Source organism: Myxocyprinus asiaticus, chromosome 50, assembly GCF_019703515.2.
Source record: "Myxocyprinus asiaticus isolate MX2 ecotype Aquarium Trade chromosome 50, UBuf_Myxa_2, whole genome shotgun sequence".
Classification (NCBI taxonomy): Eukaryota; Metazoa; Chordata; class Actinopteri; order Cypriniformes; family Catostomidae; genus Myxocyprinus; species Myxocyprinus asiaticus.
Window position 1 is genome coordinate 24,746,402 of NC_059393.1, and position 56,857 is coordinate 24,803,258.

General features: G+C 38.3%; 2 protein-coding genes across 3 annotated transcripts in view; one reads left to right on the forward strand and one right to left on the reverse strand.

The window, feature by feature from the left end:
• Nucleotides 1-6,040, forward strand: part of LOC127439018 (uncharacterized) — a 20,593-nt gene extending 14,553 nt beyond the window's left edge. The window contains exons 4-5 of one of the 2 annotated variants that reach the window (XM_051694995.1): nt 4,077-4,394; nt 5,808-6,040. In XM_051694995.1, the coding sequence (XP_051550955.1) occupies nt 4,077-4,394; nt 5,808-5,923 (434 nt within the window). In that variant the 3' untranslated portion in view covers nt 5,924-6,040. The remainder of the gene's footprint in view (nt 1-4,076; nt 4,395-5,807) is intronic. The other variant, XM_051694996.1, reaches the window with a different exon arrangement.
• Nucleotides 6,041-29,740: 23,700 nt separating this feature from the next.
• Nucleotides 29,741-44,456, reverse strand: LOC127439082 (ribonuclease inhibitor-like). The gene is made up of 9 exons (XM_051695128.1): nt 44,401-44,456; nt 44,001-44,168; nt 42,748-42,918; nt 35,099-35,272; nt 32,947-33,114; nt 31,995-32,168; nt 31,185-31,335; nt 30,889-31,015; nt 29,741-29,835 (listed from the first exon to the last, which is right to left on the reverse strand). Exons 1-9 carry the CDS (start codon nt 44,454-44,456, stop codon nt 29,741-29,743), a joined length of 1,284 nt encoding a protein of 427 aa, XP_051551088.1.
• Between the last annotated feature and the right edge of the window lie 12,401 nt (nt 44,457-56,857).

Consider the following 56,857-nt stretch of genomic DNA (forward strand, 5'->3'; position numbering starts at 1 on the left):
TCGGTGGAGACAATAAATCAATGTTCCACCAGGTGCGCCTTTTATCCCGGGATAGACCTCTCCTGCGCTTCCTCTGGCGTGATCTGGACTGCAGATCTCCTCCAACTGTGTATGAATGGCAGGTTCTCCCCTTTGGCATGACCTCAAGCCCTTGCTGTGCCATTTACACCCTCCAGAGGATCATCAAAGATGCACAAGCAGATGAACACATTACCCATTCCATACACAATTGCTTCTACGTGGATAACTGCCTGCAAAGTCTCCACACACCGGAGGAAGCCAGAGACCTTCTTCACAGCCTGTGCACTACCCTCTCCTCTGGTGGCTTTGAAATCAGACAGTGGGCCAGCAACGACCCTAGGGTCAATTGTGACCTACCTCCAGAAGCCAGGTCAAATCAAACGGAACTCTTGCTGTCACACCATCCTTCCCTTGATCCCTTGGTGTCTACCCTAGTCCTCCACTGGAACTGCCATACAGACACCCTAGGGTACAGGCACAGAGCCATTGAATCTACCACTCCAACTATGCACCATATTTACAGAGTCCTTGCTAGCCAGTACGATCCTCTCGGCTATATCCTCCCTTACACAACAAGGGCCAAAATCATCGTCCAGCACTTATGGGGAAAGGCACGAGAATGGGATGACCCAAACCTCCCCCATGATCTCCTAGAAGCTTGGCATTCGTGGGAAAAGGAACTCCCTAACCTCTCCACTATCACTTTGCCTCACACCTCAGTCAGTAGACACCTCCTTAGCCACCCAAGACCTTCATATCTTCTGTGATGCATCAGAGCAGTCCTATGGTGCGGTTGCCTACATGCGCACAGAAGATGGTCAGCAGCAATTGATGTGTCCTTCCTCATGGCGAGGTCCTGCGTTGCTCCCAAAAAATAGCTATCCATTCCACCACTTGAATTATGTGCAGCTCTCATAGGAGCTCAGCTATTCAGTCTCCTCCAAACAGAGCTCACCCTCCATATCAGAAAGACTACTCTGTGGACTGACTCTACCACTGTTCTCTATTGGCTTTTCTCTGACTCTTACCGTTACAAAGTCTTTGTCGGAACCAGGGTAGCTGAGATTCAGGAGCTCACTGAAGGCCAGGAGTGGTGCTATGTGGATTCTCAGAACAACCCAGCGGATAACCTAACTAGAGGAAAGCTACTGGCTGATCTTGGTAGGCCCTGCAGGTGGAACCAAGGACCTGCCTTCCTGTTTCAATCTCCTAAGCTGTGGCTCACTAGCCCTGCTGTAGATCAGTCTGATGACCCTGTAGAGTTGCGTAAGCCCAGTTTCTGTGGTACCGTATCCCTCAGTCAATGACCCTCCATCCTTGATCCCAGCCAATTTGCCACCTTCCAGGACCTCCTTGACTGCACTGCTGCATCCCTTCATGGGGCGGCAAAGCCCTCATCAGCAGAAAACTACCATGATGCAGAGATGCCCATCCTAAGACAAACCCAGGTGGATTCCTTTGGGAATGATTTAGCCCACCTTCAGACCCAAAAGCCCCTTCTACCTTCAAGCTGTCTACTCTCCCTTGCTCCGGAGTTAGACCCAGCATCAGGGCTCATTCGAGTAGGCGGAAGGTTACGGCAAAGCAGTGGTCTTCCCCCGATGCCATTCATCCAGTTGTCCTGGACCCTGCCCATCCAATTACAAAGCTTATAATTAAGGATTGTGATGGCCACCTACAACATCCTGGGCCAGAGAGGCTTTTTGCTAAGTTAAGGAGATGGTACTGGATCCTGAGGGGTCGTGAGGTGGTTCAGAAACATCAGCATATGTGCCCTAATTGCCAGCAGTCCCATGCCCAGCCCGTTATTCCCCAAATGGCGGATCTCCCTCCAGCTCGCCTTCGCCTTTGCAAACCTCTATTGTATTCCACTGGGATAGATTGTTTCTGGCCCTACACAGTGAAGATTGGCAGGTGAGCTGAGAAAAGGTGGGGAATTAATTTTCAATTGTCTGATGACTAGGTGTGTGCATCTAAATCTACTCAGTCACATGAATACAGATTCCTTCTTGATGGCACTTAGGCGCTTTATTGCTCGCAGAGGTAAACCATTTGAGCTGCTTTCTGACAGAGGTACCAACTTCATTGGAGGCACGAGAGTGCTACAAGAAGACTATCAATCCCTGAGCTTCAGGCAACTCTGGCCAAGCAGAGGATCTCCTATAAATGTAATCCTCCACACGCACCCCACTTTGGTGGAACATGGGAGCGTGAAATACGCTCCATCAAAATTGCCTTGGAGACCACCCTAGGTGCTCATTGTCAGTGAGGAGGCACTGCACACAGTCATGATAGAAATTGAAGGCATCCTAAATTCAAAGCCCTTAGGCTATGTCTCATCTGACGTTGCCGACCCTGACCCTGTGACCCCTAATCTGTTGCTCATGGGGTGGCATGATGCTTCCCTCCCCCTGGTAATGTATCTAGACTCTGAGCTGCACAGTCACCGTCAGTGGCGTCATAGTCAAATTCTCTCTGACCACTTTTGGGCCCATTTCCTTAGAAATTACCTTCCCTCTCTTCAGTCTAGACAGAAGTGGCACACTGACAATCCTAACCTCCAATTTAACACTGTTGTTCTAATTCTTGATCCCCAGCTTACTCTCCCTGTAGCCAGTGGGTAAAGTAATTTCCCTCCATCCCTGCGAGGATGGTCGTTGTAGGGTTGCTGATGTCCAAGTGAAGGGCAGAAGGTACACAAGGCCCATTGCTCACCTTATCCCTCTCCCAGGCCTACCTGATCCCCCATGATCTCTCATACTAACAAATTTGCAATACAAATTTGGGGGCGGCTGTTTGGAAGTTTTCCTTTTGTTTCTATGCTGCATCCTCGGAGCAAGTCCCATGCCCCTCTTAGTTCCTTAATTTCCCTGGCAGCACCCAGCTCTACCCACTCAATCTCATGCCAATCAGGACACCCTCACAGGCCTTATTAACGGCACCTGTGCCCACAGTTTTTTCCTTTTTGTTTCTTGTTTGTTGAACTGTGCAGAGGACTGTGATCTCTGCTCTTTGTATCCTGTATTTTTGTGTGCATAATTGACAATGTAAGTGCCTTATGTTCTGTATTTTAAAGATTTTGTATAACTTGAGTTCGCCCTACATGCGCTTCTCATTTTCATGCATGTTTATCTTAGACACATTTTAAATTATGTTTGAAGATCTAGCTGGCCTTCAGCACTGTCATTGTTAGATTAACTGCTTAGATGGGCATGTGCTTTAGTTGTTTCGGATATGCATTTGTTGGGATTGTGATATTTAGTAGCTTCAGCACTGTCATTGTTAGATTGCCTGCTTAGATAGGCATGTGCTTTAGTTGTTTCAGATATGCATTTGTTGGGATTGTGATACATGTGGATAGTAGCTTCATGTACTGTATAGATTAGTTCACCTAAGTTTACTGCCTGTGAGTCTCCTAGTTTAATGTAACATTTGCAGATGCTATTTCCCTGAGGCGGCATTGAGTATCGGGAACCTAAACCTTGACTAGACTGGATCTGTTCTCACCGACAGTCCCACTGGTTTCAAGCCAGCTGCCTGCTCAATCCCGACCTCTCTCCTTTTCGGTCTCAATGTTTACTGATGTTACTGACAGTGTCTGAGTAACTGTGTGTAACGTATGCTGACAATGATGGCAATGATGATGATGAGATGAAGAACCCAAGTGCAGTTTATTTTATAAGTGAAATCCAAAAACCCTAACCATAAACGTGATCTAACAAGAACATGAACTTGACATAAACTAGACTTGACTATGGCTTGGCTTGGCTTGGCTACAAAACAACATTCACATTCAATACTCGACCACTAGACAATGAAAACATGAGGGCTGAAATACAAGACATGGGAGAACATAAACCAATGAACAAACAGAACTCATAACAAACTAATTAAACAATAATCCAATGAAAACATGACACAAGAACATGGAGGGAAAACAGGAATCACATGACAAGGGAAACAGGAACACATGACATGAACCAGGAACTAATATTTCAAAATAAAAGACATGAATCAACAGAATACATCTGACACTGTGATTGTTTGTTCTCCAGGTAAAGAAGGGATCTTAATGTCAGTAATGGAGGGAGATTCTGTCAATCTATACAGTGATGCTACTCCACTACAGAAAGATGCTGATGTAGTGTGGAGATTTAAAAACACTGTCATAGCGGACAAAAAACAAAATGACACAAAGATCTCATCACGTCAGGATGCTCTTGATGGGAAATTCAAACAGAATCTGTTGATGTACGTACAGACTGGATCTCTCGTCATCACAAACATCAGAACGGATCAGTCTGGAGTTTATGAACTAAAGATCACCAGCAGCAGAGTAAATGTACACCAGATATTCTATGTTACAGTCTATGGTGCGTAAGTCAAGTTTTCAGTGCAGTAATTGGCATATTTAAATGAGTTTAATGTCCTGAAGTTACCTCAGTTTAATTAAATGAAACTTTTTTTGAATTACGATTCATTCTTGTAATCAGGGGTGAAGGAACGATCTGAAAACTGAGACACATTGTAAACCTCAAATGTTTGACTCATGAATATTGATTAGCTGATGTAATATTTGCTCAGTTATAGTAGATTAGTGTTCACTCCAGTCAGTGTCCGTAATCATGGGAGATTCTGTCACTAAATGCTGATAATACTGAAATACAGAGCGATGATTCAGTGGATTAATAATGATTTACACTGTCATCGCTGACATCACTACTTTTAATAATTAAGATTAAATTAATGTTGTTTTGCATTACAGTCAAATTAAATATCTGTCTAAGCTGTTAGTTACATTGAGAAGGGCAAAAGACCGTTAAACAATGTTCTGTGAATGTTGCATTATTTTTTTTTGTTTTGATTTTAATTATTTAAATTTAGTTTTTTTTCATTTCAAAAGAAATGGGCAAAAAAACTGCTTGTTTAATCAGTTTGTTTAAAACATGTAAAAATGAATCCGCTCATTTCTCATGTTTATTGCTCACGGATATAAAATGAACATACAGCTTGAATATTTGATTTGATCAGAATAAGAGTTCAACACAATACAGCTCTGCAGATAGATTAGTCTCATTTTTCATTAGCAACATTAACATTCTCAAAACATTTGACAATTTATTACAACTTTGCTCTCGCACGTATACAAGCGACAAATAATGAATTTATCCGACAGCCCACCAACTGAACAGAAAGACTCAAAAGTGTTTTAAAAGAGTCCATGTGACTTATGCATCATTCCAAGTCTTCTGCAGGCATGCGATAGGTTTTGAGAAACAACCTGAAATGAAAGATATTGTTCTGTGAAAATCTTTACGTCAGTTGATGTTCATGAGCGTCATTCACAGTGATTTGCACATTTAAATGAGAACTTGATTAACAACACAAGTTCTCACATTTGAAGAAAATACATAAACAATTTATATGAATTATGATGAAGTGATCCAAAATAATACAAATATCCCAAATTACCCAATAGTGTCATGATGAATACCATGGAGGACTAAAAACATACAAGACCTCACAAAGACTGTAAACATCCTGCAGTTATTAGAATTAGGATTATTTTCAGATTTATCTGACCAGAAGTGAGAAATTCAAATTCAGTTTCCAGCAAAAGAGATCCAGAGTTCTCAGAGCAGATATCTGATGTGTCTTTTAGTGGCGGATCAATGAGTTTAACTTTTAAAATAACTTTAGGAATTAAAGTCTTAGTTGATTTGTGTCTGTTTTGCTCATTCTGAATGTTTCTGTGATTTTTTTTTTTTTTTTTTTCTCTCTCTCAGTCGATTCCGGATCAGTGACGCCTACGCTGCCTCGTGGCAAAGTGAAGGAGTTGGATAGTTTGAATAATGCCACTGATGTCGGAGTGAATGAGAAACAGGGGACGAGTTCTGTTTAAGTTAAAGAGATTCTCAACAGCACTGGTGTAAATCACTGTTACATCATCAACAATCAAATTCCATCTACAAAAACATATTTCTCATTTTAATGTCTCGATAAATTCGTCCTGTAAAATGAGAGATCAACATATGCTGTTAAACTCTGAAACTAAAGTGTAAAAAGTGTCTTTGGTTTTTGATGAACCATTTTCAATTTGTTTTTGCCATTCACACGTATCAATAATCAAATCCTGATCTTTATATAGTTTTTATCATTTTGATTTTATACATGTACAGTAACGTTTGACTCTCATATCTTCTATATCGTGAGTGTAGACTGCACACTTTAAATATCTAATGAGAAATGTTACACATTATATAAGATTATCCACATATACAACATCAGTATTCCTCAAAGCATTGTGTTTTTATTAATCTGACACCACTAACAGGTTAATGTTTAGTTTTAGTTCAGTGTATTTTACAGGATACATTTGAACACTCACGTCCAGTGACTTACAGTGTTGTATCCTGAGACAACATTGAGTTATAATGCTTTTATTAAAGAAATTATCAAACCGCAAGTTTCTATTCTTTTAGTCTTTTTATTTTACTTTGTGATGAGCTTTAATATTTTCAACTGTGTCTTGTTTTCTGCTATATTGAATAATTGCACTTGTGTTTATTTTATCTGGTAATATTGAGTGTTTTTGTGAAGTCTATCTGAGAATGTGATCTGGATTGTGAGTGTTTTAAATACTGTCTGAATATTTCTGCTCTCTAAACTGTGATTACTCTTTTACTTCAGTATTAACAGCTGTTCTGATGTGAAATACATACAAGCTTTGTTTTAACTTCAGCTTCAACTAATCCTACCAAATATGCATGTATGGAAATCTGTATTATGACAAAAAACAAAAAATAAAGGTCAATCTATCTATGTTGTGTCAGTGTTGGTTCATGTGTGTTTTATTTGACAAACAACCAGAGAGAGTTTGTACTTGAACACTCAGTGATTTACAGTTTTTCTCGATTGATTTTACACATTTCTCCAAACCTTCAAAATAATTCACACAGCCAATGAAACACACTTAATTTTGCAGAACAATTCAATTTCACTGCGTAATGAAGTACTGTATTATTTTCTGATAATGCATTTATTCAAACTAAATACATTAGTTATTAATATATTAATCATTTTAGCTATAGACACAACTCTACTATTGAAATAACACATTTGTCATAAAAATACACAATGTAGACCTTTTTCTGTGTTTTCATTAGTTTTTTCCTCTGGAAAGATGAGAAAGTTTATTGTAAAAAAAATCAATGCAGTCATGCTATATTGCATAGGCTCATGTAACAGCATAGATGGGAATTGTGAACATTGATCGCAGACTAATCTCTCTTTTTTTTGTTGTTGTTGAGATATAAAAATATATGTCAGATACTTGTACATATATGCAATATATATTTCAAAATATTACAAAAATGGCCGTTTTCATATATGTAACAAATATTTTCCCAAACACACACATATATTGCACATAAATACCTATAGAATACATGTTCATATAAAGGATATTTATCTTTGTATTTATGAAAAATATATATATATAAATATATGTAAATTAAATATAAATCTCAAATATATGAAATAAAGATTGAAAGATAAATGGCAAATAAACAGAACGAGGCTAACGTTGAATTTTTTAAAATTAAATGTTCACTGCAATTACACTATAGCAGTAGAATTAACATAGTTCTGTAAAAGTTATTCAAAATGTATTTAATACTAGACAATCAAGTGACAATTACTTCAATTCTAAACTTTTATTTATTTTTTTTAATTTTTTTTTGCTGTTGCCATTCGGTGATCTGCCATTCTGCAGTTTAAGGCTGTACCACTGTGACCAGAAGTGATTTCGGGATGTTTCATCATCACAGCATCTTAAGAAAGACAGAGAAATTCTGGAAGAATTTCATCCTGGTAAAAATGATATAGAAAACAACTTTATAGATGAAGATTTTGAATAGTAAAATTGCTGAATACTAGCAAGAGTCTAGATTGCAATACAGACAAAACAAATCTCCACTTTATTAATTCAAACACATACCAGTGAGGATGGGGTAGTGGATCCACACAGCTCTTGTCTTGGTGTAAGGTCTGCAGACTTTTATTTCTTTAAGCTGATTGTGTATTTTAGGGATTTCTGAACATCCAGCAAGGGACACAGTGTTGGAAATGGATGGAAAGAAGAGGAAGAGGAAAAAAATGGGAGGAGGGGTGAGAGAGAAGCAAAATAGCTTATTTTATTCAGATCTATCAGAATGACTTAACAATTTTAGTTGACTGTAGTAACAGATGATCATACCAGTGAAGAGGTGATTTTGGATCTCTTGGACTTCTTGACGAAGAAGGTGGATCTCATCTACCACATCAATATCTGGCATCTTTTGTTGATTGACAGCTGACATAATGGCCTTTTCTTGACTGTGCTTTGCTACAGCTTTGTCCTAATGACCATGATGAGAAGAGAATTGGTTGATTTGTAAAAATAACAAACATAATGACATCATAAACAAACCATTACATAAAACATGAAGTGTGTAACTTCAGCTTTCACATAAAATACATAATTATAGGTAGCTAATTAAATATAGGTAACTGACTTAACATTTATTATGTATTTTAAACATTATGGATTTTTTTATTTATTTTTATTTTATTTTATTTTTTTGGTACACAAAACCATTTATTTTAAACTTTATAAATATCTTTATGACATTGATGCCTTCACTAGATTATTTAAAATGGTCCCGAATTATGACAAATTAAAAGTAGAAATATTCCATGTAATCGTACAAATGAGATAATAATAACTACTTGTCTGATTATAATAAATGTACAAACATGTTTTATAAAGTAGAATTATTATTTCAGATTCAGAAGTATAGCAGTTATAATTTTAGAAATAAAATGCCACATGAACAAGTCATCAACTACCCTTTAAAGGCACAGTTCACCCAAAAAAATGAAAATTCTGCCATCATTCACTCACCCTCATGTCGCTCCAAACCTGTACGGCTTACTTTCTTTTGTGGAACATAAAAGAAGATATTTTAAACAAATGTCTCAGAGTTTTTTTGTCCATACAATGGGGATGAATGGTAACCAAAACGGTTACAAACATTTCTCAAAATATATTATTTTGTGTTCCGCAGACGAAAGTCGTACAGGTTTGGAACGACAAGAAGGTAAGTAAATGATGAAAGAATCTTCATTTTTGGGTGAACTAACCCTTCAGTTAACTGACTAATATCTTCAACTCACCTTTCTACTACAAGTGATATTAAGAACTTGCTCATTTCTCTCAGGAGAGTCGTACAAGAATCATTTTGCTACTCTGTCTCTTTTGGGAGGAATGACTTCTTCACCATCATCATCCTCATCATCACTGTAGGGGTAAAATCTACCGCCAACAGCAGCTCTCACTGGACCTGTGCCTCCCTCTCGGTCCGTCAGCGTCACAGACTGCTCCAGCTCGCACCGTCACCATTACTTGCGTCTCTCTTGCGATCTTTTGTCCTGTTTTAAATATTTGTTAAGGGCTTATACATTTCTTAAGTGTCCTTTGAAGAAATGTGTTCTTTGTCTTTTAAAGGATTAAAAATTGCAGTCATCTGCATCATCTGACAGGCGTCATCTATACATGCTAAACAGCACTATATACCAGCAAATTGTACAATCCTCCTATTGATTCAGCTCACTCGTTTGATTGGCTATCGATAGTTGGCATGTTCTCTTTTTACTTAAATTCAATATTTTTTTTTTTTACATTTTTATACAAAATTCACAACAAGAGAGCATTTTTTTAAGGAGATTTATTAAAGCAAGTGATGATGACATACAGCAGAACTTCTAAGCATATAATTTTCTACATATACTGCTTTTTGTTTTATCATTAGGGGAGATCAGTACAGCATCTTACAGACAAATAAAACAGGCTAAATAAATAGGGGTAGAGTGGCACACAAACAAACACAAAAAACATGTCAGTGCTTTTGCAACCACGTACACTGCAAACAAATGTTTAATGTCTTATACGCTGTGATACACAATGACTGGGGTTTATTTTAAAAAGGAGTGAAAAACATTTGGTTACTGTCATAACAAAAGCTAGATTTCAGATAAAGCCTGTCATATTGCACTGAGCCACTGTAAATGAATATTTTGAACGAATCTTTTATGTGACTCAGAAGAACGAGTAGTCTCAGAGAGTGATTCGTTCATTTTGTGTTGGCCGCGCATGCGCATTGCGCAACCTCCGCTCGTTTAATAAGAATCAATGTATATTTAATTTATACAGTGAAGACTATGCAGTTTCATTTTACATTTGATTACTTTATTCATTTTCTGTAGTTCTTGCCTGAATAACACTGTTAGATAGACCTCCTGTACCTAAAAAACCTAAAGCAATGTTCATTTAATGAAATATTATGTGATTTGTGTTGTCGTGGAAAAATAAATGATGAAAACAACTGTGTTGATTCTTGCTTTACTTTCCTTTAGGTTCAAGAGGTGCATTCTCTTTCATTCCCCCTCTGTGCACAATTTTTTTCTCCTCTTTAACAAACACACACCATTTTGTCCCTGTTGGAAAAGTGCTTGTGCACCTTACTGCTGTACCTGCCTCATCTATACACAGAAAGTGCTTGTTTATGAACTTGCCAAACCTGCGGGTTGATTACGTTTTTACATTTATGAATCAGTATGAACTTATAACTTGAGTGACATGGCCACACAGCTCTAAATGAACTTTACTTGAACTATAACATGACTTTTTGTCTTGATTAAAACTGATTTCTTGTATACTGTATTGTTTGTGAATGATCTGATGAGTATGTGAGGAAGGGATGTCATTTCATCAGCTCAGCACTTTTTCTGTATTTTTAAACAGCAGATTTTGTGTAGAGGTGAAATTAGATGTGAATATTCAGATGATAAAATTACAGCTGAAGAAAAAATACCCAAGATCAGAATATCAAACATATGAATTGATAGGAAGCATCTATAACGATCACATCTGTAACACATTTTCATGGGTGTTAAAAAGAGACCATTTGTTCATCATACTCAACATCAACAAAAGTTAGCTTTGAACAGAAATGATCAACTTGTTTGAATTAATATTGTTTTAGTGATTTAGCACTGAAACACAATATCATAAATGTGGCTCTTATAATGTAAAAAAACGCTGTTATAACAAAGTGTGCATATTTTTCAGATAATTATCTCTCTGTAAAATGATTATTGTTAACAAAGTGAAAATTAACAATCCTTCTTGTGCAATTATAAAATATAGCTGTTGTTTTCAGAAATGGTGCACACATCATAAGAGGTGGATAAACAATGACATTTCCTTAAAATATCCATTATAGCTCTTTAACAAAGTAAAATATAGATTTAAAAAGGTTTTTTGTGCCTTTGCTTATAAATGTATTTTTACATGTATGGTTGATTTCTCTTTCTTAGATGTAGCAAGAAACTGTTCATGATCAGAGACGTCATTCACCCCATACAGTCCAAATCTCTCTGAACCAGTGCCGTTCATTTGAGCCGTTAAAATGTAAAAAAATGTATTATATTTCCCTTCTTTAGAATGAACAGCTTGTGTTCGGCAGCGGTGACGTCACTCTTCACCCCATACAGTCCAAATGTCTCCAAACCGGTGCCGTTTATTTGTGCTAGTTTGAGTCACTGAAAGAAACATTATTACTGTAGAAAAATCTAGAATAATTATATTGACTTAACAAGATTTAATGAGTTTTAAGGTCTCCAAGACCAGAAGACACTATTGTTGAAGCAGTAATAAATCCCTTTTGCTCGTTATTAAAATATTTGTTGAATATGTTTCTGGTCAGACAGATGAAACTGATTTAATAAACTATTTCCTTTTATCTCTCCTTTTTGTCATGTTGCTCTTCCCCTGCATCTGCCTTTTAATTGGTAAGAGTTCATGCAAGTTTAAATATTTGACCAAATCTGATGTTTCCTGACACAGAGAGAGATCAAATAGAGATCTAAACCCCTTTTGTCTTTCTAGTTCAGAGATAATGCGGTACAGCTGCAGTCACGAGCAGAACAGTCCATATACTTGATGCTCATCTTGATAAATTCAAGGAGAACATGGGAGCATACTCAGAGGAGCAAGGCGAGTGCTTCCATCAGGATATACTGGACTTTGAACGCCGCTACCAAGGACAGTGTAACGAGAACATGATGAGTACATTTGGGGCTGATTCGTGAAAGTGATTTACAGTATAATCATAAATCTCGAAAAACGACTCACTTCTAAATCTTTTGTAGTCACTTTTGTATTACTTTAGTATAAATACATGTTCATTTGGATTCTTATGTTGTTTTTTCTGACTTTATGTGAACAAAAAGACACAAATTCGCCCGTTTTCTCATTGGAAATAGATTCGTATCAAAATATCACTGTCCTGGTCACAAAAGCAAAGTTTATGATTCGGAAGTATTGATTCTTTAGTATTAATCCGCACATCCTTACTGAGGAGTCAGACAACATCATTTTCTCATGGATGCAAAAGTGTGTGTGAATTCAGCAGCTGTTGGTGAAGAGTTGGAAAGTTTTTCTGAACCAGTTCGACAGACATTTTTCATCTGTTATCTTGTTACTTTCCTCACTCGCGTGCTTAAACACCCGCTCGGAGACGCACTAGGTGCCGCACACCAGAGGAGAGAGGTGGACGACAGGACGAGTGCTGAACCACAGTCTACTGAATCTGCTGAGTGCATTTAACTTCACTTTACCGACCATGTTGTATTTTGACATGGCTATTGATTAAAATAGATTAAGTTAATGCTAATTAATGGTTTAAATACAAAAGCAGTAGCTACTGGGTGTAACTCCAGTTTTATCTAGGTTCATAGCTCTCTAACGGGCTTTTCTATGATAAACTAATTGTTTTATTGTGTTTCAGGTCACAGGAAGAGATGCTTTGGAAGTGTAAGTATTGTTCTCATAACTGTGAAAAGAGAGCACAGATATTTAAACATTATAGGCTCAAACATGGAAGTTTTGCAAGAATGGAACCATTTCCTTGTTTACATCAGGAATGTCTATGTACATTTAAATCACTCAATGTACTAAAACCTCATGGTTACTTGCGTAACCTGTGTTCCCTGATGGAGGGAACAAGACGTTGTGTCGATGTAGTGACACTAGCGGTCACTCTTGGGAGCCCGAGACACCTCTGGTCTTTGATAAAAGGCCAATGAAAATTGGCGAGTGGTATTTGCATGCCACTCCCCCGGACATACGGGTATAAAAGTAGCTGGTATGCAACCACTCATTCAGGTTTTATGCTGAGGAGCCGAGACAAGGTCTGGCCATTTCAGCGGGTAGTACAGTGATGTGGCAGGAGGGACACAACGTTTCGTTCCCTCCATCAGGGAACGGAGGTTACGCAAGTAACCATGACGTTACCTATCCGTCACTCACTCGAAGTTGTCGATGTAGTGACACTAGGGGTCCCAATACAAAACGCCGCAACTGGCTGAACTGTGTTACGTGAACTGGCGGTGTGTGATGGGCAGACAACTGTGTGCCTTGTAGCCAGCGCACCAGGCCGACACATAACCTCCCCCAACATACAGTAGTTATGAGTGTTGAATGGCCCTTTGGGGACAAGTCGACTACCCAAAAGATAGAGACAGGCTGGCCCAGTCGTGGCCTCTTTTCCCCTTCTTTTTTTTTCACTCCCTAAAAAGAAAGGGGGATTATCCGACCAGGTCTAGTCAAGGGGTGTCCCTCCCAAGGGGAGGACACTGCGGAGACCACACCTCGCCCAGAGAGAGGGGGGATATTTAAGTGGAAAATACGTCGCATAATCTTGCCAATCATGTGGAGAAGTCTCATGGTAGATCCTACCCAACGAGGGAGGAGTTACTACAAACATGGAGACTGTGGCAAAGGAAGATGCAGTTTGCCAACAGGGAAATTAATTAGTGGAAGAAATACATCGCATGGGGTTACCTTACAGGGAACCGCCACATGCGGAGCACCTACCCCGGAACAGCTCTTAGTTAGCACGTGTACCTCGACTGCCACAGGGCTCGGAGTAAGTCAACCAGGGAACATAGTTTGTGAACACTACTGGGAATTAATGGCGCACGTCTTCAGCTCAGAGGAGGTGAAAGGCGCTATGTGCAAGCGATACACCCGGCCGGCTATCCCAGGCTTATCCGCTTGTATTGCGTGCCACTACCCGGGACGAAACCGGTTCCACCCGGAGGTTGTAGAACCTCGCAAGGTGTTGGGTGTTGCCCAGCCCGCTGCTCTGCAAATGTCTGTTGGAGAGGCACCCCTGGCCAGGGCCCAGGAGGCCGCTACACCGCTGGTAGAATGGGCTTGTAGCCCTACCGGGGGCGGCACGTCCTGGGCGTGATATGCCATAGCTATGGCATCAATGAGCCAGTGGCGATCCTCTGTTTGGAGACAGCGCTTCCTTTCCACTGTGCACCAAAGCAGACAAAGAGCTGCTCAGAGATCCTAAAGCTCTGCATGCGATCCAAATAGATGCGTAAAGCGTGCACCGGACACAGCAACGACAGGGCTGGGTCTGCCTCCTCCTGGGGCAGCGCTCGCAGGTTCACCACCTGGTTCTTAAAAGGGGTCGTGGGAACCTTGGGCACATAGCCCAGTCGGGGTCTCAAGATCACGTGAGAGTAGCCCGGACCGATCTCCAGGCACGTTTCGCTGACAGAGAACGCTTGCAGATCTCCTACCCTCTTGATGGAAGTGAGCGCAGTCAGGAGGGCAGTCTTCAAGGAGAGTGCCTTAAGCTCAGCTGATTGCAAAGGCTCAAAGGGGGCTCTCTGTAGATCCTGAAGAACTACAGAGAGGTCCAATGAGGGAACGAGGCACTGTCTGGAGGGGTTCAGCCTCCTGGCACCTCTCAGGAACCTGATGATCAGGTCGTGCTTTCCTAAAGACTTACTGTCCACTGTGTCGTGGTGTGCTGCTATAGCAGCAACGTACACCTTCAAGGTGGAAGGGGACAGCCACCCTTCCAACCTCTCCTGCAGGAAGGAAAGCACCAATCTGACTGCGCATCTCTGGGGGTCTTCCCGTCGGGAAGAACACCACTTAGAGAACAGACGCCACTTAAAAGCATACAGGCGCCTCGTAAAGGGGGCCCTAGCCTGAGTGATTGTGTCTACCACCGCGGGTGGTAGACCGCTTAGGTCTTCCGCTTCCCATCCAGGGGCCAGACATGGAGATTACAGTGGTCTGGTCATGGGTGCCAGATGGTGCTATGTCCCAGAGAAAGAAGGTCCTTCCTCAGGGGAATTCGCCAGGGAGGAGCTGTCGCGAGGAGCATGAGGTCCGAGAACCACGTCTGGGTGGGCCAGTAGGGTGCTACCAGGACAACCTGCTCCTCGTTCTCCTTGACCTTGCACAGAGTCTGTGCATGTAGGCTCACTGGGGGAAACGCATATTTGCGCAGGCCAGGGGGCCAGCTGTGTGCCAGCGCATCTATGCCGAGAGGTGCCTCGGTCAGGGCGTACCAGAGCGGGCAGTGGGAGGATTCTTGGGAGGTGAACAGGTCTACCTGTGCCTGTCCAAATCGACTCCAGATCAGCTGGACCACCTGAGGGTGGAGTCTCCACTCTCCCCTGAGGGTAACCTGCCGTGGCTGTGCGTCCGCTGCAGTGTTGAGGTCGCCCAGGATGTGAGTGGCTTGCAGCGACTTGGGGTGCTGCTGACTCCAGAGGAGGAGACGGCGGGCGAGTTGTGACATACAACGAGAGCGCAGACCACCTTGGCGGTTGACATATGCTACCGTTGCCATGTTGTCTGTCCAAACTAACACGTGCTTGCCCTGGATCAATGGCCGGAACCTCTGCAGGGCGAGCAGAATTGCCAGCAATTCGAGGCAGTTGATGAAAAAATTTCAGTGGAACTTCTGTTTTCTGTTTGAATGCCATCAAACAGGTCAGCACCAACTGTGCATGCTCATTCATGAGGCACGCCATCAACGAGACTGAGTCCAACTCAAACCGAGAAAAGAGATGCTCTGAACCGGGCGTAGCTTGCTCTTTTCCCAGTTGACCCGAAGCCCTAGTCGACTGAGGTGCGAGAGCACCAGGTCCCTGTGTGCACACAAAACATCCTGAGAGCGAGCTAGGATTAGCCAACTTCAGGATAGTTGAGGATGCGAATGCCCACTTACCTTTGCGGGGCAAGGGCTGCCTCTGCGACCTTCGTGAAGATGCGAGGGAACAAGGACAGACCGAAAGGGAGGACCTTGTACTGATACGTCCGACCCTCAAATGCAAACCGCAGGAAGGGTGTGTGTCGAAGTAGAATCGAGACGTGGAAGTACGCATCCTTCAGGTCTAACGCCGCGAACCAATCTTGATATCGGACGCTCATTAGAGTGCGTCTTTGCATCAACATCTAGGACGGGAGTCTGTGTAAAGCCCGGTTTAGTACTCGCAGGTCCAAGATTGGCTGCAACCCACCACCTTTTTTCGGTACAATGAAGTAGGGGCTGTAAAACACCTTCTTTATCTTGGCTGGAGGGACAATCTCGTCAGACATACCGACGGCTGGGGCCTCGCAGCGGGGCGGAGCCTGAGGTGCCACAGCGTGTCGTGGCCGTGCTGAGTTCAGGGACATCGAAGTACTTACCTGGCTCCTTGTGACCACCCCGGAACAGCCTGGGACGGTGTCGCCGGACTGGCCAACTTGGGAAATGGGGGCAGCAAGGAACCGTGCCTTGTCGGCCTGTCCCATCTCGACCAGGTTGAGCCAAAGGTGGCGCTCCTAGACCACCAAGGTGGACATCGCCCGCCCAAGAGACCGCGCCATGACCTTCATAGCCCGGAGAGTGAGGTCGGTCGCCGAGCGCAGCTCCTGCATCAATCCTAACTAACTACTACTAACGGAACTACTCTTTTGCAGTTCGTTTAGCGCCTTGACGGACTTGCAGGAGAGCCATGGCGTGCAGGGCAGAGGCGGCTTGTCCAGCGACACCGTAGGCTTTGGCCGTCAGAGACGACGTAAACCTACAGGCCTTGGATGGGAACTTTGGGAGCCCGCGCCAGGTGGCGGCACTCTGCGGGCATAGGTGCACTGCGAGCGCTTTTATCCACCGGGGGGATTGCCGAATAGCCCTTGGCCGCCCCACCATCAAGGGTAGTGAGTGCGGGGAAGCTGAAAGATCAGGACCAGGCAATAAAAAGTGCCTCCCATGACCTTGTCAGCTCTTCATGCACTTCCGGTAAGAAAGAAACGAGGGCGGGGCGTGGCTTTGAGCGGCGCCGCGAGCCCAGGAACCAATCATCAAGCCGTGAGGGTTCAGGGAGAGCGGAGGGTTCCACTCTAGCCCAAAGCTCGCAGCTGTCCGGGAAAGCATGTTGTCATCTCCGCGTCAGCCTGTCACTGGACGAACGCACCCAAAGGGAGGAGCCCAGCTGAGGCTTCCGCGTCTGACTGGACGAGCCCGCTCTCTGATGCTGCACTTGAGAGCTCATCACTTTCGCGGGCTCTGAATTAGTGGTATAACTCGCCGTGAGATGAGCCGGCAGACTCATCCGGAAGCCTGATCGGGGCAGACGAGTGTGCTGGGGAATGGGTGGTCTGTGGGAGGATACCCGGAGGAGGTGGTCCCATTGAGGTCCCCAAAACACCCCCAGTGCTAGCCGCGCTGGCCTCATACCCGTGGGTAGAAGGACCAAGGCGGGGAGCCTCTGGGGTGGCTTGCTTTCTTACAAAGGTAAGCCACAACCGCATCGTTGCCATGGACATGTTCTCGCAATGAGTACATGACCCATTCACGAACGCTGTCTCCGCGTGAGCAGTGCCCAGACACGAAAGACTGTGATCATGACCGTCAGAAGGCGAGAGATAATGAGCGCAACCAGGAATAACACACAAAGGAAAGGCATCTTTAAAAAGACGTGTCTTTAAAAAGACATTCTGTGTGTGCCGCTCTTTTAGAGAAATATACTCTTTTATTTCTGCCAAAGCACCCAGGGGCATTCTCTGCAGTGCACCAGTGCAGAGGAGGGAGAAGCCACTGAAATGTGCCGTCAGATCCAGCAGAGGTGAATGAACAGTCGTGGGAATTCAGCTCAGTGAGCATGACCGTTCGGCGCCGAAGAGAAAATCTGAATGAGTGGTTGCATACCAGGTCCTTTTATACCCGTATGTCCGGGGGAGTGGCATGCAAATACCACTCGCCAATTTTCACTGGCCTTTTATCAAAGACCAGAGGTGTCTCGGGCTCCCAAGAGTGACCCCTAGTGTCACTACATCAACACAACTTCGAGTGAGTGACAGATAGGGAAGAACACTTATCCCGCCTTCACACCAAAACTCCAGATCAGCGACCAAATGCAAGTTTTGCTGTCTGTCATGTGTGTTTGCTGAGGCTGATTAATTTATTCACCTGCATACTGCACAGTTTAAAAGTAAACCATAATGTCAGGTGCCCTTATAAAGACTGTATCTTTGAAAGAAGTGTCTACTCCACTTTCAAAGCACACAAGAGTAAAGTTTGCTAAATACCTGTCTTATCTATTTTTTTCTCCCAGGTGACTGTCCAGCAGAAATTAACCATGAGAGTTATTGTCTCTGCGGGAGATATAAGAAAGATGATGATGACAACATGACCAGACACACTTGAAGATTTGACTGGCTGGCTCAAAGGCACTCTCTAAGCAAACTACAGCTTCACCTTACAATACCAAGATCCTGAATTTAACAATGAACTGTGTAATCTTACAGATCTCTCTGAGCTCCCAGAGAAGCCAACCATCAAAATCATCCCTATAATTGAGCTTGTACCAATCGCTGCACAAACTGAATTTTCTAGTGATACAAGCAGCCAGACAGACACCAAGATCCTGTCCAACTCCTCTCTGGATAGAAGTTCTCAGTGGCCAGAGGTATTTTACATTCCCAAATTTTCTGTATATATATATATATGACCATCTGGGAGTGGTTAACAATGCGTGACCAAAATCATGTAGTGTTGGGGGTCATAGATGGGGTCATTTGACCATGGGCTTATACATAGTTTGCTATGTTTTATGTTTCAGGTTTATTACGAGTTCAACAGAGTGGTGATGAAAAACCTCAGAGAGAACCTCTTTGATGCACCGTTTCTCTCCAAGCCTGATGGACCTCTTCAGGAAGAAGAAAGGCCTCACCACCGAGCTTTTGGCTGAGCTTTTACGTCAGACAAAGGTGGGCTATTCTCCATTTTCATTTCCTCTCTTGTCCTTTCCATTCTTAAAGGGATAGTTCACCCAAAAATGAAAATTGTCATCATTTACTCACCCTCATGTCATTCCAAACCTGTATGACTTTCTTTCTTCTGTGAGACACAAAAGATGATATTTTGAGAAACGTCTCAGTAGTTTTTTTTGTCCATACAACGGAAATCAATGGGCACCAATGTTGTTTGGTTACCAACGTTCTTCAAAATATCTTCTCGTGTTCCGCAGAAGAGAAAAAGTCATACAGATTTGAAATAACATGAGGGTGAGTAAATTATGACAATTTTCATTTTTGTGTGAACTATCCCTTTAAATCTCTTCCTCTCATATTCTGTCTCTTTTCTCCTGTCTTCTCCCTTTACTCTCCCCCTTTTATTGTTTCATCTCTCCTCTTCTATCCTTTACCCTTCTGTCCTCTCCCTTTTCTCTCCTCTCTCCTTTTCTTTTGTGTCATCTCCTCTTGTCCTGTCCTTTACTTTCCAGTCCTGGAAATTTGCAGTGGAGTCAAAGAACAGTGGGGAAGTTCAGGAATTTGATTAATACATGTGAGTATCCTTAGCAAACTGTGTTGTACAATATGTGCACTATCTTCCAGACCACTGAGCCAACAGACAATAGGTGCCTTTGTCTTCGGGGACTGCCGGTCATTTTGGGGGATGATCCTTCTGCCTTCTTCAAGACCTGCTCCATAAGGAATTAATTTGTTTGTAAATGTTGCAGATACATAGTTATTTTTTTCATTTTAAGCCATTAATGAAGACTGTCTGCTACTAATTTTCAGAGTCATTTAATCAGCATTCAGTGTTTTCCAGACTTTTATTTTATGGCCAAGCAAATTTGGACTAAAAACATTTTTGAATATCTGTATTATTGATTTATGACATGACAAACTGAAAAGATGTGACTACAAAATCAGTAAAAATGGGCTCAAATGAACTTTTTTCTCTGCTGTGGCAGTACTAATGAAAGCAAAAACTTCAACTAATGGTTTTTGAAATTGAAGGACAATACTGCCATAATTGGATCTGTACATTACAAGTATTGGTTGCAAAACTGTGCACTGAAAATGGTTTGGTAACTTGGCAGCTCAGGAGAACTTACCCATTTTCAGTTACAATTGTGCTGAAAAGATTTGAAAAACTGCTCCCAGAAACTTATGTTGTATGATTCTCTTTACATTCAGCTATTTTTTTTTTTTTTTTTTACTTTACTGTCACCAGTTGGAAGTTACACATATGACTTGTCCTAAACTCAAACATGAGTTTTGGGTCTGCTTGTTGTTAAATCCTGGTTCATTCCAACAAGTGCACTCAAAACTCCCGTTTCAGTTTGGGAGCCAAAGACATCTGCAAAACTTTCCACTGGTGACAGTAAAGCAGTTTAGGCAATTGAACTTGGAGTCACGTGATTCATAAAAATGTTGCGTGGCAACATAGAGGTTTCTGGGAACAGTTTTTCACATCTTTTGAGCATGACAGGGGCTGAAAGTGGGTAAACTCTCCAAAACCATATTTGGTGCACAGTTTTGCAGTCAGTACTTGTAATGTACAGATCCAAATATGGCAGTTGATGAAAAAGTCAATTTAAGACCGGTATTGTCCTTTTAATAATTACTTTCAGTATAGTTTATATTGTATGGTTCTTTTCATTATACAGTCAGAGGTCATTATCTAACTGGCATGATAATGTCTTCTTGTCAATCTGTTTCTCTGTTAGGATGTAACTGACAAGGACTCGTACAGTCAGACTCCATTGGAAATCCTCTGCGCTGATCAAGAATGTCCTCAGCTAAACCCATCCAGAGTGGGCATACTGATGGACGAGTTCTGTTTAAGTTAAAGAGACTCTCAATAGCACTGGTGTAAATCACTGTTACATCATCAACATTCAGATTCCATCTACAAATACATATTTCTCATTTTAATGAGTCTCGATAAATTCTTCCTGTAAAATGAGAGATACATTTTAATATTCACGTCCAGTGACTTACAGTGTTGTATCCTGAGACAACATTGAGTTGTAATGCTTTTATTAAAAAAATGATCAAACCGCAAGTTTCTATTCTTTTAGTCTTTTTATTTTACTTTGTGATGTGCTTTAATATTTTAAACTGTGTGCCTTGTTTTCTGCTATATTGAATAATTGCACTTTATTTTTGCTATATTTCTGCTCTCTAAACTGTGATTACTCTAACAGCTGTTCTGATACATACAAACTTTGTTTTAACTTCAGCTTCAACTAATCCTACCAGATTTGCATGTATGTAAATCTGTATTGACAAAAAAAAAAAAAAAAAAAAAAATAGGTCAGTCTATGTATGTTGTGTCAGTGCTGGATCATGTGTGTTTTATTTGACAAACAACGAGAGAGAGTTTGTACTTGAACACTCAGTGATTTACAGTTTTTCGTGATCGATTTTACACATTTCTCCAAACCTTCAAAACAATTCACACAGCTGACGAAGCAGACACTTAATTTTGCAGAACAATTCAGTTTCACTGTGTAATTATGTACTGTATTCTTTTCTGATAATGCATTTATTCAAACTAAATACATTATTTATTAATTAATTAATTTAATAATAATTTTAGCTATAGACACACAACTCTGCTTTTGAAATAACACATTTGTCACAAAAATACACAATGTAGACCTTTTTCCATGTATTTCCGTAAATTTCTAATTTTGTAATGCGTTTCATCTGGAAAGATGAAAAAGTTTACTGTAAAAAAAAAAATGCAGTCATGCTATATTCCATAGGCCCATGTAAAACAGCACAGATGGTACTTGTGAACATTGATTGTAGACTAATGCCTTTTTGTTGTTGAGATTGAAGTCACTGTAGATCTGCTCACATTAGGCCAAACTCTTTGTGTCTCAGAGAGACTGATTCATAACATGATCAAGTAGAGGGAATCTTGGATCATTTGATCTTCTTGTGTCTTCTTTACTCTATTTTTCCACCCTGCTCTCCTCTGTCTCTCTGCTCACCATCATTACAGCATCTCCATTTGGTCTTTCCTCAACTCTTCCAATGCACATTCCTGAACAACTTCCCCTTTTCTCATCATGTTTTGCTCCTAATTCCTCTTTTTTTACCCACTCTACCTCTTCTCAGTTTACACTTTCTCTTCTTCATCAGTTTGTTTGCTCTGAATTTTCATTATTTATAGATTGCAAGGTCATGATAGTTGTGTGAAAAATTTAGTAAACTGTATTTTCTTTGCTGTGTACATTTGACAATTTGAGAATATGACTTTAGTTTAATTTAGTTGTCAGTGTTAACCATTTTGAAAGCATTTTTGAGTGTAGCCTTTCAAGAAAATGATGAAAAGAAAAATATACAATTTGTTAAGTACAAATACAAAGTGTTCAGATGGCCGTTAATTGTTTTGAGAGCAGTTTTTGAGTTTGGAGAAATGTGTAAAATCAATCGAGAAAAACTCTCGATCATCCATGATCCTACATTAGCACTATTTTACAGCGGACCCTTCCTCTTCCCAGTGTGAACTGTGAGCTATGTTGTGATTGGTGAAGGAGGAGTTCAATAACATACTGGCTTGATTGCTCTTTCTGAGTACCCTGGATGTCTTCGTCAAATGTATCCAAATCTGAATCTAAAACCTGAATCAGTGTATTAAAAAATGTAATCTGAATTTAACGATTTTAATTCGTGCCACAAACATTTGAACTTCAAGTTTGATATAATTCAAGTTCAAAACTGCAAATTCAATTTCAAGTAAACGTTCAAATTCAAGTCCTAAAATTCAAGTTCAAATCCCAATGGCACATATTTCATTCCATGTTTGTTGCCTAATAAAATAATGTTGTATTGGAGATTGAGTGCCTTGCTCTTTTTCAACTTTAATTTGATATAATAGCAGTCCAAGATCAAATGTAAAGTTATTTTTGGCCATTGCACATAAGAAATGTATGGGTGAAATGGATTTTGATATGTTCTCAGACTGAAGATTTCCACCTTATCCAATAATCTAACATAGTTAGATAACATAAATATAACAAGACCATTTACAGAGTAAATATAGCATATATAATAGTATAATACAGTACATCAATCTATTATTTTGCACGAGATAAATAAATAGTGCCACAATTATGACCATTGTGTGCAAATGGCAATTTCAGTTCTATTGAGTTCAGCGTATATTAGAAATGAAGCCGTTTAAAGACAGACACCTCTATATAAGAAGTCTGAAACTTTTACCCTAATGACAATGTCAAAATGTATCATGTTTGAAATATGTGGATCCTTAGACTAGTGATTAATTTAACTGCATTAATAACCAATTACATGCACTTACGCCCTCAATCCAGCTGATGTATGCAGACACATGAGTGAAAGCAGCTGGTTTCTTTTGTGTGATACAACCCAAAGACGACACAAAGCAGGTCACTCCATGCAAGTAATACTGACCGCTGACCTGACAGTTCAGAGGACCACCAAAGTCGCCCTGAAATAACACCACACCTAGAATATGAGTACTGTTTTTATGAGGGTTATATAGTTATTACAGCACGTTACAGTAAGATTTTCTCACCTGACATCCAGGCAAACTGCCACCACCAGAACAAACCATGGTGTGTATGCGATAATACACCGATCAGCCACATGAAAACCACCTTGCTAATATCATGTAGGTCCCCCTCGTGCTGCCAAAACAGCTCTGACCCGTTGAGGCATGGACTCAAGACCTCTGAAGGTGTCCTGTGGATTTTGGCACCAAGATGTTAGCAGCAGATCATTTAAGCCCTGTAATTTGCGAGGTGGGGTCTCCATGGATCTGACTTGTTGGTCCAGCACATCCCATAGATGCTCAATTTTTGCAGTGTAGCAGGGCACATTATCTTGCTGAAAGAGGCCACTGCCATCAGGGAATACTGCTGCCATGAAGGGGTGTATGTGGTCTGCAACAATCTTTAGGTAGGTGGCACATATCAAAGTAACATCCACATGAATGCCAGGACCCAATGTTTCCCAGCAGAACATTGCCCAGAGCATCACACTGCCTCAGCTGGCCTGTCTTCTTCCCATGGTGCATCCTGCTGCCATCTCTTCCCCAGGTAAATGACACATGCACCCGGCCGTCCACATGATCTAAAAGAAAACATGTTTCATCAGACCAGGCCACCTTCTTCCAATGTTCCATGGTCCAGTTCTGATGCTCATGTGCCCATTGTAGGCGCTTTTGGCGGTGGACAGGGGTCAGCATGGGCACTCTGACTAGTCTGCAGCTATGCAGCCCCATACGCAGCAAGCTGGGATGCACTGTGTGTTCTGACACCTTTCTTTCATGGCCAGTATTACGTTTTTCAGCAATTTGTGCTACAGTAGTTCTTCTGTGGGATCGGACCAGAAAGGCTAGTCTTCGCTCCCCACGCACATCAGTGAGCCTTAGGCACCCATGACCCTGTTGCCGGTTCACCGGTTGTCCTTCCTTGGCCCACTTTTGGTAGGTACTAACCACTGCATACCAGGAACACCCCACAAGACCTGCCGTTTTGGAGATGCTCTGACCTAGTCGTCTAGCCATCACAATCTGGCCTTTGTCAAAGTCACTCAGATCCTTACGCTTGCCCATTTTCCTACTTCCAAAACATCAAATTCAAGAACTGACTGTTCACTTGCTGCCTAATATATCCCACCCCTTGACAGGTGCAATTGTAATGAGATAATAAATGTTATTCACTTCACCTGTCAGTGGTTTTAATGTTGTGGCTGATCTGTGTATATTCATGCACAAATAAATGGTTTAAAACGTTTACGTTGACATGTCCAGTGTAGACCACCTTAAGCCACTGTGGCGCATTGTGTCAACAGATGTGCTAGGTGTATACAAGGAGTAAGCTTACACCCTGTGTACACCGGACACGAGAGATGCATAGGCATAATAATATCTTTAAGGGTCTTATCCCGTAATCATAAACATTTTGTTAAAGTCATAGAAAATTCTTAAAAATGCATGGGTCAAAATCGGAGGGAACCTTGTAAGGCTAAGCACTATAAACTTCAAATTGTTGCATCTAATACTGAGCATGCCCACTCGACAAGCATTGTGACTGAAGGCAATACCCACAATCAGTTGTGCTTTAATTTACCCAAGTGTGTTTGGTCAAAGCATGCTGACTTATAATGTTACATTATAAAGGATGGGCAAGGAGGAGGTGGGAACTGGCTGAACATTCAAAGTAATATTTAATTTAAACAAAAAGACAAATGTACACACGGCAGCTGTGTGTGGCTCTCTCTCTCACGAACTGCCACATCCGGCTGCATTTATCCCTCTCCTCAGCTGATTAGCCCAACTGGGAGTCGGGCGTGCATAGTCACGACCCGGCCCTGCCCTCCTCCTCATCACAATGTGCTGTATAGTTAAATAACCTAAGGTTGATAACGGGGCTTGAAGAACTAAAGAGAGGTGACCTAAGGAGTGGTTACTCTTGAACCATTTTATGAGAAATTAATGATATACAACTGGGATAAAAATAAATAAATAGATTTAACAATAGATTAAACAAATGAAGAGAGAAATATCAGAGGAGAGAAAAACATGAAAAGATTGCAGTACCAAAACTGTCCTAAACCCAGAATATTCTAAATTCAAATGTTATACCCCAACAAATCCATTGCCATCACTTGCTACCAGTCACTGGCGCTCTCCATATAAAAAACATTTTCAACCAAGAAAATCACAGATTGTTGGATTGTTCAGCACAACTGTCCGAATGCATGAAACATGCCTTTATATGCACAAACATTAGCAAGTTTACTAAAGTGTAATAAAAAGATCTTGAGCAGTCTGGGATAAGATGCTGATAAGAAATTAATGAAGGAAGATTTGAAGACTGTTATTAGATTAAAAGTATTACCAGAGGGGGGCCTGGGTAGCTCAGAGAGTATTGACGCTCACTACCACCCCTGGAGTCGCAAGTTCGAATATAGGGCGTGCTGAGTGACTCCAGCCAGGTCTCCTAAGCAACCAAATTGGCCCGGTTGCTAGCAAGGGTAGAGTCACATGGGGTAACCTCCTTGTGGTCATGATTAGTGGTTCTCGCTCTCCTTGGGGCATGTGGTAATTTGGGCGTGGATCACGGAGAGCAGCATGAGCCTCCACATGCTGGGAGTCTCTGTGGTGTCATGCACAATGAGCCACATGAACTGAGACTTGTCCTCCACCACCTGGATTGAGGAGAGTAACCGCACCACCACGAGGACCTACTAAGTAGTGGGAATTGGACATTCCATATTGGAAAAAAATGGGATTAAAAAAAGGATAACCAGAAAGAAATCAGAGAGGGAACTGACTTCATACATTCATTAAAAAGTGCCTTGTTGGTTAAAAGTCATTGAGCAAAAATGTGAGAAATTCTGAGAAAAGCTCCAGCAGTATTTGAACACAGATCACACATGCTTTGATTTTTTTTCATTTAATGGAATTACCTTCACACATTTTTAATTTTAGCTTATGTCCATATAGTCATATTTGTATGACAAACATTTCAAGATCAGATTACATTTTTAAAGTGTTCCTAAATATTAAATTTTATTATTACACAATTGTAATTGTGTGGGGTTTCTTTTTACATAAAATTAAAGAGGATGAAGAGGTGGTGTACAGGTGTTGATGCGAGACATTGATCAAACTCTCTATGGTTCAGTTTTTTGATTATTAATATCTAATTACATTAACTATCCCTGCTGAAAAGACCAGAATACTGAAGCTAACAAACAGCACATGTTGTGTTTTGGATGCTGGTGTACACAGACTTCTTAACTAGCAAGAATTCCTTGGTCATCTAGATTCACCAACTAAGTTCTGCACTAGTTAGACCAGCACCAAACTAGCACTGTTCAGCATAAATCAGCATGAAAATTTGCACTGGCCTACTTAGCACTGATGACTGTTCAGAAGTTGTTGTTGTTTTTTCTTCTGTTTTGTGTCGTGTCATTTTTTCTGTGTGATTTTTCATTTAATTTGATCCTTTAATTTATTCAGCCTAAAGATCAAAATGTCTAATATCATACACACACAGAGTTGATCCTGGGGCATAAAATACATTTTTTTATCATTGGCTTATGACCTACTTTCATCCAAATTTTTTAAAACATCAGATTCTGTAATTTTTTTTCTGAGCTGAAGAAACTGTGTACTGACAAGATGGGCTTTTCCCAATAACCACAATTATTGTCTAGCCTACTTAAAGACCCCTTGAAATCAGTGTTTTTAAAAAATTTGGAATGCCCAATTCCCACTGCTTCGTAGGTTCTCGTGGTGGTGCGGTTACTCAATTCAATCTGGGTGGCGGAGGACAAGTCTCAATTGCCTGAGACCATCAATCCATGTATCTCATCACGTGGCTCGTCATGCATGACACTGCAGTGACTCCGCATGTGGAGGCTCATGCTACTCTCCGAAATCCATGCACAACTTACCACATGCCCCATTGAGCACGAGAACCACTAGTCGTGACCATGAGGAGGTTACCCCATGTGACCCTCCCTAGCAACCGGGCCAATTTGGTTGCTTAGGAGACCTGGCTGGAGTCTCTCAGCACACCCTGGATTCGAACTCACGACTCCAGGGGTGGTAGTCAGTGAGAAGAGAGGCGGTCAACAATGGTAAGGATGGTGGTTTTACCTTGTGAGGGGGCAATCCTGTAACAAAGTCAAGCACAATGTGTGACCAGGGGTGACTAGGAATAGGCAATGGGCGAAGCAAACCAGCCGGAGCATGATGCGAAGCATTCCCATGAGCACAAACAGAACAGGCAGCGATGAAGGCTCAAGTATCCGTGTCCATGGTAGGCCACCAGAAGTGTCTTTTAAGAAAGTCTAGGGTGCGACTGGCACCTGGGTGACAGGTGAACAGAAAGGCATGACCCCACTGGAGAATATGGGAATGAACAGCATCAGGAACAATTAAACATCCCGGAGGACCATTACCCGGTTTGTGTTGGGTGTGTTGAGCTTCTCTGACATGATATTAACATATTAACGATGTATTACGTGAGTGGAAGCAGATGGGACAAAAATCTTATCTCAAAATATTGGATCTGTGCAATGCATAAATGCAGCCTAATAGACCTAACCCTAACCTAGGCCTAAGTCTGTTATAGGCCTATCATTTTTATTAATCAAACAACAATACTGACAAGAAAAGAGAAAAGCATTTCCTGCTCAACTCATTGCTACAGTTACTGAAAAACTTAAAGAACTTCTCTATTTTATTACTGGCTCTTGACTATTTCTTTAAAAAACTTGAAGCAATATTTACACAAACAACTGAATGCTACATTGTTAATATTTCTATTTATTTGACATTTGTATATAAAATATAAACATATATTGTCTGTGTGTGTGTGTGTGTGTGTGTGTGTATATGTATATATATATATATATGGGTCAATGACATGATGCTTTTTTTTATCCACTTCTATTAAATTATTCAAAAAAATCAATTACAAATGTAATTCACACCAAACTATTAATTGAATACACCTCTTCTATGATGCTTTTGATTACTGAGTTTAAAGTCATTTTGATATTTTTTCTGGGGCTTAAAGTAAAAAATGTCATGTGGTGCCAGAGTCCGGAGACAGTAATAAAAAAATTTAAAGCTGAAATTCTTGAAAAATTAAATGTTGGCATGAGTTGTGCTGAATAATCTTTTATTATTATTTCTTTAAAAAAATGCAGTGAAACTATTTTATTTTAAAATAGGATTAATATTTGAAAAACTTTTGTCCACAAAATCAAAGTCATGTGGTGCAACAAGACTATGTGTGAAGATTTAAAAACAAATCATTATTTTGTCATATCATTAAATATTATTATTTTGACATTTAAATGAAAAGGCACATTTTGTTGAGGTCATTTGGTGCAACCATGAGAACACTTCTTGATATTCTTGATTTACAAATTCATGATATTTGTAAAACATATTTTTCACCTTGAAACATATGTTTGAAAACTTTTTTGAAATCAATGATGAAGTTTGATACACATGTTTTCAAGGTGCAAGGAAACTATTTAATACCTTTACTTGAAGGTTGCACTGCATAACATTTTTAAAGACAATAAATAGTTTTGTACAAAATGCTATAATTTTTTTTAACAATTTGTAAAAACATCAAACTCAAAGATTGCATGTCTACTAACTTAACGTGTTTTAAACCAGATTTTTACAGTATTTATAATTTGTATCACCTTGGACAACCTTATTTGTCAATGACCAATATATACTGTAAATATATAACAGATTTTTTATAGCTTATTTATTTTTCAGTGGTTGGGGTGCTGTGGGGAACAAACACAATAAAGGGATGTGGTATTACGGAAACAACTGCCATAGAGGGTTGAAATGGTCACACTTCGTCACACTATTTCTAAAGGCCTTTTTGGAGGTAACATTTTCAGGGAAATAGTTTGAGCATTTTTTGAAACAAATGAACTGTATTTTAAGAATATTCGCCTCAGTGTTTTCAGTTTATAGTTTTGATCCTATAGTAACTCATTGAGCAGTTCCACTCCTGATTCTCCAGGGTCATTTCCTCTGAGATCCAGCTCTATCAGGTGTGAAGGGTTTGATCTCAGAGCTGTAGACAGAGATTTATATCCTTCTTAAGTAATACTGCAGTTTGAAAGACTGCAAAAAGAACAAACACTTTTTGTTATTTTAAAACTAACATTACAGTTAAAATAATGCATGTTATAAATATGATTAGATTTAGAGAGATTAATCTTTATTTATTAGGTTACACATATGCAGATAAACAACTTTTACTTTTATTCTGTTAGTTTGAGCTCATTAAACCATTAACTCATGAATAATGAGCAAAAATGAATCTCAATCGTATATGCAGCTACAAATATTTAAATTTGTTTCAGACATGTGACCAAAGATGTGGAACTTGTTTTCTCTTTGTTTGATCAAACTTAGAATTCACTCACTGTGCCTAAAATCGCATGTCCTTAGATCATAACTTAATACTTCATACATTAGAATATAGATTAAAATATGCATTAAATATAAGAAAAACAGAAATATTTGTTTCAGTGGTGGTTGGTGCATCTCAGGAGTTGTAAAGCACCTATGTCAATTAACCAAGATAAAATGTGTCTGTAATATTGGCCGATGTGATTTCCATTCATGCTGCTGTTTACAAGGAGAGAGGGACAGAAGCAATTTTAATAATGAAATGGCTGTTCAAATATTAAAGCCATTACTGTTGAGCTGGCTGTACTAAACAGAACAGAGTTTTGTTCTGTTTTGTTCTGTATGCAAGTTTGCTGAATGTGTTCCCTAATTAACAACATTAGTCAGCTAAACATTCATTAACACACTTATGGAGTTTTGTGTTCCTTGCCACAGTCACCTTTGGCTTGTTCACTGGGGGCCTAAAGACAAATAATTTTTTAAGGCATAATCTACAATCACATTATTCATTTAATAATTCATTATTCACAATGATGACTTAAAGACATTAGACATGACAGCTTCATTTTCTGTAAAGCAGCTTTGAAACAATGTGTTGTGAAAAGCACAATAAAAATGACAAAAATAAAAATAATAATAATAATGAAAATAAGTAAATAATAATAGTGTAGATGATGGGATAAATGTACTCACTTCAGTCTGTTCAGTTTACACTGAGGATTCTTCAGTCCCTCACAGATCTGTTTCACTCCTGAGTCCATCAGAGGACTGTTGTTCCGATCAAACTCTTTCAGAATGGTATCAAAGGAGAGAACAGTAGCTAGAGCTGAACAACTTTTCTGTCAGGTCACAATTATTCAACCTATAGAGAAAACAGTATTATTTTCTTCTTGTACTTCAACACATCTGCACAACAGGCCTTTATATCTACTAATAAATATGGCTGATATTTCATATATGCAAGTTATAATGTATAAAATCAGAAGAGTGTACTCACTTCTTTTTCACCAGTTTGCTATGAGAGTACATCAATAGAGCAGAGAGCTTCTCTCCATCCAGATCTCCTAATTTATTATGACTCAGATCCAGTTCTTTCAGCAGTAATGGATTTATACCAAGAACTTCAGTGAATTTCTTACATGCTTCTTCTGCAGCAGAACTTTTCAGAAATCCATGGGAAGCAAAATATAATTTTTATATTATATAACAATTTTGTTAAATTATTCTGCCTTTTGTAGTTCCATAATTTTTATTGGTTCACTGCGTTATTAGTTTCAACTTATGGTTGACAACTGACCCCAGTTTCACCATTTAAAATGTGAAATGTTGCATAAACTAGCAGAAAATAATCAGGGGTATTTACACTTGGTCACTTCATATGTTTTTAATGATCAAATTGCTATCTGGGTATGGACACTCCATTTACACTTGGCCACATAATATCTCTACAAAACAGAGACAAAACCAATTTAGTATTCCTGTGCTATATGCAAATACAACAGTGTTTACTTGAATGCATCTCAAATCCCTTCTGAATCTTCATTTTTAAAGAATCTACATATGAGTCAGGGGTATGATTAATTGCATCTTTTACACACAATTTCATTGAAATTAATCCCACTAAATTGACACATTAAATTGAAAGTGACCAAGTGTAACCCCCATTTGGGTCATTTTTTTTTACTTAAGCAGTTTGTTTTTTTCTCCATTTTATATGAATTTCCCAGACACCTGCACTAGCCCATTTGTCCCCCTCTACCTATACAGGCATCTGACTTCATATCTGTGGAGTTTTAAATATCTGAAGTCTTTTATCACCAGATTGTCTTCAATTTATAGTATGGACTCTGTAGCAAATCAATGAACAGCTCCACTTCTGATTCTCCAGGGTCATTTCCTCTGAGATCCAGCTCTATCAGTTCTGTAGGATTTGTTCTTAGAGTTGAAGCCAGATTATTATAACCTTCTTCAGTAATACTGCATTCAGACAATCTATAAAAAATGGATTTTGAGGAAATTGTTTATTGTTAAGATACAGGTTATCATACACATACTGTACTTCATAAATAGCTTCTGCCAAACTAATATAAAATAAAGAGAGATGAATAGAGTGAAATTCATACCAATATTCAAATTATGAATAAAATAATAAAAACTTAGTAAATATTGCTGTACTTTTTACAGAAAGTGTGCAAAATAAGTGCTACAATGATTGCTCAATATTAGCAATAATCTCAACCATAGATATCTGCATCAAGCAATGCTTTAATTATAACAGTATTAAATGTCCATTAACATTAATTCACATTCAAGTTACACCATTTAAAATGTTACTTCATACAATATTTAAAAAGGTTATTTAAGTTGTCAAACTGTGCAAATAGTGAAAAAAGACTGAAAATGGTCAATTGAAATGAAAATGCCATTTCAGTATACATAGTCTTCATATTTTTTCAAGACAGTTAATGTTAATAAAAAAATCTATTACATGCAGACATTTACATAAATATAAATACATTCTTCAGTTCCTCCAGTCTGAACTGTGTATTTTTCAACAGAGTAGAAATCTTCATTCCTGAGTTTGCTAGTTTATTTCCACTCAGATCCAGCTCTTTCAGGTTTGAAGAATTTGAATTTAAAGCTGAAACTACTGTATTACAACATTTTACTGTAATGCAGTTTCAATTTAGCCTGCAGAAAGCAAGGATAGAAAATATTTTTCCAGTTTATTTTAGCCACAATTACATTAACAGTATTTAAAAATACTCACTGAAGTTTGAGTTTACAATGCTTATCTTTCAGTAGATCAGCGAGCAACTTCACTTTTGAGTCTTCTAGTTTATGCTCACTCAGATTCAGTTCTCTCAGTAGTAAAGGATTTTTAACTTGTAGAACTGAAGTCAGATAATCACAGGCTTCTTCTGCAGAAGGACTTAACCTGGAAAGAGGTGAAGTTGCAGCAGTATTAAATAAAATTCTCAACTTATTGAACTGTTTCAGTAATGTTGTTTCACATGTTTCCGTTTTTTCTAGCTGCCGCCATATTTGTGACCATCAGCAGGACAAAGCAATGGTGGTGAATGGAAAAAAAAAACCATGAAACGATATCAAGAAAAACATCTATAAGTGGCTTTTGATCCATGCTAAGTTCCAGGAAAAGTGTATACAGGTTTGAAGACCCAAGTTTTGAATATTGCCAAATATGACTTGTGGAAATTTAAATATATTTCATCCACAATTGATCTCTGTACTCTGGCAAGTCTAATGTGTGACCGATGAGTACACATGCCCATTGGTACATCACCGTTAATATCTCTCAAATCAGAAGTTACAAATATTTTTGTTGTTTTCTGCTCTATTTTGTCACAATATCACAAAATGTCACTATCTGAATGAATGCCACAGCTTCTTTTAACTCAGAATACACAGAAAGCAACCGAGACACATGAGGTATATGACTAATACAGTATGTTTACATTGTATTCTGTTGGTGTGAATAAAGTCTGTGCTTCATGATCTTATGATGTGTTAGTATATACACATTAAATATATAGGACTGTATTTTTACATTATAGTGCTTTTTATTTATTTCAATGTGTTACAACATACATTTATGCAGTCTGGGAGTTATGAATTTAACATTGCCCTGTGCGCATTACCAGTTTAGTTTTATCTAAATCGATGATGTTATAAATATAATTGACACGTGTTCAGATAACTGACATGTCTGAATAAATTATAAAAAAAACCAACATTCTCTCCCCCACTCATCACTGCTTGACTGAAAAAATAAAGCTGTGTCTCGAAAGATATACATTTACTGAAAAAAAATAAAATAAATCTTGGCTCTGGTAAGTAAACTATCTGGATCCTGTCACCTTGTCAGTTATGTTTATTGTGGTGACAGGATCCTGACACTCATGTTCTGTGTTTTTCATATGAGTGCATGGTTTTGGTGTTTTATTCCTTGCTGTGCACTCTTCTGTCCAGACTGTGTTTTCATGTTTGGAGCATGGTGTCTGGATTCTGACTATTTAGTCTGGTTTGGTTCCGTTTCTGAGTCGGGATCTGGATACTCATGCTCCATGTCTTGTCTTTGTGAGTGCAGGGCTTTAGGTTCGGCTCTTTTGCCATGCACTTCTCGGTCTTGTTTTTTGTTAAAGAACATGGTTAGTGATGGTTTCATTTGCCATGTCCTCTAGTGTCTTGTCATCGTGTTTGGTGTGAGCACATGGCTTCTGTAGGTTTGTTTGCCATGTGCTCTCCTGACTCTCATCTAGACCTGCTTCCTTTCCTTGTTATTAAATAATTTGCTTCACCTGCCTTCCCTCGGTACCCTCCTTATTTCCTTCTCTATTTAACCTCCCTTTGTTTTCTGTCCCATTCAATTTCATTGTGGATTGTTCAGTTTAGTTTGTCTGTCGGTCTGTTCCTAGTTTCCAGTTTTTTCCTGTTTGTTCCTGTTGTGTGGCACGGAGTCACATAGCCTTTGAGGCCCAGGCCATAATCTAGATTGTCGCCCTGGACTGTGATTCCCCCCTCCCCTTCGGGTTGTTTTTGTTTGTTTTGTTAAGCCCATTTTTGTTACTCTATGCTTGAGTCCTCACCCTCTCTATGCATGAAACCTGACATGAACAGCAGTATCACTTATTCAAGATTAATAAATGGAAACATTTCACTGGCTTTTGTTGTATCCCACACACTGAAGATATATGGAATTTTGGTAACAAACATGGCAGCGCAGTCATAGTTTCATCATATGAAATAGTTCACATTATATATATATATATATATCTTTTTATCTTCAATTCACTTTGTCAACTTTGATGCAGCAACTGAATATATATGATTGTATTACTGATGTAAAAATACAGAAATAATTAGTCAATGTATAATTTATTTTGTATTATTTCATGGCTCACCTCAGTGTTTTAAGTTTACAGTTTGGATCCTGTACTAAATCATTGAGCAGTTTCACTCCTGATTCTCTAGGGTCATTTCCACTGAGATCCAGCTCTATCAGGTGTGAAGGGTTTGATTTCAGAACTGAAGACAGAGCTTTATATCTTTCTTCAGTGATAGTGTAGCTTGACATTCTAGAGAAAACATGTTTGAAACAAAAATCAAAATTACATAATATTTAAAAAAAACAATTTGACATCATAAAACATATCAAATGCATGTTAATTTTCCCTTTTCTGTTTAGTGGAGAAAAACAATTAATAAATACACGTGAGAGAGGAAATACTTAAACTTTAAGAAATTAAAGAGGTATGTAATTTCCGCAACGCTAGTGCCAATTAACAGAATTGCAAAAATAAAAAGTATCTTCAAAATAGCTTTCTGAATACGTCTCTGTCTACTGCTGAGGAAACAGACAGACCCAACCAAAAGACAATCATTCATTAAATCTAGTTACTTGAGTTTCTCCAGTTTGCATTTTGTAATTCCTTCTGGATCTTCTTCACTCCTGAATCCAGCAGATTATTGTTGCTTATATTGAGCTCTTTCAGATTGGAGTTTGAGCTAATAACTGTAGCTAGTGATGAACAGCTTTTCTCTGAAAGACCACAGTCACTCAGCCTGAAATGATTTAAAGGAGAGGAATTGTAACAAATTTGGTAGTTTAAATGTACACAGGATGGGTTTAAAGTGCCCGTGCGCCTCCACCATTATATTTAGGGAAACAGTATGTGTGAGCTAGGAATTAAACTGTCCTTATTCTACATTATTACGTAAGGAAATTTATAATGGAATTAGTCACATTCGACAATGATTATGAATTAGATAAATGACAAATAACTAGATTGTTTGTCTGAATAAAATTCTCCACCATTAAAATCGTAATATGTCTCGTATCCGCTGACACAATTTCTATTATGAGGAATTAGATTTAATAAAGGAATTATGATTAATTCTCTTATTGGAGTAATATTATTCTAATGGCTTATTGAAAATAATATTACACATATTTAGGTATAGCTTTGAAGCTAAATCTTTTAAAAACAGGGATGAGATTATTTATCAAAATATACCAGTCATATTATCTTTAAAAGGGAAATATGAATAATTAATCATAACTTGTTATAATTAATTATAAATATGTATTTAAAAGATTTAAAGACGTATGAAAAGAGAAATTTAACCATCTGAAAGAACCATCAGTTTCTTATTTCAAAATACCTTTGTTAACAAAGGGGTTCACAGCTTATACTAAACCTCTGTATAGTTAGTTAATTGTACGATACTTGCAATGCCTTGGCTGTTGAGAGAGCGCCCGTACGCAGTCTCAGAAGAAAGTCTTGATGGTTCCTTGAGTCGATGGTGTTGAGTTGCAATCAATTTCTTCCACGTCGAATGAAAAAATTATGAGGAACTTACATGGTCAAGGAATTTACACATGGCTTGATGTGTTTGAGGCCTGCCAGCCTGCAACCTCGCGGTCGGACCAGGCGTTTCCGGTCCCACACGAACAGCAACCAGGAGAAGGGAGGTCACTCCGACAGTGCCCTTTAACACCTGAGGGAGGTCACTCCTCTCAAATTTGGCTTGACCAATGAGAAAGGTGCAAAAGTTCCTTTGTTTGGAAGCTGACTCATTTGCATGATTGGAGTAAGCTGGCAGTTTGTGCCCCTTTATGCTCTGATTAATATAACAAGCATACAATGCATGCTATATGGAGGTGATATACACCATTGTGCATGGCATCACACAAGGATTAATTTGATAGGAAGCATGTGTAGGGCTTTACTGGTTGTTTAGATCAGTGTTACTATCAGAAATAATTGGTAATTATTTCTTTATTAATTAATATTTAAATTAATTAATTGAATCTAACTCATTAAAACCTCATATGGGGCTCCAGTAAATGTAGTGCGCTACGTTTAGGAGTGGATTTGGTTATTAGAAATAATAATTAAAGATTAATTATCAAAGATGAAACAATTAAAATTAACACTAGCTTACTGATCAAATTCAACAATCAAAGATAATTATCAATTATAAAAAAAAAAAATCAATAGAATATTAATATGGATTAATATTGACAGGGCACCACCCTGGAATCAGGGACTAATAACCAGATAGTATAACAGTTTCAATATTAGATTTTTCTTAAGAAAATCGACATCCGAATATCGATTTTCAAAAAGAAACAATGAAGGCTTGAATCCGAGCACTGACATCCCGTCAGCATGTGACACAGATGTATGCAAAACAAACCAAAACACTTCTCTTTGAAATATAACAAAGTTTATTTATGCAGTACTATCAATTAATAATTAATACAATGCAGTCAATAAAATTCCGACTTACAACTACAAACTAAACAGTGATATGATTAGATATGGAAACCATATTTGTGCGTGTGAGGGAGTGTGTGTGTGTGTGTGTGTGTGTGTGTGTGTGTGTGTAAGGAGAGACGCGCACAAAATGGTGGACGTGACTCTTGTGGAGAGTATGTCATGTGAGACTTCCGGCCAGAGAATATGGCCACGAATGTGGGCGGAGAGAAACCAGTCAATGGCGTCTGCCAGTTTACTGCGTGTATCCGCTTGTACGATAGCTTAGGGACAAAGCTGAGCTTTATCACGAAGCTATCTACTAGCCAAAAATGTGTGCGAGAATGTTTGTGATTGGTCAGGTGTGCGCGTGTGTGTGGTTAGTACAGAGAGAGAGAGAGAGAGAGAGAATAAAGTGACGGCCCCAAAGCCGATTTCGCGATTGTGTGAGAGAAAGCAGCTGTTAGTTTATCACTCAGACGCATTGGACGGCTCGTAAACCATCCCGCGGTCTTTGATTCTTTAATGGATAAACTCAGTGTGCCGGTCTCACCTGCGATGGCAGAAATGCACAACAGTCCAATGTGGTTGGACTACAACACAGCAGATCTCATTTGTAATAATTAATACCTTGAGTATTAGCCGCAATGAGCGGACTCGGTGGTCCGTAAACTGTACAAGCAATAACCTTGATACACAAGAATAACACACTATAATATTCCATCTCTGCCCAAATGTAAACCTCTTACTTGAATCGCATGACGGCACAGACAAATGCGTGTTCATCCGTCCTTTAACTCCGACTCGGTTCCTCGAGACTCGGGTGATGATGGGAGGCCGTTTCCTCACTCTGTCAGTGGGCGGTACAGCTGCTGATTCTTGGCGGGCTGGCGGAGAAATCAGCGATGTCGACTTGATTGAAGATGGAAGAGAAATCTTTTCTCTTCACTTCTGCAGACAAACGAATGAAGATGCGGATTGCTCGGCTGTCTCCTTCAGATCCGTTAGTGTTTGGTGGAACACAGAGTAATCTCAACTCGTCCAACGAGATGGAGATTGTATGGCCACTGTTTCAAGTCGTACGTTACTTCCTTTTGCCACAAGGCTACACCTGAGAGCAGCGTCTACACACGGCGAGCAAAGTTGCTGGAAGCAAATCCCGGAAGCATCTCAGAGATATTTCTACTCCCGATGATGTCATGGTTGAGGGATGTTCTGTTGTGTGCCTCATCCAATAGGAGTTGAGAGTTCGATCCTTTAGTGAGCAAAGCTTCATGGGATTTGTAGTCTGTTTTGGACTCCCTTTGTTTGATTTTGCTGCGGTTTTTATCAGTAAGATTTATGACTTGTAAACAATAGATAAGTAGATTTGTTTCATGCATATGTAACTACTGTGATATTACTGAAAGTGATTAATATTTCTGGTATAGTGTGGCATAATTGTTTTGAAGAATTGTATATTTAATTTCTTCTTGAGCAACAAGGTGTTTCTGAAGGCTCTTTTCCCTTTTAAGATATATTTTACTTACTCAAGCAGTGAGATTTCTCTACTTTTGATTAGCCAGTTTAAAATATTTTAAGTCTTTTCACCTGATCTACATTTTACAATTTAAATCCTGTAGTAAATAGTAGTTTCACTCCTGATTCTCCAGGGTAATTTCCACTGAAATCCAGCTCTATCGTGTGTGTGAAGGGTTTGATCTCAGAAATGCAGCCAAATCTTTATATCCTTCTTCAGTAATACTGCAGCCTGACAATCTAGAGGAACAAGAATAGTTTATTTTGCTGGGACACAAGATTATCATACAATACTGTTTTATAAATAGGTTCTGAAAACCTACTTTATGTTCTTAGCTTAAATAAACAAGAGTGAAATGAATGGCATTTTTAAAGTTATAATGAACCAAAAATAATACCCAAATGAGAAAAATACTAAATTACTTGTGCAAAATGTGCGCCAACTGGACTTTAATATTGTCAAAAATCTCACCACATAGACATGTAATATTTAATGCCTTGGCAATAGTTTGATTTCTCATTTCCATGTTAATTAACATTACAATACAGTATTTAATACATTAAGTCTTTAAAATGTGATTTAAACAGTCAAATCGGAAAAGGGAAAAAAAGAAAATGCAATTTCAATCAGCACTGCTTTTGTAATTTTCAGTGAGAGTTAATCTAATCAAATGGACATTTAAAAATATATATTAACAAGCAAACATTTGGATGAATAAAAATTATGTACTTCAGTGTCTAACTTGTGTTCTTTTCAACAGAGGGCAGATATTCTTCATTCCTGAGATTCTTCCATTCAGATCCAGCTCTTTCAGGTTTGAAGGATTTGAATTTAAAGCTGAAAAGTAGAATACCACAACTTTCTTTTGTAATGCAGTTATTATTCAGCCTGCAGAAAAAGATTAAAACATTCTTCAGTTTATTTCAGTCACAAATCACAGCTACATTAAAGGTGCAGTTGTAACAATTTTCATATAATATTCACCTTTTTTGCCAATGTGTGAACGGCTTGAAACGCAACTTATAAAAATGAGCCCTTCCTGGACTCCCTAGGTTGCCTATTAAAGCCTGTAGACTGATTTTCATGCGAAGGGAGTGGGTCCGTTTTCCTGGGAAAATCCAAAGGATGTGAGGTTTATGCGTGCTCCCAAAAGCCTTCTACTGAATCCCGTCTGGCTAAGTGGGAACATGATCGTGGTAGAGGGAAAACTAAGGTGAACATCGGCAGGGCATTTGATTCCTGGAAGAACCTTTGTTCGGTTTTGGGGATCAAAACCAACCCTGAACTGGCATTCTTTTTGGTCAGGTAAGCTTACATAACTGCAAAACATGTCAAATATAGTGCCATAAGGATTGATCTGTGTAATTTAAGCTAACTTGATCTTGCCTGCTAACGCTGACGAATTGCAAGCTACCTTCCTCTCTAACTTTCAAATAATTTCAACGATCTTCTCTTTATACTAAAAGTCGGGTATACAGGATAAATTTAAGCAAATACACTGGTTTCTTGATTGTAGTACAACATATGACATACAAAACATACAACAGTCTAACATAACAGTGCAGTGCAACAGTAAACCGTCTGGTATAGTTCGGTAGTATGTAGCTGTGTGTATCAGTATGCTATGTTAGCTGATAAGTAGTTTTAGTTTAGTCTCAAAGTTTGTAGTAAAATAATCATAACTGTGTAATTTTAATTATGCTACCTCATCTGTCAGCATGATGCTGGTGGATCATGTTCAGTCTCTTTGTACGTTATGTCACTGTTTTGGCCGATGCTCGCTTGCGTTCCTATGGAATGTATGCACAAGTGCGAGCATGAGCAACACGTAGCTGGCTACAGTTCACTTAATGGCCACAGGTGTCATTAATAATAAGGGTTTCTGAATCTTGCATACTGCACCTTTAACAGAGGGACAATTCTATACAAGGCTTTCCAGATCTTAAAAGAACAAAATTAGTCTAAACACGTGTTTAAAATGTAATAAACAATAACTACGTTTCCATCCAAGGATTTTTTGCGAAAAAAGCTTTAGCACATCAAAATAAAGCTGATGGAAATGCAAATTATCGCCAAAATTTCACAAGTGTCGACATAATATTTTTCCATTTAACTCTAGCGCATAAACTGTGTCGATACATCAAATGTGAAATGCGAAAAACTGGATTGGAAACTTTTTGTCGAGAAAATTGGCATTAATGCAAAGAATTTGCCCCAATCGTTAGCCTGTCTTAACCATGATGACAGTATACATCCATGAAAGCCAATTTATTGTACGCGATTATGGATTGATCTTAACGGCATACCTGCACAGATCAGATGCTGCAAACATGACACTTCCAGGAGTGTCAACATATCTCGTGTCATGCACATGGAGAACAAATTAACGGCCACTCTTTGTGATTAATTTAATCACGGTAGCAATCAGTTTATTTCTTAAAGTTGCTTTTCCACACCATTCAAAATAATAGACAGCAGTCATGGAATTAGCCCATAATACAAATCATTTCTGTGCACTAAGATGTTTTAAATTAAAAATAAATACACAATACTAGGAGAAATGCTTCAGTGTGCTTTTTTGAAACACTAACAGCCCAATTCTATTAAATTATTGTTTAGCTTACTTTTGAAAAAATGCCGGCACAATTCCCTGTATTAAATTAAATAAATTACCAAATGAAAAAAGCATTAAATTAAAAAAAAAATGTATTACCAAATGAAATATATATTTTTAGACCTATATATGCCTTTTCTTCATACAAACTTAGCCTTACCCTGTTCTGTAGACAAAATAAGTTGGCTGAATGACATTCTCAGAATGTTCTGCACTTTTTTCCAAGACTATAAATTATCAGAACTATTTGTCCAATGAGTTCACTTTCAGAAAACCAGCTTTTGAACATTTTAAAACGTTTAAATATTTTAAATCTAACCCTCTTTACCTCAGATCGCATTTGCTGAGCTGCTTCAGAAAATGTAAATTGCATTATGACATTAATTTTAGATGACAATCAAGTTCAGTTAGTCGTTAAAAGTTGCTGGACAAATATGTGGGACATAATGCAGCTGTGATGGCAATGCTTTAGATTAGATGATTGTCCTATTGAATATCAGGAATGTATCATCTGTAAACCCTCATATTACACTGCACAAATTTCTCTTTACTATCAGTGCACACAGCATATACATATGGATAGATGTTCCTTATACTAAAACTGAAAGTTTCCCCCACAACTTGGTGCAGGTTGCCAGCTTGAACAGGGCCATGATGATTCGCTTTCGGGTCGGAACCGGTGGCAACATAGGCACAACATCAGGACCGATATTAAGAGTCCTATCAGAAGGGCAACTGCTCCATTTTGATTGCAATTCCTCATCTTCTGATCGCTTTTATTTGAGAAATTAAAATGATAGTAAGCTGGCTAATTTCAATTAATTGTCTCAATACTCTCCCCATTTTACCAAAACTTCAGAGGAAAAAAATTAGGGTAACTGGGAGGCGAATTAGCGATAAACACGCATTTCTGTATGGAAACGGCTTCAGGGCAGATTTCTTTTGCGCTAAACCAAAACTTATGCAACAAAGTGTTTAAGCATGACGTCATCACGCACACCATTTTTATTGATAAAAGGCCATTTGAATGTAAACAGGCAGAAGACAGCAAATTTCGCAAACATTTTTACGCATTTTCACTTTATCCATAACAAAATAGTGCGAAAAGTGGATGGAAACTAGGCTAATGTTAATGATGTAAACATTTTAAATACTCACTGAAGTTTGTTGAATTTACGGTGTTTATCTTCAAGTAGATCAGCGATCTGCTTCACTTTTGAGTCTCCTAGTTTACGTTCACTCAGATTCAGTTCTCTTAGAAGTAAAGGATTTACACCAAGGACTGAGGTCAGATACTGATAGGCTTCTTCTGCAGGAGATTTTAACAACCTGGAGAGAAGGGAAGTTGCTACAGTATTCAATTTAATTATCGGTACTGTGAAATATATAGAAAATGTTGGTCAGTTAAAATCCCAGCAGCTATTGCTGATGAAATCCATGTTACATGTTTTTCTAAATGCAGCTTATTCTAAATGGAATTCACCAAGTGAAAGTTACTTAACATATTAAAACAGTCAGGACATTGTGGAAAATAACAGGTAGGCTTAGCCAAATCTACGAGAGAGAAAAAAAAATTGCCAAAAAGTTGCTCATATTTCACGACATGCAGTCGTGCATTAGCCCCTGAGCTAATATGACAGCTGTTTTGTAAAGAATGTTAACCAATAACAGTTACAATGTAAAAAAAAAAAAAAACATGTATTATAAACATGACATGCACATAGTAGAAAAGATAGTTTAACCCGTTAAGCAGTCGGCTACCTCATTGAAAATAGCTTTCTTAATTGGCAGATTAAAAAAATAAAAAATTCATTCCTAGCCTAAAACAGTCATTTTTTAGGCTACTTAAAAGGATACATTTTATGATGAGCAAAATGAACACGTCAACATGGTCTGGTGAAAGACGTGATTTGACTCACCTGAGGCAGCTATCCTGCGCTTGAGAAAGCCCAATCGGCAGGGAATTAACTTAAGCATGCATAGATTTAAAGACTCATGTGAAAACATCCGATTTTCAAGCCATTCGCTTCCCACACCACCACCGAAGTGATTTCAAAGCTTCTTAACTTTGCTGAGTTTGCTTGTCTAGCACAACGACATTTTCCTGCATTCACCACGAGTGGGAGAGGTAAGCACTCTCAGCCTGAAGTGAAATGCAACTTTGTATCTGCTCCAGATATCCTCTTTTTTTCAATAATATTTGTATTATTAATTATATTTAAAATGTGTAACATTACTGACAATAATTTATGTGCAGCCTCTATAAAAATATAAAGCCAAATGTAAATGTGTAAGTGTTGAACAGCATCAGAACCATTTAGTTGACTTGTCTCGCACATCCCTAATTCCAACCCATGAAGCTGTCAACTAATGTCTTTATCAGACACTTTAAATATAGAAACAATACTCACAGAAGTTTGAGTTTACAGTGTCTATCCTCCAGTAGATCAGTGAGCCGTTTCAATCTTGAGTCTTCTAGTTTGTGTTTACTCAGATTCAGTTCTCTTAGGATTAAAGGATTTACACAAAGAACTGAAGTCAGATATTGACAGGCTTCTTCTGCAGAACCTTTCAAAAACCTGCAGAGAAGGGAAGATACAGCAGTTTTCAATTTAAAACTAAAACTGGTGTGATGAAAAATACAGAAAATTATGTTAAATGAAAACCCCAGCAAACCATTTTGCATTATTTTCTTCAATTCACTTTGTCAACTTCGATGCAATAGAATACGGTTTAATTAATTCTATGAGTGATTCAATATTTCTATAAATAATTAGCCTGCATATATTTTTTTATTATTTCATGGCTCACTTCAGTGTTTTCAGTTTACACTTTGGATCCTGTTGTAAATCATTGAGCAGTTTCATTCCTGATTCTCCAGGGTCATTTCCACTGAGATCCAGCTCTATCAGGTGTAAAAGGTTTGATCTCAGAGCTGAAGACAGAGCACTGTATCCCTCTTCTGTAATGCCACAGTTAGGAATACTGCAAAAAAATCAATCTACTTTACTATTGTAATTTACCTTCTGACAAAGAGAACATTTTAATCATTCAAAAATCAAACAATTGTTGATTTAATCCATTTACCTGAGTTTCTCCAGTTTGTAATTTCTAATCCCTTCAGGAGCTTCTTCACTCCTGAATCCAGAAGATTATTGTTGCTTATGTCAAGCTCTTTCAGACTGGAGTTTGAGATAATAACTGTAGCTAGAGATGAACAGCTTTTATCTGAAAGACCAAAATCACTCAGCCTAAAATGACTTAAAGGAGAGGAATCATTTGTCAACACATAGAACTTTGTCAATATTGTTATTAAGGGGATGACAATTGTGTTGCTTTAACCGCTGTATGATTGAACTTATTTCACAAACGTAATTCATGACACTTCAAATAAGATCAGCAACTATTACAATAACTGCAAACATAAAACAACAGTTACAACCCTACAATACAATCACATCTAATTTCATCATTTCATGTTCTTGTTGTTAGTCACTTTCCAAATGTTTTACAGATTTTATACTTATAATGCACTCAAACATATGAAGTTGTAACATCAACTAATGTCTTTATCAGAAACAATACTCACAGAAGTTTGAGTTTACAGTTTTTATCTTCCAGTAGATCAGCAAGCTGCTTCACTCGAGTCTTCTAATTTCTGTTTACTCAGATTAAGTTCTCTCAGGAGTAAAGGATTTTTAACTTGTAGAACTGATGTCAGATACTTACAGGCCTCTTCTGCAGAAGGACTTAATAACCAGAAGGGAGGTGAAGGACAGTATACATTGTTATTACTTGTCAAAAACTATTTCTGGTACAACCTGAGCTGATGTTCTACAATAATAATCATTCAAATTAAAAGGTCTTTGTGCAACCTGTTACCTTGCATCCCCACTTTGGTGAGGAACAGGGTAAATGAAACACCTAAAATAAAAAGGTTTACTGCTCATGAGTCCCTCTGACTACACACATAATCAAGTATCTTTAGAAAGCTAACACTTGAGACTTTACTATGAAATCTTTAAAATGACTAACTATATTATTACTATATTATCTGTTACTAACATGGAGATAAAAAAGTGCAAACACAAAAGAAAATGGTTGTTCTTATGCACTATTTTGTAAAACTATGAAGCCAGTTTTATTCAGAAAACATCAGAGGTGCAATACTTCTGTTCCAGACACTCTAATAAACACATTTATACGGTTTGATTTATCGAAGGGCATGTTAGATGTGCATAGTTTGTCAAATAAAAAGGATGACGTCATTGTGTTTATCGATTTCATGATGTAAACAATGGAAGTTCTATGCATTTTTACACAAGTTCGCATGTTTTTGGGCAAAGATTTACTATGGATTTCATGTAATGGACTATTGCAGTCAAAACAGATGGATGTCATCATTGCTGGATCAAAATCTACACTGCTATAACAAAAAAGTTAAGGACTTCGTGCTTTGTTGTTGTGCTGTCTATTGTGCACTCTTTACAGAAAATAAGAAATCATTGGCTGAAAGTCATTTAGATTGATCAATGCTTTAATTGGAACAAATCTGCAGCCTTAGATCTTTTAAATGGTGTATTGATTGAACAGATTACACTGATACTAAACACACATGCTGAATGTAAACAATTGAAAACAAAGGCCACCCACGTCCTTCACGAATAAATTGGTTACATTTTCAGATAAAAAAAAAAATGTTCACATGAACTCTCTTTTTAAAATAAGTGAAATGTATATTATTTCAAGAATACTCACTTCAGTGTGTTCAGTTTACAGTTTGTATCCTGTAGTAAATCATAGAGCAGTTTCACTCCTGATTCTACAGGGTCATTTCCACTGAGATCCAGCTCTATCAGTTGTGAAGGGTTTGATCTCAGAGCTGAAGACAGAGCTTTAAATCCTTCTTCAGAGATGCTGCCATCTGAAAGTCTACAAAAAGTACAATGTTCTTTTAAAATTAATATTATGGTTACAAATAATTACTACACAAGCAGTATGAATAATACTTTTCACAAATAACAACTATACCTCAGTAGATCTGAATATCTTTGTATGTTATCTTATAGATACACTGATAAACAACTTGTACTTTTAAGTCATTAATATGAGAGTTGATTAATTTAAAACTAACCATATGCATGATGAATTATCATATAAAGTTAAATGCCAATTTTCTTTATGCATCAGCAAAAACATACCTTAAATCCAGCATACCATTAAATCGCATTGCTGCCCAGGTAGATACAACCACAGGTTAGTGTAATATTGTTCAGGTGAGTCAGAGTTGTGAAACCCAAATAGAGTTTTAATAGTAATGTAATCCAGAACAAGGCACGAAGAGACAAGTAATATACAAATAAATAACCATAAAAAAACACAATACATTTAAAGCTTGACCAAAGGAATGAACATTTACAATAATGTTAAGTAGTTAACATTATAATACATTGCCTGGATAATTACTGCTTCTAATTTGAGCACTTAAAGGGTTAGCTCACCCAAAAATGAAAATTCTCTCATCAGTTACTCACCCACATGATATCCCAGGTGTGTATGACTTTCTTTCATCAACAAAACACATTTGAAGAAAAACAGAAAATCTCAGTTCTGTAGTTCCTTAAAATGTAAGTGGATGGTGATCAGATTTATGAAGCTCCACAAAGAACAGATAGTCAGCATAAACGTTTTCCATATGACACCAGTAGTTTAATTAATCTCTTCTAAAGTGATATGATCACTTTTGGTGCAAAAAAGATCAATATTTAAGTACTTTTTAAATCTAAATCATGCTTCCTGTCAGCAGCAGGATGCATGTGTGATGCACGTGAGACACGTGAGAACTGATGCACAAGCAAAACACAAGGAGCAGCGCTGTTTTACTAAGTAGGAGGAATGATGTACAGAAGCTTGGTTGGTTTTAGTTTAGATCTGTGTTTATTATTATTTTACTTGAAAGGGAATTTGAGATTACATCCGTAACATGCCAATGTGAATAAATCCTACAAGAGACCACGTGAACTAAGCCCTCTCGTGACATGAACGGGCATCCTGCTGCTGACAGGAAGCATGATTTAGAGTTAAAAAGTACTTAAATATTTATATTTTTCGCACAAAAGCGATCACGTTTTTTTAGAAGACATTCATTTATCCGCTGGAGTCATATGGATGATTTTTATGCTGACTGTCTTTGATTTTTGGAGCTTCAAAAGTCTGATCGTCTGCATTTTAAGGACCAATTGTGCCGAGATATTTTTCTATTTTTATTCAAATGTGTTCTGCTGAAGAAAGTCAGTAGACAGGTGTATAATATATAATATGTGCAATACTTATATTATGTAAAATAAAGTATTACAAAGTAAATATACAAGTACAGCTGCAAAATCAATTTTCTTTTCTCTCTATACCCTTTTAACTCTCCTTAAGTTTACCTCAGATATTCCCTTCTCACAGTGCTCATGTAGATTGACAGCAAGGCATGCTGTCATATCCGTTTGTTCTATGAAGGCCATATCATTTAAACAAAGCTTCTAAGTTAAGGACCCTTAGTTTACCGCTGCCTACAGAGGACACATCCTACCTAGCAACAGCCTTCGTAATGAAACATCTAATATACACACACAGACTAAATGGATAAGACACTGCTGAAGAACAATCAGGAAGGGAACCAGGAAAAGAGACAAAACAAGAACCAATACATTAAAGAGCCTTTTGGAAACAAGGCAGCCTACAAGTAACACATTACTAAATAGAATTCAAAAGCTGTACTTTACTAAATAATGTGATATCTAATTAACAACATTAGCTAACAAATTAATCAATATTAAAATTTAAATACAAACATATACATGGACAATTCTTTAGTAATAAGGGGAAAACATTAGATTATTTGTACACCTACTAACTAAAAAAAATAATGTTACTAAATTTCCTTTAAATTCGGTAGGTAAACAGATGCAAAGATATGTAATATTGTTGTCATTGTACTGCAGTGGCAGAGTGTAGATGATAGAGAAAGTTCACTCACTTCAGTATGTTCAGTTTACACTGAGGATTCATCAGTCCCTCACAAGAGTTTTTTTTACTCCCGAGTCCAGAGTACATTTGTTCAGATAAATCTCTTTCAGAATGGTATCAGTGGAGGGAACAGTAGCTGGAGCTGAACAACTTTTCTCTGTCAGTTTACAATTATTCAACCTAAACAGAAAAACAGCACTATTTTCTTCTTGTACTTCAACACACATTTACACAACAGGCCTTTATATCTGCTAATCTGCTGCTGGTAGCCTTGTGTGCACTTTACTGCATGTATTAATTATAATATATAAAATCAGAAGCGTTTACTCACTTCATTTTCTGCAGTTTGCTATGAGAGTCCATCAATAGAACTGAGAGCTTCTCTCCATCCAGATCTCCTAATTTATTATGACTCAGATCCAGTTCTTGGTCAAATGATCCCATCTATGAACCCCAACACTACATCATTTGGGTCACACAGTGTTAACCACTCCCAGATGGTCATATATATATATATATATATATATATACACACACTAAATGTGGGAATGTAAAATACCTCTGGCCACTGAGAACTTCTATCCAGAGAGGAGTTGGACAGGATCTCTGTGTCTGTCTGGCTGTTTGTGTCACTACAAAATTCAGTTTGTGCAGTGATTGGTACAAGCTCAATTATAGGGATGATTTTGATGGTTGGCTTCTCTGGGAGCTCAGAGAGATCTGTAAGATTACATAGTTCGTTGTTAAATTCAGGATCTTGGTATTGTAAGGCGAAGCTGTAGTTTGCTTGGACAGTGCCTTTGAGCCCGCCAATCAAATCTTCAAGTGTGTCTGGTCATGTTGTCATTGTCATCTTTCTTATATCTTTCTCGGAGACAATAAAACTCATGGTTAATAAAAAGATAAGACAGGTATTTAGCAAACTTTACTCTTGTGCACTTTGAAAGTGGAGTAGACACAGCTTTCAAAGTTACAGTCTTTATAAAAGGCACCTGAATTTATGGTTTACTTTTAAATGTGCAGTATGCAGGTGAATAAAGTAATCAGCCTCAGCAAACACACGACACACAGCAAAACTTACATTTGGTTGCTGATCTGGAGTTTTGGTCTGAAGGCGGGATAAGTGTACTTTGTGCACTGAGTGATTTAAATGTACATAGACATTCCTGATGTAAACAAGGAAATGGTTCCATTCTTGCAAAACTTCCATGTTTGAGCCTATAATGTTTAAATAGCGGTGCCCTCTTTTCACAGTTGTGAGAACAATACTTACACTTCCAAAGCATCTCTTCCTGTGACCTGCAACACAATAAAACAAGTTAGTTTATCATAGAAAAGCCCGTTAGAGAGCTATGAATCTAGATAAAACTGGAGTTACACCCAGTAGCTACTGCTTTTGTATTTAAACTGTTAATTAACTTTAATTTATAGCACTGGTCTGTTGAATGCTTGATTCTGATTGGTTCACGGATGTTCTAAGTTGCGCAATTATTTTTCAAGTAAACGCACGGCTATGAAGTAGTTCCAGGTCTTAACCACATAACGGTTCCATATCACTCCGCCAAGTTAAATGAAATAACAGAAAAGTTATAGGCTAGCCTACAGTCCACCACAGCATCAAACAAACAAAAAGATCAAAAAACAAACAATTTCGATTTTCCAGAAATAACTTAATATTTATGGAAAGCATGAGAATTTCAACAACTGGGCGGCAGCTGAATTGGACAGTCCAGATTAAAAACATTACAAATGAAAGAGAACTTCAAAGGGATCCGGCAACAGCAAATTACATAAAACAATCAGTGATGAACAGCTAGACAGGCTTGAGGGTGAAAAACACGAAGTAAACACCAAAAAAATAAAAGCTTGGGCAGTAAATGTTTTTAACGATTGGCTTAAAGCCAAAAATACTTCTGTGGAAGAGGTAGAGAGAGGGGGCAAATGCCCTAAATAACCAGCTGCAAGCTTTCTATGCCACAGTCAGAACTGCAGCTGGCACAGAGTATTCAGTGTCAAGTTTTCTCTCCCCAAGAACTGGACTGAACCGTTATATTTCTAAATATAACATAATTGGGCAATCAGAATTCAGATAATCTAACGATGTATTCGGGGCCATCCTTCGTATCTGTCACCAGACACAGCAGCCGGGCTGGTTCACAAAGTCTGGTTTGACATTCAGCTGAACCTGGCGAGGAGGGGACGAGAAGGAAATCAAGAGTTAAGAAAACATTCATTCATCATTAAAGAAAGACTAAGATGGTGTTGAACACATTTGCTTGTCTCATAATGCAGAAATGAAAAACCACAAAAAGCCCAGTGATCCCAACAAAGCCAGCTACAGAGGATTCATGTTTTCCAATCCAGGTGACACCCTTTGCCCAGTTAAAATTTTCAAAAAGTACATCGCAAAATGCCCACCTGATGCCACATCCTCCACAGGAGAGAGTACTGGTACTCCCACGAACCGATGGGTGTGAACGATCTCGGAAACATGCTTCCGCACATCAGAGAGGTAGTCGGGTTATCCAAAAGATACACCAACCATTCCTTCAACCATGTCAGAAGCAGGGCTGGAGAGCAGGCAGATCATGTCTGTCACTGGTCACAAGTGCGAAACAAGCCTGAGAAGCTACTGGGCACCTCCAGCAAAAGACAGAAAGCAATGGAGCATGATCCTGTCAGGAAACAAAAGCCCAAATGCCATTGAAAATCATCCAAATGCCACTTAAAATCAAACCAACGATCCCCAGGAAAAAACAAACTCCGCCAACAAGCCGCCCCCTGCATTTGATCTGCCATTTTCCATGTCAAACTTTACAATTAATGGAAATGTGCAGTTTAATTTCAATAAATAAACCATAGCCAAATCAAATAAAGAAATATATAAATTAAATAGAATGAACTGAATAATTCAATAGAAATGGTAATAAATAAATAAACCCTAAAAGCCTACTTGTTCACAGTCTTTTACATTTCATGCTGATAAAAAACAAACTGAATGAATAAATAACTATTGTCAGGCCTACTTGTTCACGGGCTTTTTCGTTATTTATAACAGTAGATATTAGAAAAATAAAACAAATAAATACTGATACTTGCTCACAGGCTTTTCCGTTTCATTTATTATTGTAGATAACAGGAAAAGACACACACACACAAGCTTGTTTCTCCAATAAGTGCTTAAAAGCAGTGCATCCTCCGTTACTAGTTCTAATGCGACGTTTTCGAATAAGCAACGAAGGCTTGAGCTGTATTAATAAAGCAATAAGCCCCGTGAAGACGTGTTTTACAGTGAATTTTGAACAGCTAAGGGGCGTTGTTAGGCACGACGCGGAGCTAGATACACTTGATCAACAGTTCCTATTATTATCTGAAATATCTGTGTGAAAAACCCTCAAGCCTCTCTCCCTCTCACACACACATTATAAGCGTAACGCACACACTTTAGGCCCAAACATACTAGTGAGAGAAAAACAGAGCTGTCATGTCAGCGCACTCCTGCATCTCAGTGGGGATGAAAAAGAGTTGTTAAGGTTTATAACGAGAATAATAATAATAATAATAACTGCGGTATAAGTGGAATACTCGTATAATACGATGTGTAACGAGCACATTACCACCTCAGGTGTGCATTATTTTTAAACTATTCAACGGGCCGGAGTCAATTATTCCTTACTTGAATGTTTAAATTAGCAAGACTTAAAAAAAAAACCAAAAAAAAAACCACACATGATAAACTTTGGTGACCACGCTGCACTGGCCCGATTGGGTCTTGGGATGAGTCTTGAAAATAATATTTAATGCAAATTTTTCTTCTTACCTTTAACAACGACGCTCAGTTCGTGCTAGTATTGATCGACGTTTTTGTAGGTATTTTCTGTACTCCATTTCAACTGTGAGGTTCAGGTCCATCCTTCTGGGATTTCTTGAAACGCGCAACTCTATAGCAACTCCCGCTCTTTTGATGTTGTTTTGTCACGAGGTGAGTGAATCAGCTCTTCTCATTGGTCAGTTTATTATCTGCATAACCACACCCGCTCTTCCTCTTCCTTTCGTCAGAATCTAGCAATGTGATTTTGAGTTTTAATTTGGTTTAATTACATTTTTTTCCTAAACAGAAATGTTTGCTATGGTGAAATGGTGTAGGGGAGAATATGCAGGGAATTACAGCATTGCTGAAACCGCAAAAAAAAAAAAAAATTGCAACTTTGATGTGAATTATTATCTAAATGGTGAGATCTGGTGAAGCGCCGTCGAATGGGGAACTGGAAAGCGACCCAAAGGCAGTTTTCCCGTGAACATGGTCACCATTAAAAAGTTTGCAGATAACTCACTGTTCGTTAAGAAATAAGGTTACTGTATTTACGAGTGGTATGTGTGTAGCGAATAAAACGAACGACTCAGACCAAGTTGAAAGGTGAACTAATTTCTGTTACCTGTACAGTGCCTATGTGGGCTGTGTCTCATTTGGAAGGCTGCATGCTACGTAGGACGCGTCCTTTGAAGGCTGCAGTATACCAAGTGTCCTCCTTTAACAAGCCTCGTTTAAACGAGAGGCCTTCGTAGGACAAACGGAAATGGAACTTAACATGGTTGCTATGACAGCACGCCACTCTTTATCAAGCGCTTTGTGTGAGAAGTGAACAAAGTCCCTCTGGAAGGGAATGTATGAGGTACATTTTAGGAGAGTTATAATGATGTAAAGAGAAAAGAAAATCGATTTTACAGGTGTACTTTTAGTCTAATACTTTATTTAAATTATATATTAATATAATTATACATATTATATACTCTGCACCCATCTACTGAGGTACTTCAACTTGGGAATTAACATTCCTTGCGTTTGAACATCATATTTATGGGCAAATTGGCGTACATTTTTTTTTTAGACATTTCCGATGAAGCAAAGAATTGTGGGTTGTGAGTGCCCACCAAGAATACACCTCATGCATCCTCCGAATTCCCGTAAAAGAAGGTCGCATTTGAAGACTGCATTCGAAGTGTCCTACTCGCTTTTATTAAACGAGACAGCCTCGATTACGTATGCGGCCGACAAATTAGACCTCCGGAGGACGCAGTCTTCCAATCGAGACACAGTGGTGGTTTTCACGTAACAAACGAATGGAGGATACGCAATGCGCATGCGCGACCAACATAAAATTAATTAATCACTCTCTGGGACTACTCGTTCTTCTGAGTCACATAAAAGATTTGTTCAAAATAAACGATTCGTTCATGAACAACCCATCACTACCTGGAAAGTGGCAACCTTCCAGCAAAGTTTAGTTCTGTCACTGTCAGAGCTAAACAGAGCTAATCAGAGCTAGCCTTCTCCCTGTCATTCAAGTCAGCCGAGGCCAAAGACAAGATGGTCGGTTCAGTGGGTTTGATTAGAGACCCTGCCTGTGTACACCAAAGCAAATAGAAACCATTTGTGATGCTGTCCGCTGGATGCCCCCAGACACACCTAATAGTATGGTAAACTGGGCGCTAGTTGTAATATTACAAATTCACCTTTGGTTTTAGAGAGAGAAACAACCCTCAAGCACTGTCTGCCAGATGACGATGAGGATGATGATGGTGAAGAAGTCATTCCTCCCAAAAGAAACAGAGTACCAAAACGATCCTTGTACGACTTTCCTCAGAGAAATGAGCAAGTTCTTAATATCACTTGTAGTAGAAAGGTGAGTTGAAGATATTAGTCAATTAACTTAAAGCGATAGTTCACCCAAAAAGATTCTTTCATCATTTACTCACCTTCATGTCATTCCAAACCTGTACGACTTTCGCCTGCGGAACACAAGACAAGATATTTTGAGAAATGTTTGTAACCAAACCGTTTTGGTTACCATTCATCCCCATTGTATGGACAACATTTTTTTTTTAAATATTTTTTAAAATATCTTCTTTTATAAATGTATTTTTAAAAAATATTTTTTAAAATATCTTCTTTTATGTTCCACAAAAGAAAGTAAGTCATACAGGTTTGGAGCGACATGAGGGTGTGAGAATGATGGCAGAATTTTCATTTTTGGGGTGAACTGTGCCTTTAAAGGGTAGTTGACATGACTTGTTCTTGTGGCATTTTATTTCTAAAATTATAACTGCTATACTTCTGCATCTGAAATAATAATTCTACTTTATAAAACATTTTTGTACATTTATTATAATCAGACAAGTAGTTATTATTATCTCATTAGTATGATTACATGGAATATTTCTACTTTTCATTTGTCATAATTCGGGACCATTTAACCACTCCTCCCATTTTTTTCCTCTTCCTCTTCTTTCCATCCATGTCTTCCACTGTGTCCCTTGCTGGATGTTCAGAAATCCATAAAATACACAATCAGCTTAAAGAAATAAAAGTCTGCAGACCTTACACCAAGACAGGAGCTGTGTGGACCCACTACCCCATCCTCACTGGTATGTGTTTGAATTAATAAAGTGGATATTTGTTTTGTCTGAATTGCACTCTAGACTCTTGCTAGTATTCAGCAATTTTACTATTCAAAGTCTTCATCTATAAAGTTGTTTTCTATATCATTTTTACCAGGATGAAATTCTTCAGGGACAAATGTGATGATTTCCAGAAATGTCTGGTGAGCGGCTGACCAAGCGAGCACTATTTGACATAGATACATTCATGGAGAGTAATTTGAGAAATTAGTCCTGTGTGTATCTTTATTGGAGAACATAAATCTGCCAAATGCATAAATGAAAATGCAGGGGAATTAAACTATTCAGCCTCTTTTTGGTGTGCTTATCATTCAGTAAAATGATTTTGTATTTACAATGTATGTATTTATTAACATAAAATAAGTACTTATTGTATGATGCAGGCTACTTGCTGATTGGTGAGCGTAATTTGGGATTGAACCAAAAAATGGGGTTGGCTTTACTAAATATGAACCTTTTCAAGGAATGTTAAAAAATGTTTACATGTGGGTGTGTCTCATTTACCTGCCAACATCTCAGGTGGAGGATCAAAAACTGCAAAAGGGGAGCGGCACCAAGCCCTAGATGAGGTCAAGGCAATTATTGGTGAGTCAGGTTTATTTTTCAAAGCTTTCATCAAGCCTTTTAAAGACTCTGTCAGGTGCGTACAGTTGTGCCATGCCTTAAATAGTAACCAAATAGTGAAAATAGTGATCCTATATATGCTCCAAAAAGGACACAAAACACCATAAAAGAACCATTAAAATAGTTAAAGGGATAGTCCACCCAAAATTAAAAATTCTGTCATTTACTCACCCTCTTGTCGTTCCAAACCCATAAGACTTTCTTTCATCTTGGGAACACAATTGAAGATATTTTTTAATATTCTCTCATAATTTTTTGTCCATCCATTGAAAGTCCATGCAATAAACATTTTCAATCTTCAAAAAATACAAGAAGACATCATAAAAGTTATCCATATGAATAGAGCGGTTTAATCCGAGTCTTCTGAAGAGACACGATCGCTTTATATGATGAACAGATTTAACTTAGGCTTTAATTCACATATAAACATTGATCAATGGACATACATAGAGCACATCACATATGTTAAACGAAAACTCAAACGTGTGCTTGGTGCGCAGTAACAAACCCCATTGGTTCTTGCGGATGCTCAAACGTGCGTGTGTGACATTGGAGAACCAGTGAAGTTTGTTCTTGCATGTCAAGCAAGCGCGGTTGAGCTTCCATTTACCATATTTGATGTGCTCTATGTATGTGCGTTGATCAGTGTTTATATGTGAATAAAACCCTACATTAAAATTTGGTTTGGAAAGACATGAGGGTGAGTAAATATTGACAGAATTTTAATTTTTGGGTGAACTAAACCTTTAATAAAACTCTGTTTTATATACTGTTGTTAAATAGAAAAGAATTGGGGTCCTGCTAGTCTTTGTGTTTTTTTGTGTTGAAGCCTTAAACTATAGAATGTGCTTCTAACTCGATTATCTGTCTTTCTTAAGATGCTGTGATGATGAAACATCCCAGAATCACTTCTGGTCACATTGGTACAGCCTTAAATTGCAGAATGGCAGAGCTCCGAATGGCAACAGCAAAAAAAAAAAAAAAAAAGTTTAGAATTGAAGTAATTGTCACTTGATTGTCTAGTATTAAATAATTAAATAACTTTTACAGAACTTCTACTACTATAGTGTAATTGCAGTGAACATTTATTTTAATTTTTTTTTAAAAAAATTCAACGTTAGCCTCGTTCTGTTTATTTGCCATTTATCTTTCAATCTTTATTTAAAAT

What these genes read in the sequence shown, in the direction of transcription:
- LOC127439082 (XM_051695128.1), bottom strand. Translation starts at nt 44,456, where the DNA reads ATGAAACTGCTCAATGATTTACAACAGGATCCAAAGTGTAAACTGAAA. An exon ending in TGTACTCTCATAGCAAACTG is followed by an intron (nt 31,016 to 31,184) that starts GTGAAAAAGAAG and finishes GTGACCTGACAG; the next exon opens with AAAAGTTGTTCAGCTCTAGC. An exon ending in GGGACTGAAGAATCCTCAGT is followed by an intron (nt 29,836 to 30,888) that starts GTAAACTGAACA and finishes CTCTGTCTACAG; the next exon opens with CTCTGAGATCAAACCCTTCA.